This window comes from Schistocerca gregaria, chromosome 4, assembly GCF_023897955.1.
Source record: "Schistocerca gregaria isolate iqSchGreg1 chromosome 4, iqSchGreg1.2, whole genome shotgun sequence".
NCBI lineage: Eukaryota > Metazoa > Arthropoda > Insecta > Orthoptera > Acrididae > Schistocerca > Schistocerca gregaria.
The window spans coordinates 642,946,671-643,018,759 of NC_064923.1; the positions used below are offsets into that span (position 1 = coordinate 642,946,671).

At 42.4% G+C, this 72,089-nt stretch overlaps 1 protein-coding gene across 1 annotated transcript; it reads left to right on the forward strand.

Moving 5' to 3' along the window:
- The first annotated feature begins 21,817 nt into the window (after positions 1-21,817).
- On the forward strand, positions 21,818-44,692 carry LOC126267132 (synaptic vesicle membrane protein VAT-1 homolog). The gene is made up of 8 exons (XM_049972055.1): positions 21,818-22,011; positions 22,875-22,930; positions 23,945-24,019; positions 29,436-29,627; positions 29,701-29,911; positions 36,165-36,425; positions 41,567-41,811; positions 43,490-44,692. The coding sequence occupies exons 2-8, from the start codon at positions 22,892-22,894 to the stop codon at positions 44,036-44,038; spliced, it is 1,572 nt and encodes a 523-aa protein (XP_049828012.1). The 5' UTR covers positions 21,818-22,011; positions 22,875-22,891; the 3' UTR covers positions 44,039-44,692.
- Positions 44,693-72,089: the final 27,397 nt, after the last annotated feature.

The following is a 72,089-nucleotide window of genomic DNA, read 5'->3' on the forward strand; positions in this document are numbered from 1 at the left end:
AGAGGGCCTATGACACTACCTTGCGGAATGCCAGATATCACTTCTCTTCTGCTCGATGATTTACCGTGTGTCACTACTAACTGTGACCTCTCTGAGAGGAAATCACGAATCCAGCCACACAACTGAGACGATACTCCATATGCACGCAATTTGATTGAGTTCGAGTGCAGTATATGCTCCATAATCCTACTGCAAATTGAGTTCAGTGATATGGGTCTCTAATTCAATGGGTTACTCCTATTTCCTTTCTTGAATATTGGTGTGACCTGTGCTACTTACCAGTCTTTAGGAACAGACCTTTCATCAGGTGAGCGGCTGTATATGATTGCTAAGAAAGGCTGACATGTCAGCTGTCAAGGTCAGAGGCGGTGTCAATACGATGTGGTGACGTCTATTGGGGCTGACGTTTTTCCCGGAATGCTTCTTATTCTAAGTACGTTCTGTGATTCTGTTCAATGGCATTTACGCCAGAAAGCCGTAAGAGACTTGTGGTTGCGGCACAGGTGGTGCCCCTGTTGGGCAGAGAGGTTGCGCACCCGTCTGCAACATTGTAGCAGCTCTGCTTGGCTTGGCTTGGCGTCTTGATTTACGAGCTCCGCCGTGCTAACGAGGCTCTCTGTTTGCTAGCGGTGAGCGCCCCTCTAATTATTTCTGCATTTGCGTCACTCGCCCTTCCTTATGTCTCTATCAACAAGACACACTCACAAAGACACACACACACACACACACACACACACACACACACACACACACACGAACACAAACGCGCGCTAATGACAGCTGATCCCCGTCGTCTATGCACAAATGTGTGTGTGTGTGTGTGTGTGTGTGTGTGTGTGTGTGTGTGTGCGCGTGCGTGTGTGTGTATGTTTTTGGCCCACGTGTGTGAGAATTCCTAAACAGAGCGATGAAAAATGAGCCCAGGAAATGTCTTGTTTATTCATATGGCGATTATCATAACGCTGATGCCAGCGACCAACTATTAATTTCGTAAAAACCAAAAAAAAGTAGGTCGTTTCATTCTCGTCTAACTGCTACCTCTGCATTCCCAGTGTCGAATAAAGATGTCGCAATTCGTTGGTATGTATGTTATACAACACCAGTGTGCCTTTCGTCATCTAGTTTCTATGTTTCCCATGTGTCTCGTGAAACACCATGAAAAACAGATCAGTCGAAAAATTAGGTGTCTGATTTGATGAAATTCAAATTTTTGTGAATTTTTGTAGCACACGGCCCGGTTCAAGCCTTTCTAGGCGGCACCATTTGGACACAGCATAACTGTTCGGTGTATTAAATGTAATTTTGTCGTGTGCAATAACTAGGGCTCGGCAAACGATAGTGGCATTCGAACAGGCTCGAGATTTCCCGATACTCCGCAGCGTCCGACAAAGTATACAGCTTGTTTGAACGATCTCGCGACATTTGACTCACATTGTGCGAGTGCAGAGGATACGCAAAACACAGAATACCAGCCACAATAATAAGCTATGCCTCCGTTGATTTTATAATATAGTGAAACAGTGGAGGAAACAGTACTAGATTGCACCACTGTACAAACTCATATTTTGTTTGAATAAATTTACAATACGAGCTCTCATGTATTACCAATATGTATGGACGTAAACATTTATGCTGACTTCGAAGCACAAATAACAGCCAAATATGAAAATGTTGTTCTCCACAAAAAAATATTACTTAACTAAACCCATTACAATATTTTATTTGCTTAAGACAGACGGTAATGGTTGACCAAGCAGCTTGAAAATGTGCAGTTGAATCCCTGTTCACTTACTAGGGTAACAGCTAAAAACGTTACCACATATTAAACCGTTTGAAAAGAAAAAGGCAACATTCAGATCAAAGAAAGAAGAATTAAATGCTAAAAAAAATTCCTGTAATAAACTGACCGTAATTTTTATCCTGATAATGATTTGCAGCGCAAGATCCATCTTGGATGTGGCACAACCACTTGTTACCAGATCGCGGGACGAGCGAAACCTGAAGATTTTGATAGAATCACGATTTCAACCTTTCATTTGTCTATTATTTGGCTTGTCTCGAATGACCTACACCCTATAAGATATTTCAGTCCGTGTTTCACAGTTACTTTTGTTATTAAAATAAATACTGAATTAAACACACTAAAACTGTTCTTTGTTACAATATCGACAAAAGTCAATAGAGCGCAGGCTGATCAAAGACAGAACAGAACTTGAGATTTCCTCACCTGTGACGCCAAGCGTTCGGACCATTCAAGTCTTTTTGAAACACGGCCCTCGTACTGAAGAGACAAAGAAATTGACATACTTGCCTAACATCGTGTTGGGCCCCCGCTAGCACGCAGAAGTGCCGCAACACAACGTGGCATGGTCTCGATTAATGTCTGAAATACTGCTGGAGGGAACTGACACCAGGGCTGCCCATAAATTCGTAAGAATTTGAGAGTGTGGAGATCTCATCTGAAAAGCACGTAGCACGGCATCCCAGATATGCTGAATAATGTTCATGTCTGGGGAATTTGGTAGCCAGCTGAAGTTCTTAAACTCAGGAGGGTGTTCCTGGAGACAATAGCAATCCTGGACGTGTGGGGTGTTGCATTGCCCTTCTGAAATTGTCCAAGTCTGTTGAAATGCACAGTGGACATGAATGGGTGCAGGTGATCCGACAGGATGCTTATGTACGTGTCGACTGTCAGAACCGTATTTAAACGTGTCAGGCGTCCCATATCACTTCAGCTGAACACGCCCCACAATATTAGAGAGACTCCACCAGCCTAAACAGTCCACTGTCGACATGCAGGGTACATGCATTCATGAGGTTATCTCCTTCCCCGTACACGTCAATCCGCTCTATACAACTTGAACTCGTCCGACCAGGCAATATGTTGCTAGTCATCAATAGTCCAATGTCGGTGTTGACGGGCCCAGGCGAGGCGTAAAGCTTTTTATCTTGCAGTCATCAAGGGTACACGAGTGGGCCTTCGGCTCCGAAATCCAATACCCATGATGTTTGGTTTAATGTTTCGCACGCTGACACTTTTTGGCGGCCCAGCATTGAAATCTATAGCAGTTTGCGGAAGGGTTTCACTTCTTTCACGGTGAACGATTCTCTTCATTCGTCGTTGGTCCCGTCCTTGCAGACCCTTTTTCAGGTCGCAGTGATGTCGCAGATTTGATGTTTTACCGGATTTGTGATAACTACTCTTGTGGAATGGTCGCACGGGAAAATCGCCACTTCATCGCTACCTCGAAGATGCTGTGTCCCATCGCTCTTTCGCCGAGTATAGCACTACGTTAAAACTCACTTAAATCTCGATAACCTGCCATTTTAGCAGCAATAACCGCTGTAACAACTGACAACTGCGGTAGACACTTGTCTTGTATAGGCATTGCCCACCGCTGTACTGTATTCTGTTTGTTTACGTATCTCTGTATTTGAATACGCGTACTTATATCAGTTTCTTTGGCGCTTCAGTGTAATTGGTGCTTGTCTAATACAACGTAGTGTAGTGTTCATGTTTATGATAGTGAGGGAAGGAATAGGATGAAAACTGGTGTCGTTGCGTAACAGCTGTTTGTGTCTCAGTGTGTGTGTGTGTGTGTGTGTGTGTGTGTGTGTGTGTGTTTGAGGATTACGGTGCTCTAAGACGCTTTAACAGCCTCATTCTTAAAACTGTCTGAAACGACTCTGATTGAAATACTTAAAACTTAAATGACGCAACACGCGACTTCATTTAGTCCCATTGACTGTCTCCCATTTCACTCATATTGACCGGCACAAAGACTTGCTGCTGTTAAATAGCACCAGAGGGACGCCCCATCGGAGGGAATCAAGAAGTAGGATTTAGGGTTGGCGTCCGTTGATAACGAGCTCAGTAGAGACAGTCTACATACTTGGATCGGAGTAACGAAGGGAAAGAAATCGGCGCTGTCATTTTGGAAAAAAAAAAAAAAAAAAAAACATTCCGGCAGGTGTCTTAATCAGTTTAGGTACATCACACGAAACCTAATACAGAATGGATTTCAACTGATGTCCCCATGAACGTGAATCCAGCAACATGCCACTGAGGCAACTGACTTAGTTCATCCAACGGACGGGTCGGCATCAAGTGTCAAGTTGCTTTGACAGCAGTTTGCACTGCGCAGTAGAGGACGTGGACTCGAAGTCAGGGATGTTGGTGCCAACGTCTTTCGTTCCTTTGCCGACTAAACTCTGTCGATGAACATTTTGTCACCACCAGGGTTCAAAGTGGCTGCCTCCACGACGGAAACCAGAGCACACGAATGCGATAGCGACACCGGATATGGAGGGGGTTACATATCCATTGCGTTACCTGCTTAACAAGTAGACTAGTCTTTAATTATTTCATATAATAAATCATTTTCACTTCGGATTCGTACATGCCTTGAGTCCTTTTATTATATATATCTCAGTTAATAATGTGTTGGACCTACATAACAATGTAGCTCTATAAAGTCCTATTTTACTACTGACGAGATCGAGTGAAAAGCTCGATCACGGTTAAATGAATAAACGAAAATGAAGCGTTCTTTTAGAAATATGATTGTATTTACTTCGTATAATTTCTCGCTTCTCTGGAAACTTGCTCTGTACCCTGATTATCAAAAATCTTAACATCTCTTCTGAGGCTTCTTCGTCCTTCATTATACGTGGGAGTACTGAAAAGTAATACCTCAGAACTTTATACGTGAAAATTCTTAAAGCTTTCTAAATAAAATAAGCGTTATTAACATTCTACATCTTTATTCTTCATGTTTATTATTTGCCACTAGAGGGCTTCGAATTGTATCGTATGACAAGGCGGTGTGTTACGCATAATGACGGTGTGTGAGAAACAGTGTGTTGTAATCAGTTTCAAATTCATAGAGGACTCCGACTTATAACACGGTGGTGTGTAACGCAACTATGTCGATGTATGAGAAACAGCATGTTGTAATTGAGTTTTGAATTCTCCTTCAGCACGACACAGCCAGGCTGCCATTAAAGAACACCTTGGAGGACTCCACTTCGATACTGATGAAGCAGAGGTGAGGTTCTGACTCCATCAACAAAATCAAACATTCTACAGTGACGGTATCGACAAACAGGTCTTTCGTTAGGACTAATACGTTCGTCTCCAGGGTAACTAGGTTGAGAGCCGAGCGGAGTGGCCTAGAGGTTCTAGGTGCTACACTCTGGAATCGCGCGACCGCTACGGTCGCAGGTTCGAATCCTGCCTCGGGCATGGATGTGTGTGATGTCCTTAGGTTATTCAGGTTTAAATAGTTCTAAATTCTAAGGGACTGATGACCTCAGCAATTAACTCCCATAGTGCTCAAGGCCATTTGAACCAATCGACTACGTTGAGGAATAAATGTGTATACACTCTCCGTGCTACTATATCTTGTAAAAGCCTCTCCATCTCCGAGTAACTAGAGCAGCCTACATCCTTCTGTATCTGCTTAGTGTATTCATCACCAGGTCTCCCTCTATGATTTTTATCCTCCACGCTTTCCTCCAGTACTAAATTGGCAATCCCTTGATGCCTCAGAAAGTGTCCTACCAACGGATCCCTTCGTATAGTCAGTCTGTGCAACAGGATACTCTTCTCCCCAATTCTGTTCAGTACGAGATCCACCCATCTAATCTTTAGCAATCTTCCGTAGCATGTTACGTCGGTGCCATTTGTTTCGTATCAGCATGAAATTTTTTTTGTTAGAGCATGATTCGTTCTCTCAGGGATATTATCTTTTCTTACCACTTTTACTTACGTGCATAGGTAAATATGAAACGGATTCTTGAAGGACCGCTGTTATTCATGTACCAACTTTTGATTTTGAACGTGACAACAAAATATAGTTGCCGTTAACTGAATTGAATGTAATTTTGGTAATTTCCATTTATTTATTGCAAAGAAAGGCTCGAGAGAATTTCGATTGTTGCCGAGGAGCGGTCAAGATAAAACTTACTGAACTCATGGAATCTGTATAATTTAAAAAATTGAGCGTTAACGTAAATTAATTATCTGTTGCAATTTAGAAAGGTTCTTACAACTAAATCTCTCCCATTTACCGTTGCTGTTAACGCTTAAAAAAACATAATACTTCGGCACGTAATGGCCGACCAGAGGCTGCATCAGAAGATGAACTTCCCGCAGCGCAAATTACTGAAAAAATGCTTGTTTAAAATAATTAGCTACTGCGAGTATTTGAGGTGATAACTATTACAAGGAAATTCATTTTGTGATAACAATGATCAGTTTATTTTAGCAGAATGCACAATAACTTACATAAAATATGAGTAGCCGCTCAATGGCTGCGTTTCTTCACGATTCTTTTCTATTTTCTTAGACGCCTTTTAAATAAAAATGTTACTCTTAAATTATCGCTGCATATCAGCTGTTTCAAGAACATTAACTGTATCTTTTATAGGAATTATATTCATAAAATACGTTAACTACGGTTTACATAAGTATTATGTGACGTACCGTCACAATCACCACATTTCAAAAGTTTCTATTCTCTTCTTGTCTAAACTTTATCGTCCACGATTCACTTCCATACAAGGCCACACTCCATACAAATACTTTCAGAAAAGACTTCCTGACACTTAAAGCTAAGTTAACAAATTTTTCTTCTTCAGAAATGCTTTCCTTGCCATGAACAGTCTACATTTTACGTCCTCCCTACTTCTACCATCATCAGTTATTTTTCTGCCCAAACAGCTAAACTCATCTACTACTTTAAGTGTCTCAATTCGTAATGTAATTCCCCCACCATTACCTGATTTAATTCGACTACATTCCATTATCCTCGTTTTGCTTTTCTTGTTATTCATCTTATATCCTCCATTCAAGACACTGTCCATTCCGTTCAATTGCCCTTCTAAGCCCTTTGCTGTTTCTGAAATAATTACAATATCGTAGGCAAACCTCAAAGTTTTTATTTCTTCTCCTTGGATTTTAATTCCTATTCCAGATTTTTCTTTCCTTTCCTTTACTGCTTGCTTAATACACAGCTTGAATAACATCGCGGTTAGGCTACAATCTTGTCTCACTCCGTTCTCAACCACTACTTCCTTTTGTGCCCGTCTACTCTTATAACGGCCATATAGTTTCTGTGCAAATTCTAAATAGCGCTACGCTCCGTGTTTTTTACCCCTGCCACCTTCAGTATTTGAAACACTGTCAAAAGCATTCTCATGGCCTACAAATGCTATAAACGTAGTTTTGAATTTTCTTAACCTGTCTCCTAAGCTTGGTCGTAGGGTCAGTATTGCCTCGCATGTTCCTACATGTCTACGGAATCCAAACTTATCCTTCCCGAGGTCAGCTTCTACCAGGTTCTCCATTCGTCTCTAAGGAATTCGTGTTAGTATTTTGCAACCGTGGCTCATTAAACTGATAGTTCGGTATTTTTCAGACCTGTCAGCACCTCCTTACTTTGGGATTGGATTTATTATATTCTTCTTGTAGTCTAAGGATTTTTGGCCTGTCTCATTCATCTTGCACAGCAGATGATAGAGTTTTATCATGGCTGGCTCCCACAAAAGCTATCAGCACGGAAACTTGTCTACTCCTGGGGCCTTATTCTGACTTAAGTATTTCAGTGCTTTGTCAAATTCTTCACGCAGTGTCATGTATCACTTCTCATTTTTATCTACGTCCTCTTCCATTTCCATAATATTCTCCTCAAATACATCTCTCTTCTATAGACCCTCTAAAGTCTCCTTCTAGATTTCTGCTTTCCCTTTTTTGCTTAGGACTGGTTTTCCATGTGAGCTCGTGATATTCACACAGGTGCTTCTATTTTCTCCAAAGGTCTCTTTAATTTTCCGATTGGCGGTGTCTATCTCATCCCTGGTGATATATGCTTCTACGTCCTAACATTTGCCCTCTAGCCATTCTTGCTTAGCCATTCTGCACTTCCTGTCTACTCATTTTTGGAGCTTTTTTTAATCCTTTTCGCCTGATTCCTTTAGTTCATTTTTATATATTCTCCTTTCGTCAATTAAACTCTATACGTCTTGTGTTATCCAAGGATTTCTACTAGCCCTCCTCTTCTTACCTACTTGATTCTCTGCTGCCATCGCTATATCCCCTCCCTATTCATTCTTCTTCTACTGTATTTCTTTCGCTGTTCTTGTCAACCGTTCCATAACACTCCCTCTGAAACTCCCTACAACTTCAGGTTCATTTAAGTTTATCCAGGTCCCATCTCCTTACTTTCCTATCTTTATGCCGTTTTTTCAGTTGTAATCTACAGTTCATAGCGAATAAACTATGGTCAGAGTCCACATCTGCCCCTGAAAATGTTTTACAAAATAAAAATTGTACATAGGTAATATACATCTTTGAAAGCTTTTGTTCATCATAGCATGAAATACTACAAGTTCGAGTAGCTGTTGTAGCAAATATTATTGGAATAAATGATGACTAACTGAAACCCTCAGCTGCTGACAGGTGTTGTTGATATACCTCGATGTGGACAGCTGAAAATGTGTGCCCCGACCGGGACTCGAACCCGGCATTCGACTTCATGGACGACAATTTGAGCCCTCAACGTGCACATCTTGTGATTGACTTCCTTCAGCATAGCGACATCGCTCGAGTAGGGTGGCTAGCATGTTCTCCAGGCATGAACCCTATCGAACATTCTAACCTCCCCCTCACTTATTGACCTTAATGACAGTGAAAAATTAAACCTTGTGTACCTAATGGAAATTTGGGAAAAGCAATCGTCACCGAAGTTAATCTCTCGGTAAAGAGGGAGGAAAGGGTTACATCTAAATGAAAGGAAAAATGCAAATAAAATTGGTGGAAATTAATTTTGAGAAAAGGGTAAAATTAATAAGGAAAGTAAATGTGCGGTCGTCACGTTAACAATTAATTGGCTTTAATTAGATATTTGAGATTTAGGGGAAATTATGGTCGCCTGTCCAATGGACAACTACTATAATAACTGAAAAAGAAAGGTTATTGCACATATAAATAGCACTAAAGGCCTGGCAACTGGAGGCTGACACGTATTGTGTGAAAACTGAATGTTTGGCAGAAGTAATAAATTTCGCTACACTCTGACTAAATTTAGCAAATGAATTAATAAAATCGGAAAACTGAAAGTTAATTTTGTGACTTAAATTAATAGTGAATTTTGTTTCTGAAGCACTACGAAATTCAATAATATACGGTTAGTCTTGGGCTACCTCAACAATCATTTCAAAAGCTACTTGAATCTACGCAATTTAGAAACAAGAGATTTAGCTTTGAACTTGGATTAAATGATTCTGGACAATTAACAATAGTAACATTTAGTACGTACCAAGCTCAGCTGCAGTCACAGGTAAGCTAAAATATGCTAACAAAACTCGTACTCTTAATTTGTGCTTGTGTAATCTAAATATTGTAGCCAGCAATGAATACCTTAACTGAAGTTTAAAATTAAAGCAGTGAAATGGAATGATATTACTTTAATGCTGGCGTCGGAATTTCAACGACACTCGGGTTCATTCGGGTTCATTTCGGAAAAGGAAGGGACCTTGCTTGGTAATGCAATTGGGACAATGAGCAACAAACGTTCATGCTAATTTGCTGCAATCTTGTGATGCAACAGTTTTAAAAGCTGAGATCTACCATACAGTTCTAAAACTTTACGTGCTTCCAGTCTTCCTTGTTGGTTGATTGATGGTTTGAAACCGTCGATCGAGGAGGTGACAGTCAGTCATTGTCAGCCGTCGCTGTTGCAGAAGCTGGATGTTGGCGGGCCTCCTTCTCGACACGGTCACCAGGCGAAACGGGCTCGTGATGTGCGCCAGCTAATGCTTCCCGTCCGCGACACTGTTTCAGAAACTATCATAGCAAGTCGAGCGCAATTACATGCTGCCCAACCCCGAAAGCGCGGCAACTCGCGGGAGCTTCACTCCACACACCTTCTACAGTGCACTACTCCCACCAGACTCTCTCCGCTCTGACCGCGCTCCACGCGGCAGAGTTAACACTCCCAAAGATCCTAAACACTTTGGTACCCCACACGACTTATCGATGTATTCGTTCGATAGTATAGTTTTCCCTAGGCAAGACCCAGCGTAAAAATAGAAATAGTATTTAGAAAACAAACCATTTATACATCGACATAAATGCATAAACATATATATACAAATAGTAAAACAATTACAATATATAAAGACACAGAAACGTCATATCTTCAGGTAACAAAATAAGGAAAAAAATTATAGTACAATAGGTGGAAATAGGAGGATATGCATTTCCGGCGTTACAACATACGTGGGATAGACTGAAAAGGGCTGTTTCTGGACGACGTGACCCACCAACCACTGTGACGGATGGATGACGTGACGCACCAACCACTCGGAGCGATGTACGCTGAATCGCCTTGATGAACTTGTGGATAGTATGCCACGACGAATACAGCGGAAATGATGATTTATGTTGATCTCTACTCCAATTTTCTGTACAGGTTCCGAAACTCTCGGAACCGACATGATGCAAACCGTATAACATATTAGGAACGGGACGTGGACAGAAAAGGTAACAAGTGAGAAAGGCATAATATTTCTTTTATTATCAAATGCCGCTTACACGGTTTTCGTCAGTATCAGTACCGGAGACGTCGGCGAGATGCTATACAGCGCCAGATCTGCACCTGGTAGTCAAAACTGGAACAAATTTTTTCCAGCGTAAATCCGTTCTGCATTAATGTATTGGCATACCTAACACGTGTCACTGCCATATTGTATTGCAGCCCAAGTGGACCTCCGTGAATAGTTGCACTGTGGTTATAACCGCTTAGGAACAATATGAAGCGATATTAAATGAGGCGATAACATAACATCAGTATTAGGAAAGGCGAATGGAAGACGTACGTTTGTGGGACGTATTTCGGGATAGTGTGGTGCAACTGTAAAGGACGTCCCATACACGACGCAAGTGCGAAAAATTCTATGCTACTGTTCGAGCGTTTTCAGTCCTTATATAGTAGGAACAGCAATAAACGTCGAACGAGTTGACAGATGCGCCACTAGGTTCCTAACAGATCGATAGAGACCATGCGAAAGTGTAGCGGAAAGGCTCAGGGAACTCAAATGAGAATTCTTATGTGCCCTAATACCTTTCATCTCATTCTCATGACCCTAACGGGGCATATGCGATGGTGCAGCGAAGTGGTCGACAAAAATCAGTGGGTGACTACATGTGGAGCTCTACTTGCTCGTCGTTGATTAGCTCATGAACAACACCGATTATTCCTATCCTGAATCGGCGGCCGGGGTGGCCGTGCGGTTATAGGCGCTACAGTCTGGAACCGCGTGACCGCTACGGTCGCAGATTCGAATCCTGCCTCGGGCATGGATGTATGTGATGTCCTTAGGTTAGTTAGGTTTAAGTAATTGTAAGTTCTATGAGTATGATGACCTTAGACGTTAAGTCCCATAGTGCTCAGAGCCATTTGGACTTTCCTGAATCGTTATGCAAACATAAGGAATAGATAGTAATGTTAGAGCCCTAACAAAGTAGTAACTCCTCGTACAAAGAGGTGCAAAAGATAATGTTATGCATCCGGTGGAACAGCGACTTTGAGATGTACTGTGAGTTGCTTCCCAGAGGTGTAATCATCACTGCTGACATTCATTGTCAACAACTAATACTTCTTGCGGACGCAGTCCAAGACCAGGAGGTGACGTTACTCCAAGATGACTACCGCCCGCATTCTGCCAGACTGACAAAAAGCACTATAAGGAGCTGGATTGGGAAGTCACACCACACTCACCTCATTCACCCGTTCTTTCGCTCTTAGATCTTCAGCTTTTCCACTCTCTATCGAACAATGTTCAAGGCACTTCATTTCCGGCTGAAAATACTCCCCGAACATGGTTCGACGGGTTCTTCGTCTCAAAATTACGTTTCTACAGTCGCGGAATCGAAAAGTTACTGCATCGTTGGTACAAAGTTTGTAAATAATGAGGTCTTTGTTATGTTTATCCATTGCGTTTATGAAATGCCACGAACATATACACGTAACCAAGAGTTGGTGTGATGAATGGCAGCTTCCCATGAAAGCAGAAAAATATAACTTAATGTTGATGAGTAGAAAAAACTATCCTGTAACGTTCGAATACAGCATTGGTAGGGTGCTGCTTAACACAGTCACATCGATTAAATAGTAGGCGCAACCTTGCACGGCAACATGAAAAGGAATGTGCACGTCAGGTTGACAGTAAGAAGGCGAATTATCGACGGGAGACTGCAGCTCGTACATACAGAAGACGGCACATGCAACGCTAGTGCGATCAATTCTTGAGTACTGCTCTACTGTTTGGCATCCCTTGTAGGTCGAATTAAACGAAGACATCGATGCAATTCACAGGTGAATTGTTACATTTGTTACTAGTAGGTTCCCAATCAGCGTGCAACTATTACAGAGATACTTCGTGGACTCAAATAGGAATCCCTGGAGGGAAGACGACACTCTTTTTCTCGAGACACTATTGCGAAAATTTAGAGAATCGGAATCTGAGGCCGACTGCAGAACGATTCTGCTGCCCGCCTACGTTGATTTCGCGTAATAAGTACCACGAAAATAAGATGCGAAAGGAGGCTCATAGACAACCGTTTTTCCCTGGCTCAGTTTCCAAATGGAACAGGAAAGGAAATTACTAGTAGTAATACGTCCGTGGCTTGCAGAGTATTCATGTATGTATTTATGTATATAGAAAAGAAAAAAGACGAGGAGAGACGTCTGTGAGGAGCCTTAGCAATGGGAGTAGCGGCTTACTTGGGCGAGTCAAGCAGGGATGCAAGGATAGATGTAATGTCCCGTCAACATCGATGTAATCTGACAAGAAACGAAGATTAGAGTTTAATTTCAAGTTGAAAGCTATGTAATTGGAGGCACTGCACAAGCTCGGAGTGAGAGAAAAATTCGTTAGGAAACCGGCAGTGACCTTTCTAAAGGAATCGCCCCGACATTTTCCTTAACCGGTTCAAGAGAACAGCAGTGAACCTAAGCACACATGGTGCTAATCACACCTGCTAAGCATACCTGCCTTGGTCGGACAATTAGTGAAAGGGTATCGACCACTGCGTTACTGAAGGAACTGTCTTGCCCCTTACCTCATATTTTTCAGGAAAACCGCAGGAGACTTAACTCTGGATAGTTGGACGGAGATTTGACGCCCACTTCAGCCTGAATACTGGTCCCTCGCTCTTTTATTTATTTTTTAATCTTTTTATTGCCTGTTTGGGCTAAAGGCCATACAGCCATTGTCTGTCGTCTTGAATGTCACCACACTTCTTGACTCCGCTCTGTTGGTGCAAGAAGTGCTACAAGCAAAGTAACACTGGTATATTCAGCACGATTGTCAGGAATGTGGGATTTGTACGTTATGTAGAGGAGACCAACACAGGAGAAAAATATCCTATAACTTAAATTAATTAAAAAAGGTATCAAGAGCTATTACAAAAGTTGTTGAAACCGTCTTTTAACTGTTTATTTAATTTTTTGAGCTGCCACAGTGACTTACTCCTGAAACTACCTTCCGTCAAGATGGTTTTTATTCAGATAAATTACCCTGACTTACATAAGTCACAGTTCCAACGAGACGGCTCTGGAAGGAATTTAGCCTTACAGAAATGTTTCCTTAAGGCGGCCATATGCACAGATGCAAGCTTTAGAAGTATTTTGTGCAAGCATGCACAAATTCCTTTTACCTCCACACAGCTTCCATTTGTGCCTAGAATACGTGGAGCTCGCACGATGAATTTTGCTCATTTTGGTCAGTTTTGACTTGTGATGCAAAATACAAAAATAAAAGAAACGAAAGCGTAAACATGATGTGTGGAGTAAATACCGGTTAATAAAACGAGAAACATGTTCTCACATTAATTAACTCTTGAGTAGTGTAATAATTCTTGGATAAATACAGGAACATATCAGAATCTCTTATTAGTAAGAACATTTCGATTAAAAAGCAGGATGCAGTCATTAAACAAGCTGGCAGACAGACAGACAGACTGACAGAAGTATTGCGATTACTCGCATGCTGAAGGTAATACTGTATAAAGATTTCAAATACGCATCCACATAGGCTACACCTGTAATGTGAGAATGTTAAATTGCATTCTTCACCTCTTCTTGCCGTAGATTACTATAAACGTATTTCGTCCCTTTTGTAATTGATTTCGGGATAAGTTACCTTTTAACAATATGGTCTTCTATGACAGCGTCACTTGTTTTGTATTTTTTAAGTATAACATAGGCAAAACCTCTCTTTTCCGTACAGTGATAGGTTTTCCCTTCAATACCGCAAGACGAAACCGCTACAGTCGCCGGTTCGAATCCTGTTTCGGGCATGGATGTATGTGATGTACTTAGGTTAGTTAGGTTTAAATAACTGGCAGAAGTAAAGCTGTGAGTACCGGGCGTGAGTCGTGCTTTGGTAGCTCAGATGGTAGAGCACTTGCCCGCGAAAGCCAAAGGTCCCGAGTTCGAGTCTCGGTCGGGCACACAGTTTTAATCTGCCAGGAAGTTTCATATCAGCGCACACTCCGCTGCAGAGTGAAAATCTCATTCTAGGTTTAAATAGTTCTACGTTCTGGAGGACTGATGACCTCAGAAGTTAGTCCAATTTTGCTCAGAGCCATTTGAACCAAGTTCTTATTGATTTGATTCATGCCGGTAGACAGAATGTGGCTGCAAAGATTGCCTCAAAACTGACCGTTTCTTGCGTAAGCCTGCACACGGTCGGCAAACAAATCCGGGAATATTTACTTTGTTATGCTTCCACAAGCTTATGTGATTGAAAATCGATGAAGCCGAGAGCAGCAGCAGTCCAATGTTTTGTCCAAAATGAGCGTATCGACGGTCAAACATGCCTGCTTGATAGTCACGTTTTCTCGCTTTTACGTGATGGGCAGACGCGAGTACTTTTTTTTCTTTATTGTTATTTTTGAACCTGTTCACAGGTAGGCATGCAGCAGCATACTACACTGCTCTTTGGCCGCAGAGAAACACAAAAGATACAAATTGAGACAATTAGAGAAAAAATACGGTGGACATACAAACGGAGACGTACACTTGGTAAAATACATGGAGCCGTTCACGGGTGTAGAGTCCAAGATAAAATTTGTTCGCGACACTTGGATACATGCATAGACGAAAATTGTCAAACGTGAACGTAGGTGCACAAAACGAATAACACTGAACCACTTAAGCACAAAACGACGGCACACACAGAAAAACGAGGCATTGATCTCCAGCGCGCGAATGTTCACTAACCGTGTACGAGTGCTGGGACCTGCCAAGAGAGGAGGAGGGGAGGACGGGAGAGGGAGAGGGGAGAGCAGATGCCATGTGCAGGGGAGATCGGGGGACGGGAGGAAGGGTGAGGGGAAGCCCGGTGGAAGAGGGGTGGAGGAAGGGGACGGGGGAAAAGGAAAGAGAAGGGAGGGAGGGTGCCTAAAGGAAAGGACACAGGAAGGAGGGAGGATCAAAGTTGATAGGAGAGGTAGATGGAGGGAAGGAGCACGGCATCAGGGAGGGGGAGCTGGCTGAAGCCACCTTGGGAGAGGGTAAGTTGGGTGGAAAGATGGAGACCGGGTGAGACATGGGAATACAGGTGCGGAAGAGGGTGGGGTTGGGAGACGATGTGTGAGACAAGAGGGTGAGGAGCATCGAGTTTGCGGGAGGTATACTGGATCCGTATCCTTTCTAGGATAAGGAGGAGGTGGGGGAAGGGGATGAGATCGTACAGGATCCGCATGGGGGAGGGTAGACGGATGCAATAGGCGAGGCGGAGAGCATGGCGTTCAACGATTTGGAGGGATTTATAAAAGGTAGGCGGAGATCCAGGCTGGATGGGCGTAACAGTGGATAGGGCGGATGAGGGATTTACAGGTGTGGAGTATGGTGGAGGGGCTCAGACCCCACGTACGGCCAGTTAGGAGCTTGAGGAGACAGAGTCGGAAGCGTGCCTTGGCTTTGATTGTCCAGAGATGGGGAGTCCAGGAGAGGCGACGGTCGAGGGTGATGCCAAGGTGCTTAAGGGTGGGAGTGAGTGGGAGAGGACGGCCATAGATGTTGAGATAGAAATCAAGGAGGCGGAAGGAAGGAGTGGTTTTGCCTACAATGATCGCCTGGGTTTTGGAGGAATTGACCTTGAGCAACCACTGGTTGCACCAAGCGGTGAAACCATTGAGATGGGATTGGAGAAGATGTGGGGAACGCTGCAGGGTGGGGGCAAGGGCAAGGAAGGCGGTGTCATCGACAAACTGCAGAAGGTGGATGGGGGGGCGACATTGGAGGCCTGTCTGCCATATACGAAAGGTACAGAAGGGGGGAGAGTACAGAGCCTTGGCGCACACCGGCGGAGGGGAAAAAGGTGTAGGAATCTGTGTTATGGATGGTGACGTGGGAAGGACGGTGGGAGAGAAAGGAGCCGAGTAGACGGACGTAGTTAATGGGGAGGGCGAAGATTTGGAGCTTGAAGAGGAGACCGGAATGCCATACGCGGTCATAAGCACGTTCGAGGGCCAGGGAGAAGAAGATTGTGGAGTGACAGGAATTAAGCTGGTCGGAAAGGAGATGAGTGAAGTGAAGGAGAAGGTCGGCGGAAGAGAAGGTCGGCCGAAAGCCACACTGGGTAACGGGAAGGAGGTAGTGCAGGCGGAGATGCTGGTGGATGTGTCGGGTGAGGATAGATTCCAGGACCTTGCTGAAGACTGAGGTAAGGCTGATGGGACGGTAGGAGGAGACGGCAGACGGTGGTTTGCCAGGTTGAAGGAACATCAGGATACGGGAGGTTTTTCACAGGTCGGGGTAGTAACCGGTGGACAGGACTACATTGTAGAGCCTGGCCAGCGTGGAGAGCAATGAGACAGGAACTTCAAGAAGGTGACGGTAGGTGACACTATTGTGCAGAGTGTAGCAATGAGATACTGTGTAGTGATAGGGGCATTGAGTTCCGTGTGTGCAATGTTGTCCAAGTACTGGAAACCAGGTGCGAGGGGAGAGACAGAGGTGTCAGTTCGATCGCGGACATCTGAAAAGATGGAGTAATCGAACTGGGGATCATCAGGGATGGAAAACACATCGGAGAGGTAGGAGGCAAAGTGATTGGGCTTAATAAGGGTGTCAGAGAAGGGGTGATCATCATGGAGACGAGGATAGTAGGGAGAGTGTTTAGTTCCAGTAAGGTGATGGAAGGCTGACCAGAACTTGGACAAGTTGATAGGTAGGGTAGCATTTAAATGGGTGCATGTCTGTCGCCAGTCCTAGCGTTTCTTAGCCGCGAGCAAATTACGAATGTGTCATTGGAGTTGCCGTTGGCGTCGTAGTGTGTCCGGGTCACGCGTGTGGGGAAAGGCACGGTAGAGACGACGGGATTCATGGAGGAGGAGGACGGCCTGTCGGGGTAAGGTAGGATGGTGGGGGTGGATGGCGACAGTAGGGATGTGGACTGCTGGAGAAAGGAGGCGGCATGGGTTACATCGTCAGGGTGGTGGTAGGTGAAGGGGGTGGCTATCGACCTGGGTGGAGAGGGTATCCCGGTAGGCATTCCAGTTGGCACATGAATATTCATGGATGTACTTAGGGGGAGGGTCATTACGAGGGTCAGAGTGGGGGCTACGACCGTCTGAAACGGTGAGGAGGACAGGGAGATGGTCGCTACTAATAGGCTCCAGAACATCCACCGTTATGTGGCCAAGGAGGTTGGGGGAGGAAAGGATAACATTGGGAGTGGAGTTGGATTCGAGACGGGTGTGCAGGGGGATGGGGATGAGGTCGCCTTGAAGGGAGGAGAGGAACCGATGCCAGTGCCGTAACTGGGCGGCGAAACGACTATGGATGTCGAGGTCGGCCGTGATCACGTAGGGGGAGAAGGTACGGTCAATGTGAGAGAGGAATTCGAAGGAAATAGGGGCATTAGGGCGGACATAGATGGTGGCGCAGGTGGCGGTGAGGCCAGGGAAGAAGAGACTAAGGATCAGGTGTTCGGTGGGGTCAGGAAGGAGAGGTTGGAGCTGAATGGGGATCTGGTGGTGGTGACCACTGGTCACTCAGCCACGCGCAATTGGGAGGGGATTATCTGAGCGGTGAAGGAGGTATGGCGACGTGTGGACGGTGTGGTGGGGTTAGAGGAAGGTTTCATTGAGGAGAAAGGCATCCACGCCGTGGGTGGCAAGGGTGTGCAGGAAGAGGTTTTTGTTGGTGGGAAGAGAGCGGATATTGTTGAAAAGGATACGGTGCAGTCGCGCCATGACAGGGATTTAGATGAGGGTGTCAAGACAGGAGAAGGTGAAATGGGCCTAGTTGTTGGAGTAGGTGGCGTACATTTTTAGGTGGAAAACGGAACTGGCGGCGAGGGATATCTGTTGGAGGGTGTGGGGATGCTGAGAAGGATGAACATTCTGAAGGATGATGGTGAGGAATCTGATGATGTCCTCAGCAGTAGGGGGTGGGCGAAGCGAATTGCCGGGAGGGGTGGGGGCGTCCAGAGGGCGGACAGGAACGTTGAGTTCAGGAGTGGTAGGAGGGGGCGGGCATAACATTTCTGGGAGTAATTAGGATGAGGTAGGTTACAGGTAGTACAGGAGGGGGGGGGGGGACTGAAGATTGCGGCACTGTCGTAAGAAGTGGGCTTGTCTACAGTGCGGGCAGGTGGGGGCCTCGCAGCATTCTGATGTCATGTGTGCATTGCACTGCAAGCACCTCTGGCAGCAGAGGGATTGGGGAGGGGACGGGAAGGATCAACTGGGTAGCGTTTGTGAAGAAGAAGGTCACCCTCCTTCAGGAGATGGTCTATGGAGGAAGGATGTTTGGAAGAGATGCAGGGGTTGGGGTTGGTGGGAGGGAGGTGGGGAAGGAGCAGGGGTGAGGGAGGCATTAGGGCAAAAGCGGGTGACAAGGATGTGGTAGAGGAGATCTGTGTGGAGGGTAGAGCTGGGGGAGGAGATGAGCACCGAATCATGGCAAGGAGTGAGGAGGGAGATGGGGGCACCAGGAAAATTCTGGCGAAGCAAGAGGGTAAGGTTCTGCGCCTCAAGAAGGTACTGTTCAGGACGGGAGAGGAGGTAGTGGTAGGAGAAGGGGGTGGAGGAGGAGGAGGAGGGATCAGGGACAGGTCGGGAGACAACCATGGCAGCATGGGCTGGGGAAGGGGGTGAGGCAGAGCCTTTTTGGGAGTAGAGCATGTGCCACTGGGGCGCTTGACGGCGGTAGGAGGTATGGGGCCTGGGAGCGACCGGAATGTGGCAGGGAGTGGCAGGTCCCGGTGCTGGAGTCGGCTCCGGAGATGGTGAGGGCGATGGTGAAGGTGAAGGTGAAGATGATGATGAAGAAGGCAAAGGGGAGAATTGAGTGTGGGCTGTAGCCCTTCGGGCGACCACCCTAGCAGGGGCCACAGAAATGGAAGGAGTGGAGGGAAGGGATCAGAGGAGGCGCGGGAGGGAGGAGCCGGGGATGGGGCAACAAATAGTGAGGGAGATGGGAGAGTGAGGAGTGGAGGGATGGACTGGGGGAGGGAGGAGTGGTGCGGCACACCTCGTGATAGTTGTGGCGGCGGCGGAGGGGGATGTGTATATGATGGCAGTGGTAGTGGCAGTAGTGGCGGTGGTGCGGGTCGACATTATGAGAAGGGGAAAAGCACAGGACAGGACAAAGAAGCAAACGAGAGACAGACAAGGCGACGAGAAACACAAAGTAAAAGGGACGGATAAACTATGAAGGAGACTGGGGCCGGTGGGGACACTGATGCTGCTGCTGCTACTGGACGCTACTGGCTGCTGCTGGCTGCTGGCTGCTGGACGCTGCTGGCTGCTGGACACTGGCTGGGACCGCTGCTGGACACTGGCTGCTGGCAGGAACCGCTGCTTGCTGCTGGCTGGGACTGCTGCTCGACGCTGGTAGGAAGCGCCGCTGGCTGCTGGCAGGAACCACTGCTGGCTGCTGGACGCTGACTGGGACCGCTGCTGGACGCTGGCGCAGGCTGCTGGCTGAACCGCTGCAGGATGGCTGGCACCTGCAATATACCTAACACCGAAAGGCCAATCAAAGGGCGGTATCCTCCCGGATTACCGCCGGAGATGGAGACGAGCACCACCGTTTGGACAGTATTTAAGCGTTCTGTACACGCTCCAACCGAACTACAGGCAGGTCGAAAGATCGGACGCACGTAGGCGTTGACCGACCGACCGACCGATGTCGGGCGGGCAGAACATGCGACAGCCGACCTCACCACCATTCCACCCAAGACTCTGGCCCGTGTGTAGCGCTGTAGTGCCAACTGTACAACAAAAAATCGTCACTGCGCGTGGGATTAAATGATGTTCTAATATACATGATAGGGTTCGAGCGGCCTCAACTTTAAGGGCAGAGTTTCTGGAGAAATGTCGTACGAGGAGCACAGCAATGTGGATGGAAGAAATGAAACACTGTTTTCATTATTAAAATATCCATGGTAGTTTCGTCTTGCTCCTAGGGAGAATAAAAGTCCGTTGAACTTCTGTATTCCTGTTTTTAGGTTTCATTTTCGGTATTTATCGGATATTAAATCTAAAAAAAAGTCAACATTCAGTAGATGTTAATTTTTCAAATTCATTATTATTAGTGTTAAGAAAGTCCAGCCTATATCCAAGGCCATTGCTGTGAAGAGCAAAGTGTGGAATATTTTGTACTGGTGTAACAGTTACTAAACGAAACTTCCTGGCAGATTAAAACTGTGTGCCGGACCGAGACTAGAACTCGTGACCTTTGCCTTTCGCGGGCAAGTGATTTACCAGAAGTAAAGCTGTGAGGACGGGGCGTAAGTAGTACTTGGGTAGCTCAGTTGGTCGCCGGCACGGTAGCTCAGCGTGTTCGGTCAGAGGGATAGCTGCCCTCTGTAATAAAAAAAAAAAAAAAACTGAGTTTATCGATCAACAACGACCTTCAACGGATACCCTACGACGTCCGCTCCGAGCAGAAGCAACGAACAAAAGCGAACAAAATCAGATTAAAAAAAAAAGTTGGTAGAGCACTTGCCCGCGAAAGGCAAAGGTCCCGAGTTCGAGTCTCGGTCCGGCACACAGATTTAATCTGCCAGGAAGTTTCATATCAACGCACACTCCGCTGTATAGTGCAAATTTCATTCTAGTTACTAGACGCTTCATTTTTATGTGTCTGTTATAGTAGTTATCAGATGATATCTATCACCGTCACGTATAGTCTTTATTCTTCGAACCTGAAATGAGTTCCTTAAACTTACAAGTCATCTTTTATGTTATATACATAAACAAATTAATAACTTTTATACTAACGGCTTTTGTTTTATTCAGTTTGCTTTACTATGATATATTTCCTCAGTCAACGGTAAATCGCGTAGCAAGTCTCAGGAATCATTTTCGCTAATAACTGTGGAAATACAGCTGCTCTGAACTCGTAATCTTAACTTCCGCCAGGGGCTAGAAGTCGTAATGTTGCGAACTACCTCTCCTCGCGGATTACAGTGTCTATCATGACTGTATTATTTTTCGTTAAGAATGATGTTTGGCACCTACAAAATGCATGATTCATGCATTCATAGATAACTGCGAAAACCGTCAGATCCCAGATTCTTTAGTAATAGGATGTGGGTCGGGCACTTCTTTGTCCAGAACTCTCTCTTGGTTTTTCTTAGCCTTGTTATCTAAAACAGCCGAGCCAAACTCCCGTTTTTGTTTCTGAGTAAACCCAAGCGATATCTTGTAGAACATAAACACAATGAACGTAAACAAATCACAGCAACGGTGGCATTGTAGTCCCTGAATGTAGTCAGTCGAGACGTGTGTAAGTTGTCACGAAATTGGTCGGTCGGCTGACAAATAGGTGTGTGTGTGTAGAGGCCTCTGTATTGATTGCGGTCATATGTGGTTCCACAAGCCCGTCACTTCCATAGTGAAGTGTTAAGTCACGAACACAACCGTCTTGCAGCTCGTGTTATAAAAGCAAAACGCTCGGCTCTTCTTGTTTCTTTTGAAGTACCGTAAGTATTGCATATTATAAGTGATATGATTTGTGTGTTACACATAAACTGTTATTCTTTCATTTGTTGTTGGTGAAGTGTCATCAGATAATAGCTCGTGAGAATAGGCTTATGAAATAACTAAAACTTAATCTAGAGCTCAGGAACCAGGTATGTTTGAGTTTGCCATTACACTGACATTATCTGTCAGTCTTAATTGTGCAATGACAGAACTGTTAGATTAAAAATCACCATAACCAGTGCATGGGATGAAATATTTATCGAGTCACATGAGTTGTTTCCCAAGTGACGCGTGAATGATCCTAGATGTTCTAGTTGCTTCTCTCGCTGCCCCCCCCCCCCCCCATCCTCCTGGCACCGGCATAGTTAATGTAGCATTCAGCTTATGGACTTCTGTTCGAGTGCCTATCATAATTATTTGCTATTCCCTTTAATTTGCGTTAATACCACACTGTGACCTAATATGCTAGTATTTTCGTCTGTGGTAGAACGAAAACTTGTAAACTGCTTAAGAGAATGACAAAGATAAGTAGATCCAACTGGACCACTTAAACCTCTGCTGAGTCTAATTATTTACTGGGATGGTGTAGTTGTTGAGTCAAATGCGAGGCAAGGAATTAAAACCGTTCCAACTTTATAAGTCTGTACACAGAATTGCATTATTCATTAAATGCGTTCTAAGCGAATACAGCTGAACTACAAAGGCCGTTGAAACAATAATTGGATGCTATGGTGAAGTGTTAACTGTCAGGACGCGAATGATTACAGAATATATTAATAGAACTTTTTCCAGATCTGAGTATATTAGCAAAAAAGTTTTGCTTTTTGCATTTTTGTCAACTGGTAATCTTTATTTTTTCCAGTAAGTGCCCTGTCAGCTATGGATGCGTCCCCTCTTAAATGCAACGCACCGACTGTGGTAAGATACATGCACGTTCCATGTATATTCTGTTTAATATGAGGTAGGTGTCTTAGTGTTGGGCGAACAGCTTCCTGCAAGACACGTGATTTTTACTTAGGCATTAACAGAATTGAAAGCTTTCTGCCGTTCTGAATGTTGTGTAGCTACGAGTTAATGCAAATCTGTATATATACGCTCTGGCATACAAACTTTGCAGAATATCAGTTACATGAGAAAACAGTTGGAATAAGTATAATTTTAAGCATATGGAAAACTACATAAACGTTTGGTAACTTTTTCTCCTATTACACTGTTTCAAGTAAATTCGGCAGAATATTTATTTCCTTAGAACCTTCTTATCGAGATGTGATAGATATATCCGCAGAGAAAGGTAAGCTACAATAAAGTTGCAGAAGCGTTATTTTAGCTAACGCTTGGAGCTGAATTGGTATTGATAGACACTTTAATAATGGAGCAAAAAGAGATCCACATTGTGGTTATGTGTTTGTTTTCCCGAGAAAGTAACTGTCTCAAAACGTTATTCTCCACTTTATGTGACTAATCATAGAGATGTCAGTTTCAATTACCTACACGACTTTAGGGCTAGAATCGGTTACCCTAAATTCGTGTAGCTAACTGAAACTGGCATTGAAATTGTACCTGATCGGGACTTTACCACGGATCCTTTCTCTTTGCGGATAATGTTTCTCCCGACTAACTTGTAAGCGTCAACTACATGATTCATGACCCGTGAACACGGTTCCAGTTCTGCCATTACCTGTGCTACTCAGAACACATCGCTAGAAAAAAATCATTTAGATTCCGGCCCTGAATAGCTCAAGCCTCAGAGTTAATGTGACTCTGCCATCAAGGTTTTTAAAATAGATATTGCTGATTCTCATTGTAAAAAATTCAGTAAATATAGATGCAGAAATTTAAACTAATTAACTGCATTAACACTGTCGAAACTTTGATTTAAATGCATGATCATGAAAATAATGAAATATAGTAAAAAAAGTCTTTTAATTCCAGATGCGTGCAAGGGGGCCGCCAGAACTGGTTCCTTCCATAGTACTGCAGGGCCATGGCAGCTTCAGTAAGATAAAGGTAAACTATCCTAAGACCTTCCAATCGGATACATTTTTGGACTCGCATTCGGGAGGACGACGGTTCAATCCCGTCTCCGGCCATCCTGATTTAGGTTTTCTGTGATTTCCCTAAATCGCTTCAGGCAAATGCCGAGATGGTTCCTTTGAAAGGGCACGGCCGATTTCTTTCCCCATCCTTCCCTCACCCGAGCTTGCGCTCCGTCTCTAATGACCTCGTTGTCGACGGGACGTTAAACACTAACCTCCTCCTCCTCAGATACATTTTAAACTGCTCGACTAGGACATGCCAATTATTTTCCAAATAGTTACTATTTATGACCTCGTATAAAAGTTTACACTGTTAGCATAGGACACTTGTCTCATTAACATATAAGATTCTGTTCAGTAGGCTCTATTCTTCCCCATCCTAACAAAACAGCAAGTGAGGGAGCAGTCATCCGCTTAGTTTTTGTCGTTCTCAGAAAGGAGTTTTGAAACACAAAGGGGGTAGGATTTATGGCATACTTGTCAGTCATCATCACTTGCATTTAACTCGGAACCATATCAAAGTAACTGAATTTTCACACACCTCCAGCATCAACTTTTTTTTAAGGCAGCTGCTAAAATCATCAACGGGGTTTCTACTTTCGACGCACTGTTGGCGCACACCATTTCCACTTGCCACATTCGAGAAATTTTACCTGTACGCGGACTAAATGTCAACCTACTTAACATGTTTAAAAGTGAAACTTGGGATTATGTAACAGTTTCCCTTTCTGTGGAATTTCAAATTGCAATGCTGCTTCTGACCGATTAGTGTAGGCGAGCGACACGCATGTTGCTTTTCGCAGTCGTAACTCTAAGCATGGGGCACTTTCACTTGCTTCCCGTAACGCATGAAAACCTTGGTTAATTTGCGGATAACCTTCCTTGTTGTTTTATTAGCTGCCATCTCACTGTGTAATTTATTTTTTTTTTTTTTATTTTCGTGGTCTTACGAGAACAAACTGCTAAGGACATCGGTCCCTAAGCTTGCACACTACTTAATCTAACTTTAACTTTCGCTAAGGAAAAACACACACACACACACACACACACACACACACACACACACACACACACACACACACACACACACACACACACACGCCGCCGAGGGAGGACTCTAACCTGAGACAGGTGGAACCAAGTGGGCAGTGACAAAACTCCTGGGACCGCGCGTCTACCCTGCAAGGCATCACAATATTCTCTTGTCTTTTACGCAGACAACACAGCTGCCAAAATGATCCTGGCTTATGTGACAGAACTGAATATCGGATCACTCAAAAGCATTTGATAGGTTTCTAGCTCATCGTGAACCATTTGGACTTCTCGTATTTTACTGCCTTTATTCCATGATTCCCAACATTCCTCCCCAAACAACGAGCTTTCAAGGAACGCTGTTGTGGCGACGTGGTAGCATAGTATGTTGTCACACCGCTGAGCGAAACAGTTTTCGCAGTAGTGAAGTCGTTCGAAGTCCATCAGTAAAATCAACATCGCTTCCTTAACGATATTTCAGGGTGTTTACCGTTATTACGAATTCTTGGCCTACTACGTTAGTAAAGCAAGCGAGTCAGCGAAAGCGGACGTCTCTATTTCCTTAAGGGATATACTGCTCTCCGCGTTGACAGACCTGTGGCCTTAGAAGACTTCGACATAAGTCTCTAAGAAGCAACGTACCTTCGGTAATAAGTCACTATTCAAACGAAGGTCATGGTTGTGTGTGCTGTTCACAATGCACTTGGTGTCTGTTCATAGAATAACAGTAAGTGGAAAATAACTCTGTAGCACGTTATCGCACAGTTTTGTTGTATGTCGCTGCTCATACCAAATTTGCTTCGAAGCATATCCTGACCATGATTACTGATCTATCACGACACTACGGCACTTTAACATTTCTGCTCGGAATGCTTTCGTTTCTTTAGCTACTTCTTGAACAGGGTCAGAACTAGTGAAGGCTGTCTTGTCCTATGAATGGATGTTTTCTTCCTGCAATTGTTTATGGATGCTGAAATTTTTCTGTAAAGTAGAAACGCATCTACAAGTTAGCCATCGTACAACTTGCACCGCCATGAAAATAGTAATAAACTGTTCCTTAACAATGTCACCACTAGTAATAAAGAATAGAATTTCATTTGTTGTCCCAAATCATACATTTATTCAAAGCTGGTGATTAAGCAGTTAAGAGTGAAGAAATACACTAATTATACTTCCTAAATATCAGCAATAATCTCTTCCTCTTAGATCTTTAATAACGGTGTCATAGACTGCAACGGATTCGGACATGTCTTGGCAGTAGAACACTCTGAGACGCTGTAGTGGCAGATGATGTACACCAGCTTCCCAAACAAAAGTTATTCCCTGTGGATTAATCACACAGAGAAACACTGTTAAGTCTTATTGTAAAAAATTAAGAAATTTAAAGTAACCATACGAAACGAAATGAACGTGTGACTGCTAAATGAACATCCGTATCAAACCAACTTACAAAACGTAAGCAGTTGTTGTTGTGGCCTTCAGTCGGAACACTGGTTTTGATGCAGCTCTGCGCTATTCTTATGCTGTGCAAGATTCTTCATGTGCTAATAGGTGTTGCATCCTATATCCTTCTGAATCTGATTACTCACCTTTTAGTCGCTCTCTACCGTTTTCACTCTCCACAATTCCCTCCAATGCTTAATTGATCAGTTGTCTTACAACGTCTATCAACCGGTTCCTTCTCACTTGCAAAACACGAGTTTATGAGCCCTTGTCATAGGTTTTGCTATTGTTAAAAACATCTTACAAGGCGAGGGACTTCTTCCATCACATGATGTTGCATTAGATTAGCTGAGCCAAGAGGCTCTTGTCATATAAAACTGAGAAAACGAGAGTTAACCCAAGTCATGGCTTTAGATAGTATCCAGATTACATTAAGCGTACTCAGAATGAATGCACACAGGTACTGGCTCTTGCCTGCAATTGTAACAGGAGTCCCAGGATAAGTTATCTGATTAAGTTACATCATGTCAGACACAAAAACAGTTTGCCTTTGTCTCTGACATGATGTACACGTAATTGGTGTAAATATTTTATCCTTTGACTCCTGTTAAAAGACCCGCTCCATTTCAGTGGATATAACGTACCATCATGTGATGTAACAAGGCCCACTCTTCCTGAAGAATATATTTCTACAAATATCTACCCTTGTTTAAGGGCTAATAAATCTTTGTTTTGAAAACTGGCTGGTTGATTGTTTTCAACCTCTTCGCATTAACGAAAGTGTTCGGTCCTATTCACTCCAACTGTACCTGTTTCCAGGCTTCCTTTCATATGGAATAGACGTACTTAATTTCGTCGAATGCTTAGAGTTCATTAAGGAGTGGATTTTGAGTTGTTGTTGTTGTTGTTGTTGTTGTTGTTGTTGTTGTTGTTGTTGTTGTCTTCAGTCCTGAGACTGGTTTGATGCAGCTCTCCATGCTACTCTATCCTGTGCAGGCTGCTTCATCTCCCAGTACCTACTGCAACCTACATCCTTCTGAATCTGCTTAGTGTACTCATCTCTCGGTCTCCCTCTACGATTTTTACCCTCCACGCTGCCCTCCAGTGCTAAATTTCTGATCCCTTGATGCCTCAAAACATGTCCTACCAACCTATCCCTTCTTCTAGTCAAGTTGTGCCACAAACTTCTCTTCTCCCCAATCCTATTCAACACCTCATTAGTTACGTGATCTATCCACCTTATCTTCAGTATTCTTCTGTAGCACCACATTTCGAAAGCTTCTATTCTCTTCTTGTCCAAACTAGTTATCGTCCATGTTTCACTTCCATACATGGCCACACTCCAAACAAACACTTTCAGAAACGACTTCCTGATACATAAATCTATATTCGATGTTAACAAATTTCTCTTCTTCGGAAACGCCTTCCTTGCCATTGCCAGTCTACATTTTATATCCTCTCTACTTCGACCATCATCAGTTATTTTACTTCCTAAATAGCGAAACTCCTTTACTACTTTAAGTGTCTCATTTCCTAATCTAATTCCCTCACCATCACCCGATTTAATCTGACTACATTCCATTATTCTCGTTTTGCTTTTGTTGATGTTCATCTTATATCCTCCTTTCAAGACACTGTCCATTCCGTTCAACTGCTCTTCCAAGTCCTTTGCCGTCTCTGACAGAATTACAATGTCATCGGCGAACCTCAAAGTTTTTACTTCGTCTCCATGAATTTTAATACCAACTCCAAATTTTTCTTTGGTTTCCTTTACTGCTTGCTCTGTATACAGATTGAATAACATCGGGGAGAGGCTACAACCCTGTCTCACTCCTTTCCCAACCACTGCTTCCCTTTCATGCTCCTCGACTTTTATGACGGCCATCTGGTTTCTGTACAAATTGTAAATACCCTTTCGCTCCCTGTATTTTACCCCTGCCACCTTTAGAATTTGAAAGAGTATTCCAGTCAACATTGTCAAAAGCTTTCTCTAAGTCTACAAATGCTAGAAACGTAGGTTTGCCTTTTCTTAATCTTTCTTCTAAGATAAGTCGTAAGGTCAGTATTACCTCACGTGTTCCAACATTTCGACGGAATCCAAACTGATCCTCCCCGAGGTCTGCATCTACCAGTTTTTCCATTCGTCTGTAAAGAATTCGCGTTAGTATTTTGAGTAAGGTAGTGAATATATTAATAGTCAACCAGTATTTATAGATCAGACGCATTGTTCGTTCAAATTGTCTCCAAAGAATTAGAGGTACAGCAATTGAGGGAACTATACGGTGCTTCGCACTAGTGAATAACTTCATACTAAGAGCTAAGATTAACTTAAGCGCAGCACGAATGACGAAGCTGGTTCTTGTGAGAGGATTACGATTTTGTTCCCAATACCGTTAACAATAACCTCAGTCCGCCTGCATCTCACGATCTCTTCCGGCCACATGTGATTAAACTGTGAAGCCCACTCTGCTTACAGCTTTCGTCTCTCATTTCCGTTATATAAATAACTTTATAGGCAGGTGAGGAATATTTTCACTGCTGAACGCCGATGAAACCAGCTTTTACTGCGTGGCTGCCGATATTTCATGGCACTATATGCAGCCACACGAAATACGCTTAACGAAAGAACAGAAAATATACAATACTATTAACGAGGACATAGGATTTTCACGTCTTGTAAGTACACAACACTTATCATGAAACACTCTTTTATTCACTGTATGAAAGAGTAAGGCGTTTCACGTAGCAAATTTTAACGTAGAGCACCACTTATTTGCGTCACTGTACTGAATAGCGTTGGGTAGACAACTATTTAACAGAAAAAAATCACAATATTAGTTTAGTTTGTTGACGAACTGGTATTTTGCTCTCAGATTCAGAATTTTTTTGTATATTCTGTATTGTTCTTTAAGGTTATGGGTGTACCGCTTCAAGAACATACTGAAGACAGTCACGTCGAAGTGGAAGTTTATTACTGTGGCCTTAACTTCACTGACAACTATCTGCGACTTGGTATAATAAAAAGCGAGAAATTCCCGGTAATAATGGGCAGCGAATGCGTAGGAGTCATACTCGACGTTGGAAGTGGCGTCAGCGACCTCAGGGTATGAAAATAAGGCTTACGTTCGAACATCATTAGTCCTTCAAGGAGAGAGTAACGAAATTTCTTAATTGCAGGTGGGGCAGAGGGTCCTCTGTTTACGAATGCATGGTGGCCTTTTCCGCCACCACGTCCACGTTCCGAGAAGGAATTGCTTCCTACTGCCAGAAGAAATGACCATGATAGAGGCAGTATGCATCGGCTTAGACTTCTTGGTGGCACACCTTTGTCTCTTCGAAGTAGGGCGCATGAGGGACAAAGACCGCATTTTTGTGCAGTCTGTAGCAGGTAAAGTCTTAAGCAACGTAATAACTTGTCTGATTTTACATTGAATCCGCTGTAAAGTTACAACCCCCACCCCCTTTTCTTTGCTCAAATGTATAGAATGTGCGTGAAGTGAACAGTCCAGCGTACATTGAAAACAGATGAGTCACTGACGTAAGAGGTATATAAAAAAAGGATGCACCAAATTACGAATACTGCTGACGTAACTTTGGTGTAGGCTTCTAGAGGAGACTTCCAAGCACATTGACGTTCCTGAAGGAAGACTGCACGGATTCGGGAAAAACCACTCGGGTGAAACGCAGCTTGCCTTTTTAGATAACTTTTTCTCTCCTGGGCCCGAAGTATGCGTAATGACATCTTCCGTACACTTTCATGAAATTAGCTGTATGTCTTTGGGAATATTCTACTCTGTCTGTCGCTGACGTAAGAACAGTCTCACCTTTGTTTTTCGCTCCCTTTTCGTTTCTTCGTTTGCCCTTCTCTCGTTCCCCGCCTCAAGGGTCGAAGACTCCAGATACATGACCAGTAGAGGGGAAAGGACAGGAGGAGTACTCCCGTGAAGACGTCATGCATCCCCCTCAGCCAAACACCACACGCGTCTCCCTCCAACCGGAAAGGCTCTATGAAGTCCACCAAAGGCAAACGGTCTTCCGCTTCGCCAGTCGAAGATTCTCCTCGACAGTGTCACCACGTGGTACCTTAGCCCGGCCGGCCTCTGTGTCGCTGATGCGCATCACGAACCGTTTTTCAGCGTTGGGCTCCACAGACCGACCGCACAAGCAAGAGAATGCTTCTTTGTACCCCATGGAGCAGGATCCTCCAGCTTCTGTGCCTTGTAGTAGCGACTCTGCACCAGCTGTCACTCGGCAGCCGGCGAGTTGGCACCGCTATATCTCTTCCTCTTCATGACTCTACTCCAATGGAAAGTTCGCTGCCTTTGATTCCACAAAGATGATTTATGGCTGTTCTTAGCATCGCAGAATCCTCTTGTACTCTGCCTTCAGAAAACTAAATTGCGCCCTCACGACCGCTTTGAGCTTCCACATTACTTACCGATTTGATTTGACCTTCCGGATGTCGGAATTCCATCTGAAGGGGGCGTTATGCTGCTCATACGTGATGATATTCATAGTCGACCCATCTCCCTGACTAGCTATCTTCAAGCTGTTGCAGTTCACCTTTCCCATCGCCGCCTAACTTTTTCCCTCTATACCATTTATGCACCTCCGTCATTCGATGTCTCCAGGGCAGACTTCCTTCAGCTTATTGGGCAGCTACGTCCTCCGTTTCTCCTACTCAGTGACTTTAATGTTCATCATCCTCTTTGGGGTTCTACCAGCACCTGTCAGTGAGGTGCCGTCTTAACTGATCTCAACCAACTTAACCTCTTCTGCCTTAACACTGGAGCACCCACTTCCCTTTCTGACTCCTCGCACACCTGTTCCCATTTGGACCTATCCTTTTGCACCGCCCAGCTTGCCCATCGTCTTGAGTGGTCCATTCTTTGTCTCCTACTCGAAAGACAATTTCCCACGTGCTCTCCGTTTGCTGTCTCCTACCCAATCCGCCCGAATAGCAGCTTACTAAGGCTGACTGGCAGCTTTACTCCTCCCTAGCAACCTTCGAAGAACAAGATTTCCCCCAGTGTGGCGACCAGGTGGACTGTCTCACCAACGTTGTCCATATTGCTACAGAACGTTCCATTCCTCGCACTTCCTCTTCACCATGTCATGTCCCAGTCGCTTGGTGGACTGAAGAATGCCGTGATGCAATTCGCGCAAGCAGATGTGCTCTCCGCGTTTTTAACCGTCATCCTACGATGACAAACTACATTTATTATAAAGAGTAGCGTGCAAAGTAACATCACGTTCTTCGGGATAGGAAAACAGCTAGCTGGATTTCATTCAGTAGTTCTTTTAACAGTCGTGTGGGCCAACCTCCGACAGCTCTCAGGGACCAAGACCTATTCCCCCATTTCTGGCCTTACAATAGCAGACGATGTTTTACTGAATCCTATTGCTATCTCCAACAGCCTGGGGTACCATTTTGCTGAAGTTTCGACCTCTTCCGACTTTCACCCTGCCTTCCTCCATCGGAAACGAGCTGACGAGGCTCGGACGGTATCTTTCTCTTCTCCGAAACGTGAGGCTACAGTTCATGCTTTACTATGAGGGAGCTCTCAGTTCATCCCGATCCTCCGCCCCAGTGCCGGACGCCATTAACATTCAAATGTTGCAGTACCTTTCTCTTACGAGCAAGCACTTTCTGCTTAACATGTACAGCCGCAGCTGGGTGGAAGCCAAATTTGTGCCTCAGGGTTCCATCCTGAGTGTTGTCCTCTCTGTTACAGCCATTAACCATATCATGGCCTGTCTCCCACCGGGAATCTCCGGCTTCCTTTATATTGTCAATTTTACCATCAATTGCAGTTCCGCACGGACCTGTCTCACTGAACCGCTTCTTCAGCGGTGTCCTGATCGTCTTTACTCCTGGAGCATCGTCAATGGCTTTCGCTTTTCCACTGACAAAACCGTTTGTATGAATTTCTGGCGAGGCAAGTTGCTTCTCCCACCATCTGTGCATCTTGGGCCTGTTGACCTTCCGTTCGTTGAAAATGCAAAACTCCTGGGGTTCATGCTCGACAGGAAACTCTTGGTCCTCCCATGTGTCTTACCTGACAGCCTTCTGTACTCGTTTCTTCAGTGTCCTGCCTGTCCTCAGTGGTACTTCCTGGGGTGATGATCGAACCACCCTCCTCAGATTGTACCGGCCCCTTGTCCGTCCGAAACTCGACTATGGATGTTTCGTTTATGTCTCTGCAAGCCAATCCCTCTTACTCCGTCTCAACATTATCCACCACCAAGGCATCCGTTTGGCAATAGGTGCCTTTTATGCCAGCCTAGTTGAGTGTCTGTATGCTGAAGCTGCTGAACTACCCCTGTCCTACTGCAGTGGCTTTCTTCTCAGCATGTATAAATGCCGTTAGTCTGCCATGCGTGGCCACCCATCCTATGCCTCCTACTTCGATTATTCCTTTTATCGTAATGGGGCTCGTCTTTCTTCTGTTACCTCTTGGAGTCCACTTTAGCCACTTGCTATGGCAGCTTAACTTCACACTACCTGCACCTTTCCCGGTGGGTCTGAGCACCACCTTGGCTTCGTGAAGCGGCCCATGTGAACTTGGCCTTAATTCGCTTCCTAAGGACACTACTCCAGCCTCGCTCTATCGCCTTCAGTTTCACGACCTTCGCATGGAACTTCGCGATAGTACCTTTGTATACACTGATGGCTCTCGGACTCACCGTGGGGTCGAGCGTGCCTTCGTTATTGGCTTCCGGCACACTCCTCAGTATTTACAGCCGAGCTCTTCGAATTACATCAGGCCACGGAATACATCCGGCTACACACTTTCCAATTTTGTCCTCTCCACAGACTCACTCAGTTCCCTTCATCTGTTGTACACCACCCATCGCTTACTGCAGCGAATCCAGGAAAACTGTCAATTGCTCACTCTTGATGGAGCCAGTGTGATGTTTCTGTGGGTTCCTGCCCATGTCGGTCTGCCAGAAAACGAGGCTGCTAACCCTGCTGCCAAAGCTGCAGTCCTCGTACCTCGGCCCCCGAGTACCTATATTCCCTCCGACGATCTGTGTGTTGCCGTCTGTCAGGAGGTGGTGTCTCTTTAGCATCACTCGTGGTCCTCCGTACACGAGAACAAGTTCCGTCTTATTAAGCCTCTAACAGTGGCTTGGACGACCTCCTCTTGGCCCTGCATATTGGGCACTGCTTTTTTAGTCGTTGTCTTCTGTTAAGTGGCACTGCCGCACACCTTTGTACATATTGCACTAAAGTTTTAACTTTCCGCCACTTCCTGATGAAATGCCCATTTTTTAGCCTTTTACGTTCCACTTTGGGTTTTCCGTCTGAGTTACCGGCCGTTTTAGCAAATCACGCGCGAGCTGTCTCCAGCGTCGTACTTTTTGTCTACCATAGCAATTTGGCGAAGGACATTAACTTTTAGGTTTTGACCTCCGTTTCTGTATGGTGTCTTTTTTAACCCTTTTTCCACGAGTCTGTGTTTTAGTTGACTTCTTCTACGTCAATTAGGACTGACACATAGTCGTTTCTTAACTCCTCTCTGTATTCTTGTTCTATAGTTTTGACTTGGGCGCAATGACCCCAGTTGTTTTTGGACCCTAAACCAAAACAAAACCAAACATCAGCTGCAAATAGTTTTTCTTGTTGTTTTTACATGGGTTTACGACAAGCTTGTTTCGTTATTTGTGCATTTTGAAAGTGTTTGTCTTGACATTACGTTTATAAATAACTTTATTATACGGCTACGTAACAGAACTAAGAGATTTTTCTTATACTTTATTAAAGATGGAGTGACGTCCATATAACATCTTAGAACTCCACTTCTATTTGATACGTTGTTAAAATAGGTCATATATTTCATTATACACAAATTTCATGTTATCTTTTTGGCAGTTGTCAACTGATAGGTCGTTCCACTGTCGCATTATGTTTACTAGTGAATTATGTCTTAGGTGGACAGATATTTTTGCCAGAGATGTTTATCATACTGTAGATGTGCGATCTTAATGTTGTCTATTTTTTATTATCGTGTTCGTATTCCTTTCCTTTTACTACTATGTTAATAATGTTTACCAGATAATTTTTGACGTCAGTTTGTTCGTTTAGGATGTCAATCGGATACCTACTTGCGTCTGTATAAATTCCTAGTTCCTCCAAAAATAGATATCCGAATGATATCCTAAACGAATAAATAGTCCGCAAACATAAAAACTATCTGGAAAACTTAACATAATAGAAAAAGGGGTGAACACAACACGACGAATAAAAAACAAGGACAGCAGAAAGATCGCTCATCTATATGATGAAAAATACCTCCGGCAAAAAATCTCTACCTAATACACGATTTACTTGTAATCATAAGGTATAAGTGGAACGATCTATAATTTCACAGCTGTAAGAATGATAGCATGAAATGTCTTTAGAAGGTAAGTAAATGACCCACATTAACAACGCAATAAATAAATTACGTTCCAAGATGTTTTATCGACGACACTCCGCTTACACCTAAGTAAAAGAGAAAAAGTTCATAGCACTGTTACATAGGCGTAGAACAGAACACTTTGTGTTTGTAAAGTTAACAGGAACACCAGAAAATTGCTGAAATTCAGAAAAAACTTGTCTTGAACATGTAAAGACAAGAAGAAACAAAATATTGGTAGCTAATTTTGTAAAAGTATAAAGAACAACTTGCTTTATTCATGTATGGCGATGGGCAAACATTACATGCAGTTGAACGGTTACATTCCATCTTGGCTTTCTAAAACATATTTCAGTGCACCATTTAGACTATTGAGTTACGGTCATACAATTTTCTCAGAAACGTGAACTCAGCATATGAATAGGTAAGCAATAGGAGCCCGTTCGTAATCACGGACGAAGGTTGTTCAGTATAAAAACTAGTAACTTCGAATGTACCCCATGGAAGCGAAAATGTCAATGTACACAAACAATGTATGGAGTGAGTTCAGGAACACAGTTAAAACAGGTCTTTACCCAAAGTTTCCATTGGCCAGGAAAGTCTTTTATCGTGATGTACCTCAGTAAAATATTAGTGGTTTTAAAGTCACGTTAGTTTGAATAAAACATTCAACAGCTTTCTCAGCTATCAGGCGTAGAAAACCTACAGAGGTTTTTATTACTGCTATCGATATGGAAGACATACATCAAAACATTACTTACTCGAACTGACGTGGCTTGAAAACAGAATATTATTCGAAATTTCCGCTGTTGCGAACTGATGGCAGAAGTAACCAGTACTTTCATCACAGTTCAATCGAGTGCGCTGTATTTCCAATTATAAACAGCACATTAAGGCCTACTTTTTTTCCTTTCAACACAGAGTCCGAGCTATGCAGGCGGTGCAACAACAGGAAACTGAGATTTACATGTATGTAAGATTAATCAGTCTGTCGTGAGACATCAGTGTTACACGTACAAGAATCCTGCAAAATAAAGTCTATACGACAGCTTGAAGCATAACTATAAAAATTTAAGTCCAAAGTGCTTAAGATTAAGAGTAAGATTCGTTCAAATGAACAGACCTTGTACTACTTTCAAAATGCAGACACTCCACCATAAGTGTTTTCCTTAAAACTGTCACACTGATTGCACGTCAATATCTTAGTATTTGGACTTCAAGTAGGGGCGTTTTTTCCAGGTGGTGTTGGCACGTCCATGGTCCAGCTTGCGAGAACTCTAGGGGATGACGTCAAAATACTTGGAACTGCTGCAGAAACAAAGCATGATGATGTTTTATACCTTGGCGCGAATCGTGTTTACAGCCACGAAGAAGATTACGTAGAAGACATTCTGCAGCAGTACCCTGGAGGTGCTGATATTGTCATAAATAGTAACGGTGGGAGAGATATTACAAAATGCTTAAAATTGCTGAAACCATTTGGAAGGTTAATTAATATTGGTAAGTAAATAACCTACACATTCCTACTGGAAATAGGTAGCAGAAGATCTGTAACTAGAAAGACAGTGGATTTTTTATCAATGTAGTGTGCTTGTTCAGGATACTGCAAAACTGATACTGACTCACACTAATCCGACGTTTTGTGTCTTAGATTACTTAGCCATTTTATTAAGCGATGACGTTTCCAGACAAGCCTTACCACTCCGAATACAAACACCCTAAATATTCTTGTGCTAAATTCAGTGAAACACTTAAAACATCATTTAGCCCAAGCATTATTGAGAACACATGAAACGTTCATCCATTTATCCTTTTTCTGCATTGACGTGTGTCGTCCATGTTTTCAGACCAATAGCTTCGTAGGTGCAGCCGGACCTTTCGAGTCTTAGTAGTAAGCAAAATTTAATTAAACCTTACTCGTCTGATACATGAACTGAAGTCATAACATTACAATTAACACGAAAGCTACATAATTTGTGGGTAAGTTCACTCCTCTTGTAACAGTAATACACCAAAAAGTAATCAAACAGGAAACTGTGCTCGGTGGTTGGAAGGAAGCACAGGACACACCAGTCTAAGAGAATGGCACCAGAGTGATCCAAGAAAGTCATCCAGTATTCGTGATAAACGTTTGTTACAGAGTTGTACAACATGTTTAGAGGTAAAATATTCTGAGGTACCTTGGGCATTGTCCTCAACATATATTTGCGGTATCTGACGTCAAACTCTAACTTACCTCACATAACGTACTGAAAGCCACAGGTTAGAGCACTCGACTAGATAGTTTCTACCTTCCGAAATGTGTGTGGTTCACTACCACACGACGGTTTTTCGACAATGCTATACTATGAGGGGATCAAGCGAGATTAGTGACCGGACCGAACCTTCCTTGGTAGGAAGGACGCAGCGTGTTATCTTGGATGGAGAGTCACCGAAAACTTAATGCGCCCCCACTTGCAGGCAATATTAGCAATAACTTCTGAATTCCCACAGATGATTGTCCTGCAGTGTACTGTATGAAATTATCGGCACAAATGCTTACTGAGATCATGATTATGTTGGAGTGGTTCAATGATTGGTAACATGTTTTAAAAGTCAGTAATTAAAATTGTGCACTTTAAAAAAAAAGAAAACGTAGTATACTGTTGACTACAATATGAGCGAGTCAAAATGTGAATCTGTTGACTCAAGTACTTGGATGTGACATTTCGTAGGGATGATACTGATCACATGGGTTAAGTCAGAGGCAAAGCACACGGCAGGCCTGGGTCCGTTCCTTTAATACTAGGGAAATAATCTCCAAAAGAGATTAAGGAGATTACATGCAAAACGCTCTTGCTACCCATTCTAGAATATTGCTGAAGTTTGTCAGACTCGTACTAGATGGGACAGGGATCTTAAAAGTCCATATTAAAGGGCAGTACCAAAGGACAATGACTTAACTCTTGAAAGTGTCCTTTAATGTTGAAAGAACTGAACTGGTACACGGATGAAGACTGATTGATAGTATCCCGTGAGAGCCTAGATCTCATAAGCTGTGAATTTAGGAATGTACTATAACCCCGTGGCGTAATGATTACAAAGACAAGATTGACTAAAGATAGCATGTGCAGAGGCTTTCGGACAATTTTTCCCGCGCTCCGTACGTGATAGGAACTGGAGAAAAATGCACTAATATCTAGTACATTGGGAAGGACCACTTGGTCATACTTCTAAATCGTTCGCAGAGTATGGATGTAGATGTAGCGTGCTCGTTTTCAAAGAATCTGTTAAGTCTTCAAATTACACCTAAATTATATTAAAAATCTGAGAGTCTATCATAGTTATTGAAACCAGGAGTAAGTTTTTCATGAAAAACTGACCCATTCATTCCGAGTGAGATAAGTTTAATCATTCGCGCAAAACCACGATTACTGCACTGTGTAACCGGCCTAGTTGTCACAAGCAACCTTGGATATTACTTTGACGTCATTGCACTGTACGGTTTATTCTGCTGTGATACGATTTACAGTGAATAAGACTGAGCTCTTTGATATTCAAACACATTTATGCAGTCAAATAACAGAGATAATAGTCGGCCGAATAAGTATTTATAAAATGAGAAGAAAAACCGGTTGACATCTGCAGCACGATAGTTTCCCTAAGTACAGTAAAAAATCAAATACGCCGTACTTTTGGCTTACGTAACATGTGATAACTTTCTCGCAACTATGTTTTATGTAGCAATCTGGGATTGTAAAGTATATTCAGATGTAATCTGTTTCGGAACACAAAGAATAAATCTCTACAACTTAGGAATTTTGTTTCCCTATTTATGCAGATCAAAAAATCATAATTGCTATTTATTAGATCAAACATGTTCCGGTACATTATACAGTCATCTGTGGGGTCGTAAGCTGTAGCTGGTTAAGCGTTACAGGTTCTTAATTACCTTCCCTGATAGCTTGTCACGTTTTGTATCTTTGGCCTTCTTATTATCCTCTCTTGCACATAGTACGCAAACACTGCACTCAAAATTTTAATCACTGAAATCCGACAAACAGTGTTCAACTCTGTACCGTGTACATAGTAAACACCTCTTACTATAGCAATGGTGAACCATCCATTTCCATGTGAAAAGCTGCCGTTGATATCCAAGCTGAAATTAAGAGAACATCCAAGAAATACACATGGTCCATCAACGAGGTGGTGGGCTGCAACACCCTTCGCTGGAATGCGATTCTTCTTGTCTCCTGACGTTGTCGTAAGTTCAATGTTTTCTATGGTTTTGTAGACTGTTGTGGTTATTTATGCAAATACAAAGTACAATCAGCTACAAATTTTACATATTCACATACACCTTTACCTTTAACCCAAATACTCATTTTGATTAATTTTTCTTTTGCTACGTGTACACAAGACAATTGAAGAGGTTGAGTCATAAGCTGATTTACCAAAATCTTTACTAGCAATTTCAAACATATGATAAGTACGATAGGTAATTACATCTCTATCATTAAAAGTTCCAAGTCCAGGTACACTAGAACCGGAGGCTCAAGGATGCAACAGTTTTGTTATGTAAACACTCTTATCTCTTGTCGTTGGTGGCGCGCCAGCGGGGACGCGCACACCTAGTAAGACTACTGTGCGCTTCCGGGATAACGTTCCGCTGGCCACTGCGAAAATTCTCTTCTCTAAGGTCAAAGTCTTCGCACAGTGTATAAGCGAGCGCGCTCGCGAGCTGCTCAGTCTGTGTCTTGCTGCTGCACAGGCAACTGCATTGAACGCCGCCAACATGCCCTTCGAGGTGCATTCAAGTTCTAAGGACTCCAATTTTTTCTCCGGACTGGAAAGAGACAGAAACATGCGCATTGTTTTAAAATGAGGCCGCGTTCATTGTCAATACGTCCCAGAGATGGCAGCACCGTACGGCAGATGGAATTTTACCGCCAGCGGCGAGAATGAAAACTGTTTTAAATACTTATAATTGCGACGTTTTCATTACTTGAACAGCGTGCAATCATTCGTTTTCTGAATTTGCGTGGTGTGAAACCAATTGAAATTCATCTACAGTTGAAGGAGACATGTGGTGATGGAGTTATGGATGTGTCGAAACTGCGTTCATGGTTGCGACAGTTTAATGACGGCAGAACATTGTGGGACAACAAACCGAAACAACCTCGGGCTCGCACAAGCCGGTCTGACGACATGATAGAGAAAGTGGAGAGAACTGTTTTGGGGGCTCGCCGAATGACTGTTGAACAGATCACCTCCAGAGTTGGTATTTCTGTGGGTTCTGTGCACACAATCCTGCATGATGACCTGAAAATGCGAAAAGTGTCATCTAGGTGGGTGCCACGAATGCTGACGGACGACCACATGGCTGCCTGTGTGGCATATTGCCAAGCAATCTTGACGCGCAACGACAGCATGAATGGGACTTTCTTTTCGTCGGTTGTGACAATGGATGAAACGTGGATGCCATTTTTCAATCCAGAAACAAAGCGCCAGTCAGCTCAATGGAATCGCACAGATTCACTGCCACCAAAAATTTTTCGGGTAACCGCCAGTGCTGAAAAAATGGTGTCATGTTCTGGGACAGCGAGGGTGTTATCCTTACCCATTGCGTTCCAAAGGGCACTACGGTAACAGGTGCATCCTATGAAAATGTTTTGAAGAAAAAATTCCTTTCTGCACTGCAACAAAAACGTCCGGGAAGGGCTGCGCGTGTGCTGTTTCACCAAGACAACGCACCCGCACATCGAGCTAACGTTACGCAAGTTTCTTCGTGATAACAACTTTGAAGTGATTCCTCATGCTCCCTACTCACCTGACCTGGCTCCTAGTGACTTTTGGCTTTTTCCAACAATGAAAGACACTCTCCGTGCCCGCACATTCACCAGCCGTGCTGCTATTGCCTCCAGTGGTCAAAACAGACTCCTAAAGAAGCCTTAGCCGCTGCCATGGAATCATGGCGTCAGCGTTGTAAAAAATGTCGTCTGCAGGGCGATTACGCCGAGAAGTAACGCCAGTTTCGATTTCGGATGAGTAGTTAAATAGAAAAAAAATCGGAGGCCTTAAAACTTGAATGCACCTCGTAAAGGATGTATTGTCGTACTCGCACAACGGTCTACAAAACCATAGAAAACATTGAACTTAAAACAACGTCAGGAGACAAGAAGAATCTCATTCCAGTGAAGAGTGTTGCAGCCCACGCCGTCGTTGATGGACCATGTGTATTTCTTGGATGTTCTCTTAATTTCAGCTTGGATATCAACGACACTTTCTTACATGGAAAAGGATGGTTCACGGTTGCTGTAGTAAGAAGTGGTAGCGGAGTTTCTAGTGTACCTGGACTTGAAAGTTTTAATAATAGAGATGTAATTGCCTATCGTACTTACCATATGTTTGAAATTGCTAGTAAAGATTTTGGTAAATCAGCTTATGACTCAACCTCTCCACTTGTCTTGTATACTCGTAGCAAAAGAAAAATTATCAAGGCAGTTTTTCAACTTGTAAGCCAAGAAGGTGCAACATACCAAAGAAACTGAAACCGGTACGATTTGCTATCTTGCGCTGCTAAATCAATCTGTTCCAATACACACTTCTTTATTCCCATTGACATATACCGTAATACAACACTTTCACTTCTTTTTTTCTAGGTTCAAACAGCACAGCTATATACCCAAGATCAACGTACTGGGGAATGGTCACACCGACATGGGATACCAAGCATATGACACCTGGAGAGGTCTTGGACAGTAACTGCAAAATAACTGGCCTTAACATCGAAGACTTGATGCAGGCCTATCCACAGAAAGTAGAGTCCATCGTGGAAAAAGTATTCGAGTTGTTTTGCTGTCAGAAGATACGAACACGTGTACATGTGGTCGTTCCCTTCGAAAAGGTAATATCGGTATCACTATTCTGCTGAAGCCAATGTGTGGTTTAAAAAACGTTAACAAAATCAGCCCTGCTTTCGTAGCGTCGGTACAACGGCGGCAATGTCCATTTAGAAGTCACGGCATCATAAGATATTCCATTTAAAATCATTTAATGCCTTATCAGCTAGATGTACCTTGTGTGTGTGTGTGTGTGTGTGTGTGTGTGTGTGTGTGTGTGTGTGTGTGTGTGTGTGTGTGTGTGTGCGCAGTTTAGATCAGTTTTCTAAATTGCCAACTGTTAAAAAATTGAAGAAAAGATTACAGTTTCTGCCCTTAGTGGATCTAGTTTGACTGGCGCCTACGTGGAATGACTGTTGTGTAGTAGTACAAAAGGAGCAAACGTGCGCTCATGTCCGAGAGGTTGCTTAGACTTACTAGCAGGTTCAGATGGTTCAATGGCTCTGAGCACTATGGGACTTAACATGTCATCAGCCGTCTGGAACTTAGAACTACTTAAACCTAACATCTAAGGACGTCACACACATCCATGCCCGAGGCAGGACTCGAACCTGCGACCGTAGCGGTGGAGCGGTTCCAAACTGAAGCGCCTAGAATCGCTCGGCCACACCGACCGTCTAGTAGCAGGTCGCGCAGATTGTTTGTTTAATAGGGTTTGAATCAGGTGTAGGGCTGTCGGTATATTTGGGGCACAATATGTTGAAAGTAAGTTCGTGGAAATGAGACAGAACTGTTGAAATAGTCTATGGCACGTTTTGATTTAACTCGTGTGTGCTATAAGCTTTTATTGGACCTTGCTGAGCAGCATCCTACAACCAGTTAGTTAAATTTCTCTCTAAGCAGCCTGCACGTAACAAGAATATCAGAATTTTATCCAGTGAGAAGATAATAGGTGAGGAACTAATAACTTTCTTGGTAAAATCTTATTTCGGTAGGTTTAGGAAAGGTCTGTGGTTAACGTAGCTTAAGAGGTAGTCTTAAAGGGACGAAATACTGAGTTTGAAGGTCTTCCAAGACATACAGCGTTAGAGTTATCAGTTTTCTTAGTTATCACCGTGCGAATAAGAGATTGACAGCCCAGCACATAATACAAACTACACAAAACAAACGTGTCAGATCGTTGATACCTGCCGCGAAGTGCACACAACCTCCCTGTTAAGCATCCACACGACTCTTCTACACAACACTCGTTGGTCACTGGCGCAAGCCAAACAAGGTTCGTTACGGAAGCCAGAAAATAAACAGTAACATACCAGCACATGACCTAGAAAACTGATCGAAATCCCACACACTGATTAATAAATGTACCTAAAATTAATACATGTGATTTTATGCCAAGTCCTAAAATGCACCATCAAAATGGAAAAACACGTTTGTGATACATCTTAATTGCCATTTGCGAAATGTTGGTACATACACAGAATTTCTGAATGTTTTTGATATAGTAAAACACATTCCATAATTCTGTATACATTTTAGCTCGGTTACGCTTTTTATGACGTTTTCACATCGGCACATTAATCCTTAAGTAACAAATCCTGACGATAGTGTGGCTATAAATGTACATATGCGTGATACAAAAGCTACATAAGTTTTTATAACGCTGTCGTTCATTTATTTGATTTCCTTGGTGGCACAAGAAACAGTCAGTGCTGCTACAATGAAGTTTTCTGATGTTTGCAGGTCGCTGAAGGAATAAAGAAAATGTGCACAAGGGCGAACACGGGCAAAGTGATATTGTTCGTGAAACACGAGGTCCACAGAACTGCTGTCCCTCGCTGTCCAGTAACTGTTGCCAAAGCTGTTAGTATTAGTATCCTTTCTCATGAGGAGGATCACGCAGAAGTGTGTGCTGCACAGGGAGAGCCAGGCACTGAAGCTGAGGATTCAGCTAGTGAAAGAAGCGAATCTTCCCTTTCGGAAGAGGATCTGGGTATCGAAAAAGATGTGGAGGTGGTAGAGGAAGAGATCGAAGACATGGAAGAGGATACGGAATCGGAGGAAGAAGTGTTTCCAGAACTTGAATATGAGGAGAAGGATGAGGAGGATGAGGAGAAGGATAAGGAGGATGAGGAGAAGGAGGAGGAGGATGAGAAGGAGGAGGATGAGGAGGATGAGGATGATGAGGAGGAGGAGGAGGAGGGTGTTGAGGAGGGTGTTGAGGAGGAGGAGGGGGGTGTTGAGGAGGAGGAGGAGGAGGAGGAGGAGGAAGAAGTAAATACAGAGCTTTAAAATTATCTTTTTACTGTGTCATGAACTGAAAAGTATTTACAAAAAATCAGTTGTGCCGGTTGTGCAGTACTAAGCTAATACACTAAGCTTCCTTCAGTTATTTACTAACATCATTGAGACATATAACACACCAAACAATGAGTCCTGGTCCTTCTGTTTGTTATGAAACAGAAATATTTTCAGAGGAAATGGGGTTCCTCTTGTTACATGAACTACCAAAATATCTTATTACTATTCCTACCCAAACATGTTAAGATACTTACCGTTAGTGGGGACTTGATTAAGGTTAACAGGTGCAATATTCATAAATTATTTATAGTAGCAGACTACTTGTGATGTGCTGCAACATGTCAAAAGGAATTCCATTCTTCAGTTTCCTTATTTGAGCACATAAGATATGAGATTTTGTGGTTTGCATAACCTATTGTGAAAATGATGGAAGCATTTTAAAAATATTCTGTTGTGCCAAATAAAACATTTTACATTTAAGTAACTTTCGTTTCTCGAACGTGATAAGACTTTGTGAGAGCTACTTACTTTTCTTCGCACTGGTATAGCAAGTAATGTACATGTACCCTGCGTCAAACTAATTGTATGGTATCTACCTCGTAGGGCCTCACTTCCCTTAGGTTCTGGCAGGGGAAGAGCTTGTGATAGTGGAATCATGCGTTTTAGTATATCTGGTCCCCACTCGAGTTCTCCACTGCATATATTTGGAGGAAGAAGTTAGTTATTTTCAGCTTTCGTGTAAGAGTGAATGGAAAAATTACTCGGTATCTGTTCCATATTTTTCAGATATAGCTCATAAAATGACATTGTATCTAGTATGTTTACGTTCAGGGAAGAACAGTGAGAATTAAACTGCTATTCCTTCAGAAATAATTCAGAACATGAAAGTACTCAAAGGTTAGATACCTGAAGTATCAACACACATTCAGTAACACTTCAGGAGTTGGATCCAAGATGGTTTATTAGTACACTTACACAATCATGATTTCGGCTTGAAAGTGCAATTATTAAATGTATTGTTAAAAATAAGATGACATACTGTCGTATGGTGTATTCAGTGATGAAACAAAGGAGTAGGCTCTGTCAGAAATATTGAGTCTTAGACAACGCGTCTAATAGTGTACTTTAATACGACAGGATGCCATCTCAGGCAATTTATAACACTTAAAACACTTCATAATGGCACATTATAGCGGAAATCGTGATTGTGTAAGCGTAAATGTTACACTGTAAACAAACAAGTCTAATGGCGGTACTGACTTTAATGAAATATGTTTTGACTGTGGCCCCTCATTATTACAAATTTATTACGTTTTTGTTCCATTTTTTAAATAAATGATTTATCGATTTTAAGAGCTCTTTGCTTTTAAAATTCCTGTACATTATGCCTATGTATACCGCATCACATCTTTGACATTCAAGTTTATATATTACTGATCATTGGAATTTATCCCTCTTGTTAGTTAGTTGGCTTAGGTGTGATTGGAGGGTTTGCACAGTCTTACATGCTATTTGGAAGCCCTGTCTCCTTAGCATGCTTGTAAATGTTTGCGTTACTTTATGTGCGTCAGTCATGGTGTTCCGTATGGTTGCTTTGTGTGATACTGTCATTGTGTGTGTTTGTTGATTGCGTTTGTAACTTTGCAGCTTGTGTAGTTATCTTGTATTCTGGAAGTGTTCTTTTTTTATTTTGTTCTTAATTGAGCCTGTGTACTACATGCGTGTCTTACCCATTGTTCCTAGCTATTTGTTTGATATTACTCATTTCTTTTTCATAGTTTACCTTGTTGAGTGGGATCCTGTTTAATCTAAGTAGCATGTGTCTTAGTACTGCAAGCTTCTGATTGTGGGGATGATTAGATGAGAACATACTATTGTGTCGGTGGCTGTTGGTTTCCTAAAGATTTAGATGTATGTCTGCCATATTCTGTCTTTTATTGTTATGTCAAGAAAATTTATTTGACCTTATTTTTATATTCGAAATGTGAATTTTAAGTTCTGTTGAGCTTCGTTGATTTCTGAGTGTTCATCTATTTTTTCAGTTGGTTTATCTACCATATGTCATCTTCATACCTGTACCAATACATGATTTTAAAACTTGAGTTAGTGGTTATCTTTTCAACTATCTGATTTTCTAATTGACTGATGACAATGATGATCAATGTTCCTGATATTGTGGATCCCATGGGCAGTCCATCACTTTGTAGATAATATTCATTCTTGAACTGAAAGTTGTTTTGTTCTGTTGTCAGTCTAAGCATAAGATGTATCTTTTTCCTTCGGTAGTGAGTTTGCTGTGGGATTTGAGATTTTGTTCTAGGATTTCTATCGTTTCTGTGATAGGGATAGAGGTATACATATTTTCTATGTCGAATTAAATCAGTGTGCTGTGTGTGGTACATGTATGTTCCGGATGTGTTGTATTAGGTTTCCTATGTTTATCACTGTTCTTATGTTTTCTATTTTATAGTGTTTTGTAATTTTGGAGGTGTTTGGCTATGTGGTATTTTGAGGCTTTCTTGAAGTTCATAACAGCTATTATTGGCATACCACCGGTATGTATCTTTGGTTGGTTGCGGAGTGTTGATGATAGTGAGGTTTTTGTATTATGTTGTATTTCTATTTGTCTGTGAGTACGTGTATAATGTTTTTCAGTGTTCGTTTCAGGTTTGCCTGGACCTGACTTCAGTTTTTGTGTGGTGTCGATATTAATGTATTTCTTGGTTTTTGTAACGTATTACTATTTGTCCATCAGTACTGTTAAAATTCCCTTGTCTGCTCATATTAGTATACATAGTTTATTAACTTTCGTTTTAATCTTTTCATGGTGGCCGCCTCTGTTTGGTTGTTCTTACAGTGTGTCTGCTGTGTTTGTTTTATTATGCCTTTCGTTTTTGTACTAGTTCTCTTGTCAGTCCTATGTTTATTTCACAATCATTTTGTTGTTCACGTGTAAGGACGTGTTGGGTTTCTATCAGATTTTCTATGGTGTGGTTGTTTACTTCGCTGTTGGTACAGTGTTTCAACACTTTTTCCAAGAGCATTTTTTCTCTTTTATATAGGATCTGGCCCTGCTTGATTAACTAAACGTGGGTAGGATGTGTGTTGTTCTTGTGGTTTCACGATTAAAAAATGAACGTATTTTTGTGTCTCTTTTTATTGTTTCATTGTTTTCTGTTAATGCTTGTTTTGTAGATGCTTCGCTGCTGTCAGTGTGTTCAGTTTTTTCTATTAGCGCCATGAAAACTGTGGGGTTTCTTATGTTTTGGGCCAGTCCTAAATAGGTATCATCGAGTATGAAGTTGAAGTACTATTTTTTCTAATATACCATCTTCATTTCATTTTGTAACCAACATCGTTATGCAATTGATTTCGACTTCCGTACCACTGTAGAACTGTTTTTAGCCTTTACATTAATATAACATGGAATCAAGTTGTTCTTTTTGCATGTTTTGTTGAATTTTATTTGCTGTATCGTCCCATGGAGCCTCAGATGTATTTTCTTGAACCTGTTGTACACGTTGACAGGGAATGCTTGACAAAGCTCTGTTAATATCTTTAAAAAAAAGCAGCTTACCATATATAATCACAAATACTTCAAAAATTACACTCTAGAGGTAGCGATAACATACGATCTGGGCAATAACATCAGACACTCGGCAACACAAACCAAAACATTTCCTCAAAACAAATGTTAAGTTCCTAGTGCTTGTTCCTTCTGAAATGTGGAAAAAAACTCAAGTGGCAATTATGAAGAGGAGGAGACGAAGAAAAAGAGGAATAGCACCGAAAATGGAACACAAACGTAATAATAAATATTTCATAATGCGGGGCCACAGTCACAACGTGTTTCATTGAAGTCAGTACCGCCATTAGACTTGTTTACTTACAGTGTAACATTTACGCTTACAATCATGATTTCCGCTACAATGTGCCATTATGAAGTGTTTTTGTCATCAGTCTACTGACTGGTTTGATGCGGCCCGTCATGAATTCCTTTCCTGTGCTAATCTCTTCATCTCAGGGTAGCACTTGCAACCTACGTCCTCAATTATTTGCCTGACGTATTCCAATCTCTGTCTTCCTCTACAGTTTTTGCCCTCTACAGCTCCCTCTAGTACCATGGAAGTCATTCCCTCATATCTTAGCAGATGTCCTATCATCTTGTCCCTTCCCCTTATCAGTGTTTACCACATATTCCTTTCCTCTCCGATTCTTTGTAGAACCTCCTCATTCCTTACCTTACCAGTCCACCTAATTTTCAACATTCGTCTATAGTACCACATCTCAAATGCTTCAATTCTCTTCTGTTCCGGTTTTCCCACAGCCCATGTTTCACTACCATACAGTGCTGTACTCCAGACGTACATCCTCAGAGATTTCTTCCTCAAATTAAGGCCGGTATTTGATATTAGTAGACTTCTCTTGGCCAGAAATGCCTTTTTTGTCATAGCGAGTCTGCTTTTGATGTCTTCGTTGCACCGTCCGTCATTGTTTATTTTACTGCCTAGGTAGCAGAATTCCTTAACTTCATTGACTTCGTGACCATCAATCCTGATGTTAAGTTTACCGCTGTTCTCATTTCTACTACTTCTCAATACCTTCGTCTTTCTCCGATTTACTCTCAAACCATACTGCTTACTCATTAGACTGTTCATTCCGTTCAGCAGATCATTTAATTCTTTTTCACTTTCATTCAGGATAGCAATGTCATCAGAGAATCGTATCATTGATATCCTTTCACCTTGTATTTTAATTCCACTCCAGAACCTTTCTTTTATTTTAATCATTGCTTCCTCGATATACAGATTGAAGAGTAGGGGCGAAAGGCTACAGCCTTGTCTTACTCCCTTCTAATACGGGCACTTCGTTCTTGATCGTCCACTCTGATTATTCCCTCTTGGTTGTTGTACATATTGTATATGACCCGTCTTCCCTATAGCTTACCCCTACTTTTTTCAGAATCTCGAACAGCTTGCACCATTTTATATTGTCGAACGCTTTTTCCAGGTCGATAAATCCTATGAACTTGTCTTGATTTTTCTTTAACCTTGCTTCCATTATTAGCCGTAACGTCAGAATTGCCTCTCTCGTGCCTTACTTTTCCTAAAGCCAGACTGATCGTCACCTAGCGCGTTATCAATTTTCTTTTCAATTCTTCTGTATACTATTCTTGTAAGCAGCATCGATGCATGAGCTGTTAAGCTGATTGTGTGATAATTCTCGCTCTTGTCAGCTCTTGCCGTCTTCGGAATTGTGTGGATGATGCTTTTCCGAAAGTCAAATGGTATGTCGCCAGACTCATATATTCTACACACCAACGTGAATAGTCGTTATGTTGCCACTTCCCCTAATGATTTTAGAAATTCTGATGGAATGTTATCTATCCCTTCTGCCTTATTTGACCGTAAGTCGTCCAAAGCTCTTTTAAATTCCGATTCTAATACTGGATCCCCTATCTCTTCTAAATCTACTCCTGTTTTTTCTTCTATCACATCAGAGAAACCTTCACCCTCATAGAGGCTATCAATGTACTCTTTCCACCTACCTGCTCTCATCTCTGCATTTAACAGTGGAATTCCCGTTGCACTCTTAATGTTACCACCGTTGCTTTTAATGTCACCAAAGGTTGTTTTGATTCTCCTGTATGCTGTCTGTCCTTCCGACAATCATATCTTTTTCGATGTCTTCACATTTTTCCTCCAGCTTTCCTGCACTTCCTATTTATTTCATTCCTCATCGACTTGTATTTCTGTATTCCTGATTTTCCCGTAACATGTTTGTACTTCGTCCTTTCATTAATCAACTGAAGTATTTCTTCTGTTACCCATGGTTTCTTCGCAGCTACCTTCTTTGTACCTATGTTTTCCTTCCCAACGTCTGTGATGGCCCTTTTTAGAGATGTCCATTCCTCTTCAACTGTGCTGCCTACTGCGCTATTCCTTATTTCTGTATCTATAGCGTTAGAGAACTTCAAACGTATCTCGTCATTCCTTAGAACTTCCATATCCAACTTATTTGCGTATTGATTCTTCCTGACTAATGTCTAGAACTTCAGCCTACTCTTCATCACTACTATATTGTGATCTGAGTCTATATCTGCTCCTGGGTATGCCTTACAATCCAGTATCTGATTTCGGAATCTCTGCCTGACCATGATGTAATCTAATTGAAATCTTCCAGTATCTCCCGGCCTTTTCCAAGTATACCTTCTCCTCTTCTCATTCTTGAACAGGGTATTCCCTATTACTAGCTGAAACTTGTTACAGAACTCAATTAGTCTTTCTCCTCTTTCATACCTTGTCCCAAACCCATATTCTCCTGTAACCTTTTCTTCTACTCCATCCGTTACAACTGCATTAGATTTTCGTCCCCATTTACATACTGCATTACCCTTTCAATATCCTCATAGACTTTCTCTATCTGGTCTTCTTCAGCTTGCGACGTCGGCATGTATACCTGAACTATCGTTATCCGTGTTGGTCTGCTGTCTATTCTGATTAGAACAATCCGGTCACTGAACTGTTCACAGTAACACACCCTCTGCCCTACCTTCCTATTCATAACGAATCCTACACCTGTTATACCATTTTCTGCTGCTGTTGGTATTACCCGATACTCATCTGACCAGAAATCCTTGTCTTCCTTCCACTTCACTTCACTGACCCCTACTACATCTAGATTGACCATTTGCCTTTCCCGTGTTCAGATTTTCTAGTTTCCCTACCACGTTTAAGCTTCTGACATTCCTCGCCCCGACTCGAAGAACATTATCCTTTCGTTGATTATTCAATCTTTTTCCCATGGTAACCTCCCCCTTGGCAGTCCCATCCCGGAGATCCGAATGGGGGACTATTCCGGAATCTTTTGCCAATTGAGAGATCATCATGACACTTCTTCAACTACAGGCCACATGTCCTGTGGATGCACGTTACGTGTCTTTAATGCAGTGCTTTCCATTGCCTTCTGCATCCTCATGTCGTTGATCATTGCTGATTCTTCCGCCTTTTAGGGGCAATTTCCCACCCCTAGGACAAGAGATCAAGTCTTCGTTCGCCAATGCTGATTATTTATCAAAATTTAGGCAGTGGCGGGGATCGAACCCGGGAACGAAGAGGTTTTGATTATGAATCAAAGACGCTACCCCTAGACCCCGAACTGTTTTTAGTGTTATAAATTGCCTGAGATGGCATCCTGTCGTATTAAAATACACTATTAAACACGTTTTCTAATAGCCGATATTTCTGACAGAGCCTACTCATTAGTTTCGTCACTGAGTACACCATACGACAGTATGCCATCTTGTTTATAACACTTAATGCATTTGATAATTACACTTTCTAGCCGAAATCATGATTGTGTAAGTGTAAATGTAGAACTGTAAATAAACAACATTGTAATGGCGGTACTGACTTTAAAGAAATACACGTAATACGTAGAAAATCATCCATGCAACCTGCAAGTAGAATTTGAAATATTACTAAATCATAGCGAAAACCAACCAGCAGAACTGTTTATAAATTATGTGTACATTGCTCCAAAATATAAACTCAATAGTAAAAAATATGTAGTCACTCTCAAAAGCATCCGAACGACCTGACTGCATTTCACCTTATTCGCATTCAACCCACATAATGCAGCTGTCTATCAAGTCCTCTAATTGCTCCTTGGTACAGTCGGTTGACTACTGAAAATGGTTCCAACAAGTCACCACTAGAAAACACTGCTATGTATCACCATTACTGAAGATGTAAACTAATACCACGATGCTACAAATATTAGGGAGCACCCTATCACTGATAAGACTGTCTTTGACTTGTAAGCTCACAGTTACTACAATAAAAGATATACTAGAACTGTTACCACTCCCATTATTACGTCAGATACGTAATGCACATAGTATGTTCGTCGTATTCATGATTTCCTCTTAAAAGTTACACACTGTACATATTATTTAACACAAAATGACATTAAAAATTTGAGTTGTTCACGAGAAGCTATTTGAGAATATGTATGAACTTCAAATGACACGACGAACAGTCTCGCTCTGCTGATGGATTCAAACCGAGGTCATGCAGACTAAACAAAGATTTCGTGACTGATGGAAACCAACAGTCATTCCTGACTAGGCATACAGGGAGTGATATACCTCGATTTTAGACAGTATCAAAATGGTTCAAATGGCTCTGAGCACTATGGGACTTAACATCTATGGTCATCAGTCCCCTAGAACTTAGAACTACTTAAACCTAACTAGCCTAAGGGCAGCACACAACACCCAGTCGTCACGGGGCAGAGAAAGTCCCTGACCCCGCCGGGAATCGAACCCGGGAACCCGGGCGTGGGAAGCGAGAACGCTACCGCACGACCACGAGCTGCGGACTAGACAGTATCAGTTAGCAAATATCAACTTTATATTACATAACGTAAACATTTTTAATGGTCGCGAATTCCTACCCTGCATCTACTGCCCCTGTTAAAGAACTTGATTGAAAGGCCGTGAGGTAAAGCTTTGTGTTGGATTTGAGCCCATATTCTAATCGGATTGATATTGAAGCACAATCAACTGTGACATATCTGATTTTCTCGGCAGTAGCTAGATGTTTTAACTGAAATGACGAGACGAAACATGGAGTTTTTCCTCCCAAGGACTTCAACCCGGCACTTATCACTGTTAATTTCTAGACAAAAGGAACGTTAAATATGGGTTTTTTAAACCAGCAGTGACATTTTAGTATGTTTGAACTAGACATACTGTGACGAAGAATTCAGTGCTGACTGGGAATCGAACCCAACACATACCGTTCTTGACTACACACAGAGACGTCAGCTGCCGAACTTTTCTCCACCAGCAGCTCGGAATAACATTACCTACAGTGATCTCGCAAATCGTTCTGTCTCTCACTGGGAGTCAAAAACGTCAGATATCGTTAGTGTTGACAATGAAAACACATTAAAAATCTAAATTATTATCTACCAGCAATTAGGCTTCACACCCTAGAGCTTGGTAGAGAAGGAATATCATGTTTAATGTGAATTTCGGACCACAATGCCATTATACCTTCTACACTTGGCATAGCCAGAAGAGAACAGAATCTTTCTCTCCCTATCAAGTCATCGGCAGAACTTGCAATCGAACCCAGAACATAAGTGTAGGAACCTATCATAAATCCAACAGACCACCAAATCTTCTTCTCTGTGACTCATTTTTCTATTGTAACTCCATTGCGCCACACTGGATGAGAATTGTGATTCAAAGGTTCCCTGTAGTGGTTTGCTGCATGTTCTGTACATTCATTTACTTGTTTGGCCAAATCACCATGAACTAGCTTCCTCGTCTACCCAGTGCACACATTCGACTCTATTCTGTAGTCACCGAAATAAAATCATGTAACTGCCACCTACACAGAACCGCCAACAAAGTAGAATATGCAGAAATTTAAATACGTAGTGTTCCTTTCCACTTGAGCTGCTCTATTGCACTATCAGTGTGTTGAAAACGTCGTGCAATGCAAAAGAAAATCTGTAACTGTGTGTCTCTCAGAAGTCTAGATCCGGCCATATGCATTACCTTACGCACTGTGGAATGCAGAGTTCTGGTGGAATCGTTGTTGACTTCTGGAGCTGTAGTAGCTACGTGTCAACTACTAGTGTAGTGGTAAGCGTCGATCATCACAGATAAGATGTCGCAAGTTCGAGTACATACACTGCTACATTTTTTAAAACGCAATTCTGAGGCCTGCTGAACACAGTTCCTTTCACTTCTCAACCCAAAATAGTCGCATGCAAAAAAGGGTAACTTACGTGACATTTTGTTCTTTTCAAGTTTAATAGACGGCCAGGCAGCAGATGCATCGCGAAATTTTGTATTAGGTTTGGGGAGAGCGTATCGTGCCAAAATAGCCGGGAAAGTATTTTCTACATTAGCTGTCGTGTGGTAGTGGCATTTTATTCTTCTTCAAACCCTGTTTGACAGCTTTAACTCAGAACAAGTTTTCAAGATACATGTAATCAATGAACTGCGTGTGCATTGTCAGACTGTTCTAGATAACATCAGAGATTACGCATATGTCGATGATGATTACTTCTCTCTCATGTTTACCATTGTTTTAACAACACTATAAGAAACCTTATGAAAATTGTGCACTGTATTATAAGAAATGAAATAAAACTACCCACGATAACCTTACGACGAATGTGTGTTTTAATAAAACTATCTGTACACAAGCGTGCCTCTATCGGCATGAATTAGTAAAATACTACTCACTTAGATTTGTATTGGGTCTCTGTTTAATTGGTATTCATACTGTGTCATACTCAAAAGGTATGTAAATATGCCATTGCATACAGAAAGTTATGTATTCCTAGAAACCCTAAATTTGCTTGTCAGCAGCGGAAAGAGGCTTTACCTGTTGTGCAGCATTGTAAGAGTTCACCATTGCACTATAAGCCGAAAGTATTTTCTTGCGATTTGCATACCGATATTTGATCTGATTGTTTCAAGCCCTTTAACAGAAGGGACAGAAGCGTTAGTCAGCAAAACTAGAACCACGAACCAGAAGAGATGCTTTTGCACAGGTCAGTACGTTACCATAGAGCTAGCGAAGAGGTTTGTGTCTTGGCTTCCTCTTACGAGGCCAGTAGTTGCTAGAAGTCTTAAACCGCTGTTTAAAATACGCGATTAGTTGCGATTTCCACGTGCAACGAGTTACCTGGGCTGAAAACCGTAAATTTACAATCTTTTGTTACTCCTCAAGCGATAATAACTCTTATTATTCAGAGGAAATAACAGGAAAAATCAAGTGAACTTTGAGTCTTAATTCTGTCCACACCAAGAAGTAATTCGTCTATCGCAGAGTTGCCAAACATACCTTGCTGTGTTGCCAAATCTCAGTTACAGTACCAGCAGGAAGAAAACGAACCGAAGTAATCTTACAACGGGCTGGGAAGTGACCATAGCTGGTATCTCAAAGATGCGCCTGCTACAGCCTGGAATACGTAAAATGATACAGTCCACATCATTAAAAAATGTCATATTCATGATATATGGAACAAGTATTAATGTAATATAACATAATAGAATATAATTGTATCATATTGCTGATTACCCATGAAGAGTCATGAATTACCGTAATTTTCACCAATTTCAGTAACCATCTAAACTTAAAAAACGACACTGTTTGCAGTAAACGGGGACTTCTATCAAGACCATTTCGTCCCTGTTAACTAGTCACGAAAGATGTCCGATACACCTCCATTCTGAGGTAACAAAGTGTGCATGCATTTAAAGATTAAGCGCATGATATGGAGTTCTGTGACGGAGATATGAACGGAACACGTAATCGGAGTGTTAACTAAGTAAAGTCAAATATTATCCATCCCTTTTTCTTACCAGCTGCTAGGTGTTTGAATCTAAAATAAGGATACAACTTTTGTGCCTGTCGACAATCGAATAGCTCACCTACCGTCCTCCTTTATCATCCACGAATACAGCTTAAGTATCAATTGCTTACTCACCAACAGTAAGATGTGTGCGTGTTTGAACAGAAATGACGACACCTATTGCGATTGTTGACAACAGATGAACAGACATTGAAATGCACATTAATTTTCACTAGCAAACCAGTGTGCATATGATAGGGCTTGAAATGAAATTATCAATATTTTTGTACTGGATAAGGATTCGGACCCACATACTTTGTAGGAGACCTAGAGAAGACTGCATCTAGGAAAAAGGAACGAAATGATAGAACTATACTGTTCCGAGAGATCCAGATACATATTCGAATCACAGTCCAGCACCAAATTTTTCAACGTCTCTAGTTCAAACAAGTCCAAGTAAAATAAGAGCCCTGTTCCTTTAAATGGCTATCGGTTCATCGACTAAAATAAAATTTTCTAGTGTAAGTAAGTTTACTGGCGACTGTGTTTCTGTTCACCATGACTTCCGCGTATGTCGTTTCCCAACATAAACCGGCTCTGCCCAGTTGGTAATGAACGTGATGTTTAATGAGCGGTCTGTATTCTAAAGTCTTTCTCTTGAGGTTACCAGAGTACAGTAAATCTGTTTGTGCCTCTTAAAAGTAAATGCCTGAACCCACGCATTGCGCCTGTGATTGTTCGTTCCACCAGCCATTGTGGCCACTTTTCCCAGCCCCAGAAGTGTGCTGTAAGGGATGATGTGCTTAGCTTACAAAGTTAGTCATGGTAGAAAAAATGTCTTTTAAATGGTTAAGTAGGAGCAAGCTTCTGACCCAGAGATTGTGCTATTGCCATGTCAGCTGGATATAAAGACACTTCTAGGCATCATAGCCTCAATGTGAAGCCATTTTGAAATGTTCATTAATTCGGCAAGTTTCTTATTTCGAGAAAATCCACTGTGAAGTTACTGGATAATTCGATTATTACCGTCATTATTACTATCATTTTCTTCATACCGCAGCTGGAACACACGTGCTTGAAGATCATTTAATGCCTTTTGGTGCGGATGTGGGCAGAAGTGGAGTAACTTCGCTCCCAGCTTAAAGCAGTGTTGGCTTCGGTCTCACAGCTTGAGGCTGTTGCTAATGGGCATCATTGTGGGGGTCCGGATGGGGGTTTGTCGGGGACAGCCAGCTCCTCCCACTCATCCCCCGATCGGACTACGGCTGTGGCTGCCCGAGATACTGCCCGCATTGAGGCTGATCCCTCACCTGTGGTAGAGTGGGAGGTCGTCTCGAGGTGTGGCAGTGGGCGAAAGACATTCCGGAGGGCTGAATGGAAGGCCTCTCCAGTTTGTCTTACGAACCAGGTTCAGGCTCTGTCTCCGGATGATACTATCTTTGGCCGGACGTGGCTGCTTGTCCTGTTCCAGAGGCTGCCCCCTCAGTCTGCAAGATCCTGGTGGTCACAGAGGGTGGGCTTACCGATAGTTGGGAGCTCCACCATCAGGCGCGTAATGAAGCCCCTTAGGGATATGGCTGCAAGGGAGGGAAAGAAAACCAATGTGCACTCTGTGTGCATATGGGAGGGGGAGGGGGGGGAGTCATTCCAGAAATGGAGAGGGTCCTTCCGGATGCCATGAAGGGTACAGGGTGCACTCATCTGCAGGTGGTCGCTCATGTCGGTATCAGTGATGTGTGTCGCTATGGACCGGAGGAAATCCTCTCTGGCTTCCGGCGGCTATCTGATTAGGCGAAGACTGCCAGTCTCGCTAGCAAGATGAAAGTAGAGCTCACCATCTGCATTATCGTCGACTGGACTGACTGCGGACCTTTGGTACAAAGCCGAGTGGGCGGTCTGAATCAGAGGCTGAGATGATTCTGCGACCGTGTGGGCTGCAGATTCCTCGACTTGCGCCGTAGGGTGGTGGGATTTCGGGTTCCATTGGATAGGTCAGGAGTCCACTACACACAGCAGGCGGCTACACGGGTAGCAGGGGTTGTGTGGCGTGGACTGGGTGGTTTTTTAGGTTTGATGGCCTTGGGCAAATACAGAAAGGTTAGCAGCCGCAAAGGGTACGGAGCAAAGTCAGGACATGAGAGAACCAAGCAGCAATCGGTATTGTAATTATAAACTGTCGAAGCTGCATTGGTAAAGTACCGGAACTTCAAGCGCTGATAGAAAGCACCCAATCTGAAATCGTTATAGGTATGGAAAACGGGCTGAAAACAGAGATAAATTAAGCCGAAATTTTTACAAAGGCACAGACGGTGTTTAGAAAGGATAGATTGGATGCAACCGGTGGTGGCGTGTTTGTCGCTGTCAGTAGTAGTTTATCCTGTAGTGAAATAGAAGTGGATGGTTCCTGTGAATTATTATGGGTGGAGGTTATACTCAACAACCGAGCTAGGTCAATAATTGGCTCCTTTTACCGACCTCCCCACTCAGCTACATTAATGGCAGAACAACTGAGAGAAAATCTGGAATACATTTCACATAAATTTTCTCAGCATGTTATAGTCTTAGGTGGAGATTTCATTTTACCAGATATAGACTGGGACACTCAGATGTTTAGGATGGGTGGTAGGAACTATAGGAACTAGGGACTATAGGAATCGACATGGATTCCGGAAACTGCTATCGTGTGAGACCCAACTCGCTTTATTTGTTCATGAGACCCAGAAAATATTAGATACAGGCTCCCAGGTAGATGTCTTTTCCTTGACTTCCGGAAGGCGTTCGATACAGTTCCGCACTGTCGCCTGATAAACAAAGTAAGAGCATACGGGATATCAGACCAGCTGTATGGCTGGATTGAAGAGTTTTTAGAAAATAAAACACAGCATGTTGTTCTCAATGGTGAGACGTCTACAGACGTTAAAGTAACCTCTGGCGTGCCACATGTGAGTATTATGGGACCATTGCTTTTCACAATAAAGATAAAATACCTAGTAGATAGTGTCTGAAGTTCCATGCGGCTCTTCATGGATGATGCTGTAGTATACAGAGGAGTTGCAGCATTAGAAAATTGCAACGAAATGCAGGAAGATCTGCAGAGGATAGGCACTTGGTGCAGGGAGTGGAAACTGACCCTTAACATAGACAAATGTAATGTATTGCCAATACATAGAAAGAAGGATCCTATATTGTAAGATTATATGATAGCGGAACAGACACTGGTAGCAATTACTTCTGTAAAATATCTGGGAGTATGCGTACGGAAAGATTTGAAGTGGAATGATCATATAAAATTAGTTGTTGGTAAGGTTGATATTCATTGGGAGAGTCCTTAGAAAATGTAGTCCATCAACAAAGGAGATGGCTTACTAACCGCTCATTCGACTTGTACTTGAGTATTGCTCATCAGTGTGGAATCCATACCAGGCACGGTTGACAGAGGAGATGGAGAAGAATCAAAGAACGGCTCGTTTCATTACAGGGTTATTTGATAAGCGTGATAGCGTTACGGAGATATTTAGCAAACTCAAGTGGCAGACTCTGCAAGAAAGGTGCTCTGCATCGCGGTGTAGCTTGCTGGCCAGGTTCGAGAGGATGCGATTCTGGATGAAGTACTGAATATATTGCTTCTCCCTACTTTTACCTCCAGAGGGGGATCACGAATATAAAATTAGAGAGCTTCGAACGAGCACGGAGGCTTTCCGGCACTCGTTCTTCCTGCGAACCATACGCGACTGGAACAGGAAAGGGAGGTAATGACATTGGCACGTAAGTGCCCTCCGCCACACACCGTTGGGTGCCTTGCGGAGCATAAATGTATATGTAGATGTAGATGTAGATTATAGTGGTAGTTGCCCAAGAACAGGTTCTTTCCCTGTCTACAGAATCCTTTTCATGTTAATATCAAACATCAGCAATTACTCGTAGGTTACATTAAAACTAAAGGAACTGATGAAGATGTTACTTGATAACAAAAACGAACTGCCTTTCTTCATTTACTTGCACCTAGAAATGGCTGTCGAATACTGTCGAACAAAAAGCCAAGGGATCTTACTGCCTTCCGATATACGTCGTTTGTCATTTCTTCCATATGATTTGGTCGACATGACCTGTTTCAAGTTGTGTATGACAGAGAATGTTTTAGAAAATCATCTGTTTTCCTTTGCAATAATCCGAAATATTTTCGTTCTAAGCTATCCAAGTTCAAAATTTTCGCAATGTTAGTTCAAATTTAATATTCTCATCTATAATGTAGGAAAGTATTTTACAGTTGCAAACCCGCATCCGTCCCATTGAGTTTACACTCACTCGCTCACCATAAATTATAGCTCAAAGTGACACCAGTTTAAGTAACCTAATGTAGAAAGACTGTTTTCCAGTGCTCTTTCTCAGTGGAAGATATGCAATTCACTTATTGGGCTCCTTAAGTACACTGTAGCAGTAATCAGTGTGTATGCAGTCCATACGGATTGTAGAATTTAGTGGTGCTCTCTCTTCCACCTTTGTATACAATATGCCTGACCTAAACGGGCCCTTTGTCATTACAGGCCCTGGGTAGTGCAACCTCGTACTGACAACAGTAATGTGCTTATACTGACAACCTCACTGTTCGTTTTTCCTTATTTTGTAATCATTTAAATAAAACAAGACCTTCCAGTGGGATACATTTCGTACCCCTTTTCTTTCTGTGAAACTTGTCAGTAAGCTTTTTGCCTTCCACCCAGCGAAATGTGGCAGAGTACGGCCTGTAAACAATTCACAAACCACGATTTAGTGCCGTTAAGATGATTTGCTTAAACACTGTCATCACTGAAGGAATTTAGTTTCTTCTTAAATCATCCTATGCAGCAACGTTCACAGATATCTCAAATAGGAAAAGCTCTTTATCCAGGTACGAAGGTTGTAAAACAAACTTCCGACATTTCGTGTAAGGTTCATCTTTTCTTCGGATAGCACTGCATAAGAAGTTTGTCTAAGATTTACCACAAGTAGTGTTCCTGCAGCTGTGGGAATCATGTGTTGAAAACTAGTTTAGCACCAATGGGTACAGTACTACTAAATATTCAGAAGGATTATCAACCTAAGTCTGAGCTCAAACTCAAACAGAAGCGCATTTATAATACTGAAGCTGGACTGTGTATCCTTGTTTTCCTTGAGTGGGCATTGGAAGGCGTTGACACATACGTATACAATACCATAAATACTTCGAACGCTGTAGTTAACGTTTCTCTCACAAACAAATTTTGTTTTTTTAATTCTTCTTGGTCTTCAGCGTGCAATATGTGCCGTAGATACAGTCTTAGACAAAAAAAATGACAAAATGACCGCCGAGTCGCCTACATAAGGTGGACAATACAGTTGTGTTCTCTCAGGCTTCTATGTCCAGCAGAACGCTCGATCTGGCCGCATTTTAGACTGTGGCACTTCCCAGAGGAAGTCTTGACTGCAGTCTGAGTACATCGCTGTTGACTGCGACTGTAGTCTTGAGGTAAAACGCGAGACTAGCTAATACGTCGTCTGGCAACTGAAAGCACATGACGACAAAAATTTTATCACCCCTTTCTTCTCGGTGCTGAAGCTATGAGTGTAATTCAAGCAAATCTATAATATATTTCGCTCTCTGTCACATGGGTAATAACAGTTTGGTTCAACAATATTTTAGCAAGAGATTTCTTGGCCGACCATCTGCCTCTGAACACCGCATGTGTCTGAATTCGCTGGAAGCCTCTTGCTGCCAACCGGAAGGGCCTGAGGCACGGCACTGCCTCACCTTCTGCCAACAACATCTGCTCCACTCCTCACTCTCGACGGTGTAAAATGCTTTAATGTTGTTGAGTGGTGACCCATAAAATCTGTCAACGATTTGTGTTCCACACTCGATAGCAACGGAGGCACAAAACCGTTTTTATTTGATGAGTGTTTTATTACACTAGTTTGCAATACATCAATGTGATGCAGAATTAATCTCATTGTTTCTGATACAGTGTTCTATAATTAATTCATCACATGCTGTTCTTTTTCCTTTCATGGGAGATTCTTCAAATAATTTACTTTTGTCATGGATTCATGTGTGTTAGCCAAGGCACAGAGGGTAAATGCAATGTGATGTGTTTGGTTTCTTTCTTTGATTCCCTGTGGTAAATGGATGCGAAACATTGTGTCAATACCTTTCAGAACCTGGTCTATAGCTACTCAGGCAAATTGCTTGTTTTGAGTTCCACAAATTAATTGAGAAGTGAACACTGTTCAGAAGTGATATTTAAAATATTCAATTCGACTTAAGGCGACAAAAATGCCAATATTTGAAGATACCCAGAGAAAAAATAAGTTGGTAGAACTGCTGTTAGCAAATGTCTACAGAGAGTTCCTAGTAACTACTGTGGAAATTTAGCGTAGAGGCCCTGTAGTAATCAAGAGGTTCATTTCCTTCATACTTATCACCCTGGCATGTGAATCTTAAGTGAAGAACAATATTGAAATTCGTATCGTTGACGGTAGTTTCGAATTTCTTCAGAGACGCTTGTATTGTGAAGCAGTTGGCAGTCAGAAAGCCGAGATCTATAACCTTTAACACAACTTACTGAGTCGAGCTACCAAGAGCACTTGATGTATGAAGTTTTTCTTCCGATTTCGTCACAGATTTTTTTCTGGAAATTCGCAGCTCCATGAAATAAATCAGAAAAAAATCGCACGCACTGGCCCCTACTACAGTTAGAACTGACGACTCATTGAGCTGTTGCAACACGAGTCACGGGCGGTACCATGGGGCTACGAACACACTGCGGCCAGCGTACCGCTCTAATCACGGTATTGGTCGCTCAGCCTCATAACGCGCCTTGGAAGATAATAAAAGTTGTCACGTATGTAAAGAATAGCATTTCTTTAGCCAAAAAATTGAATTTTCTGTCTGTGTCTTGAGAGGATTACATAGCACGAGTCCTGAGGATTATATAACACGAGTCATTGAAATGGAAAGGGAATATCAAGTGAATTTAGTGAGTCAATTCAGTACTATACACGCGAGTGCGTGTACTGTCACAGTGTTGCCAAATGTTTATGACGATGTTGCCAATTCGCAGCACTGCTAGGAACAGCTCTTTAGCGGTATGCAAGGAGAATCCTGTGCTCCTGTCATAGGAGAATACGGGAGGAGGCTCAGGGTTTGGTTAATATGCAGCGTTTTCTCCTGTCAGTTGTGTCAAACATTCAGGTGTATAACCTTCCATCACGATTACAGTTTCCCAGAAAACATATACGAACAAAACACTTTTTACTTTGTGACGAAAGATTATTTCAGCACAACAGAAAGTCTTTGGAAATCAACTTTGCCCATCTGTCACGAAAAGTAAGATAACAAACACTTTGCACCTCGATATCGATTGCATATATGTGCAGTCTTGTGATCAGACAAGTAGCATTTCATGAATTGCACGAGAATGTAGAAAAATGTTGGTGCGAATGAAAGCTATAAGAAACACAGTTAAATAATAATTCTGTGTTACGGAATAATCAATGCATTTGAAAATTCAGAAGAGAAGAAACTAAAAATTATGCCCATTAAGACAGAAACTAAAATGCAGATGTGGGCACTGTGCAGATCTGCGCTTTTTCATCTTCAGATCTACACAAATAATGTATACTAACCATCGTATTCATTGCTTTCGTAATGTTTCCCTCTTGTTTAGTCTTCTAATGACGAACTGGATCCACACCCAATAGTCTGATTGTTCTTTTGTATCCTTCTATCTACTATCTTTGTGTGTTTTTGCTCGGTGTTCAAAAAGCAAAATATTATTCCTGCTCCCTCGAGGTATTAGAACCAGGTCGCAAGAAGGCTAACGAATTGTAACCAAAATACACTGAGACACCAATTTGCCTGTCGTCATGGTGTTAAGTCCACAGAAATAGTTGGGTATTATTCCTGCATCACTGGCATCCCGTTGTCGTCCTCTCTTACTGAGATTTTCATATTACTATTACCCTGAACACAAGTCCCTGAGATAAATGTGTATATTCTCCGTGACGAAACATCCCACATTCCATTCGTCCTCATCCATTCGTTTCGTTCATCGTCACCAATGAGTGATAGGAAAGCTGTTGTGGGGTGACGAATGACAATAACCAATGGTAGTAATAACAAGTCAGTAATTAATGATGTTTAGTGCATTACAGACAATTTTAACGATTAACAAAATAACCAAGAAAGGCTGAGTGTTTAATTAGCGCACTGCATAGATGTTCTTACCACTTTGTTACTGAATTCTGTTCTGGTTGTTTGCAGAGTGAAAAGGAAGAACCCTATAGACATACATATCGCTAGTACAACGAGATATTACCTGTCTACTATCCTTGCTTTACATCACGAGACGAACATGGCGTCACCGAGCTGATATTTTAAATACATACATTACTGTTCTCTCTCTCTCTCTCTCTCTCTCTCTCTCTCTCTCTCTCTCTCTCTCTCTCTCTCTCTCTCTCTCTCTCCATTTTCCTTTTTAGTTTTTGAGGAAAGCATCTAGAAACGCGAGTAATAAGCAAGTGGTCATATAATCTATTTACAGTTATTTTAATCGGGATACGTAATGCAAAAATACACCTTTTAAGTGTATTATTGCGTAATTGAAATTATTAACAGTCTATTTGTGAGCTTGCTAGCATTCAGTGGGGTGAAACCTATCACAGAAGCAAGCAAAACACAAATACTTCTTACACCATGCGCAACACACAAACGTGTCGTCTTATATATTGCTCGGAAAACATAAATGTTACTTGTTGCTAAATACAGCTCTATCAGATATCAATTTGGATGCGTACCAAGTGTATAAAAGTATATCTTGAAATACACAGAAAGGCACATAGAGGTATTCGACTGAAACATAGCCATGACCAAGATTGTAACTGGGGTTGACAGCATCGTCGTTTACCGACTTTACGATGACGGTGCTCGGCCGGTTACCTACGCTTACTGGTATCAAAGCTACAGCATGAAAACACAAAAAGGTTAATAACCCGAAGGTCATTAACTTTGGAATCCACAGTAAAGTAAAGCAGTCATCAGTCGGAAGAATGGTTTGAACACCACAATGCTTTAATAGGCACGGTCTTATTGGAGATGGTTTGCCATTGCTTTCCTCCGACCTTTGACTTAACTAGCCAGTTAATAGGCGAACATACAGTTTAACGTGGGTTTCGGACCACAGTGCAGCTCCGCATTTTTCATATCAACGAACACTGCCCGATGGAAAATAAGTGTAAAATGGCACATAATAATTCTATGACTGACCAGGGATCGAACCCGAGCCCTTTATATTCGTTGTCTTGCTCTTTACCAATTTGCTACCACGTATCTAATGTAATTCCTAACGTTCTAATAAAACGTATTATTTGTAGACGCTCTTTCGGTGTACAGCATTGAAAATATGATTGTCCGTCCTCAGCTCTGGCCTCGACTTTTTCAAAATCTAGGGAGTGTCTAGCAGAAAGCTAGAACGTCCATGCAATGTTTGATCAGAAACGGTAGCGCACACGTCAGACCCTCTCCTTGTGAGGCTTATTTACAAATCGGAAGTTTGTGGAAACTGTTTTCCCCAGCTCCCCACTACGAGCATTCTAAGTGACATGCTGCAATGTATGCAGTACCTCGAATACACTGAATGCCACAGTTTACTTTAGTCTTCCGTACTAAAATTAGTTCGTTCCTTCGAAGTAATAGTTGCGACTGAAACATATTACTGTTTAACCTGAATTTTGTTAAATAGATATAAATTGTCATCTAACACAGCTCCTTAAACTCCTTAAAATTGTGCTGCCATTGTTGGAATTCTTGTTTTTAAGACATATGTGGTAAAATCAAAGCTGCGTATTTCAGACTAGTGATTTTGGCAGATATACCCATAAACTGAACCCACCTGTGTGTTATAACTGGATCATCTGCAACAGCATTGATTTAGTGATATTGCTCTAAATGTTCCAGTGAAATAGTGAATATAATCTGTGTGTCACAATATTGAATGCTTGAAATCGGGAATGTATTTGACTTCGGTGCTCTTGCTAGTGCCCTGCGCCCTGTGTGGCGCTTCGTTTTCTGTTGCCTTGTGAGTTGGATCTTACTTCTGTCAAGGCGACATGTCACAAATCAGTGAGTTTGATAAAGATCGTATCCTTGCACTTTATGAAGACGGGTACTGTGCGATTTCCCGTGTTCTGAGATACAAAAAAACACACTATTCATCTTTGGATGAAGAGGATGGAAGATGAAGGCCACATAAACCGTCGTCGTCGCTCTGGACGGCCACGAACTACCACAGAGAATGAAGAGACGAGTATACTCCGCTGCAGTGTTGAGGACCCTTTCTGGAGCAGCAGAGAAATTAAAAACATCGTGCAGCTAACAGAGCAGGTCGACCATACGTCGTCGCCTCAACGAGGAAGGAAGGTATGGACGGAAATCGGCTATTAAGGAAACGCTGAAAGAGCTACATAGGGCTGCCACGTTAAATTTCGCATTGCCCTACAGAAGGAAGCCGCTTTCATACTGGGACCGACTTATATTTACCGACTGCTCCAAATACCTCCGTTCATGTGTATCGAGCAAGTGGAAACGAGATACGACCGTAAATATTTCCAGCAGAGGCAAAGTTGTGGCCGGACGTCTGTCACAGTTTGGGGCTGAATATCAGCAAATGGATGCGGCGTGCTGTAGGAACTTGAGCACCCGCTTTTGTAGTGCTTATTACCGCGAAATGGTAGAAGAAATCAATCTTCCTTCTGTTAGTCAGCGATTTTCTAGAGGTAGAATCGTCTTCCAACATGACCGTTCCCCAATCCATACAGCCAATTGTTGAGTTTCAGATGAAAGGAGACACTGAGCTGTTGGAATAGCGTCCAAAAGCTGCTGACCTGAGTCCCATAGAGCACATGTGGGCAGAGAGGCAAACAATTATTAGGAGCAAAAGACCTGCACCAACATCCAAGACAGCGTTGTCAAAAACAGTTCACGCTGCATGGGAAGAGATGTCACAGAGTGACAATATCACCAGAAAGCTTGTTGCCTCTGTTGCGCGGCGATTAAATGAAGTTGTAGAAGAGGACGGGAACTCGACGCGGTAATGAGTCTACTGTGTTAACAGGAAGAAGACTTTGTTTAAAGCATATATTGGTTAATTTCAGCTTAACTTCTCTTCAGAGATTAAGATACTGTGAAAAAGGGAAAACTTCTCCTCTTTTTAATTTTGCTATTAAAATTTTAATGTAAAATACATCGCAGATATTTGCATAACAAAACAAAGGTGTTTATTTTTAATGAAGTGTACGCTTTTCTCATTAGGTGCATAATGCCACTGAAGATTGAGGCCTCAAAGAGGGACCATTTATGTTGTTTAATTTTTCTCCTTTCCCTTTTTATGCCAGCTAGAAGGCACTACACTCGATTCAGTTCTCTTTACTTTGTTGCAGTGACACGCAAGTGCCAAGGCAGGCACAAACGATAGATCCTTAATTTTGATGGGAAAAGAAGCCACAGTTGTGGCTACATGGTGGAAAAGTGGTTATTTATGAAATGCCATATTTGCATACCATATGCGTACCAATTAAACACAGACCCAATCGAAATCTGAGTAGTATTTTACTAATTTGTGCCGACAGAGGAACGCTTGTGTACAGGTACTGAGTTTTATTAAAACAGACTTTCAAATAGTTCAAATGGCTCTGAGCACTATGGGACTTAACTGTTGAGGTCATCAGTTCCCTGGAACTTAGAACTACTTAAACCTAACTAACCTAAGGACATAACACACATCCATGCCCGTGGCAGGATTCAAACCTGTGACCGTAGCGGTCGCGCGGTTCCAGACTGTAGCGCCTAGAAGCTCTCTGCCACTCCGGCCGGCTAAAACAGACTTTCGTCGTAAAGTTATCGTGGGAAGTTTTATTTCATTTCTTATTATACAGTGCACAATTTTCGTAAGAGTTCTTTTAGTATTGTTAAAACAATGGTAAACATGAGAGAGAAATTAATCATCATTGACATATGAAAACATAATATATATGTTTCGAGATGCATCTGCTGCCTGGCATTCTATTAAACTTGAAAAGAACTAAACGTCACAGAAGTTAGCCCTTTTTCAACATTTGACTATTTTGGGTTGAGACGTGAAGGTGAGAGAAAGATTCTATTCTCTTTTGACTACGCCAAGTGAAGAAGATATAATGGCGTTGTGGTCTGAAATTCACATGAAACACGATATTCCTTCTCTACCACGTAGACGTTAGTTTGAACCACAATGAGGTCAGGAGCGGTGACATGTAGAGACTCTATCACCAGTATCCTTTCTTATACTAGTTATTCATTTCTAGTGACGAAACAAACGCTACATAGGGTCACACGACACTTATTCCATCTTGTATTTGGGCTTGTGTATGTCGATAAAATTGGTTCTGAACTGGAAATGCAACCCAGAGAACCCTTAACGCGGAATTTGATCCCTTCTAGACAATACGGCTCGACTACAATTTGTTGTTGTTCAGAACTGCAGATTCCTCAACATCTCCACATATTGAGGGTGGATGGGTTCGAATCCTTGCCCAGCAATTATGTATTATCAAGATCTAGCGAATGGTTCAAATGGATCTGAGAACGATGGGACTTAACTTCTGAGGTCATCAGTCCCCTAGAACGTAGAACTACTTAAACCGAACTGACCTAAGGACATCACACATATCCACGCCCGAGATAGGATTCGAACCTGCGACGGTAGCGGTCGCGTGGTTCCAGACTGTATTGCTTAGAATCGCTCGGCCACTCTTTTTTTTTTGTTATCAGTCTACTGACTGGTTTGATGCGGCCCGCCAAGAATTCCTTTCCTGTGCTAAACTCTTCATCTCAGAGTAGAACTTGCAACCTACCTCCTCAATTATTTGCTTGACGTATTGCAATCTCTGTCTTCATCTACAGTTTTTGCCCTCTAAAGCTCCCTCTAGTACCATGGAAGTCGTTCTCTCATGTCTTAGCAGATGTCATATCATCCTGTCCCTTCTCCTTATTAGTGTTTTCCATATATTCCTTTCCTCTCCGATTCTGTGCAGAATCTCCTCATTCCTTACCTTATCAGTCCACCTAATTTTCAACATTCGTCTATAGCACCACATCTCAAATGCTTCGATTCTCTTCTGTTCCGGTTTTCCCACAGTCCATGTTTCACTAACATACAGTACAGTACTTCAGACGTACATCCTCAGAAATTTCTTCCTCAAATTAAGGCCAGTATTTGATATTAGTAGACTTCTCTTGGCTAGAAATGCCTTTTTTGCCATAGCGAGTCTGCTTTTGATGTCCTCCTTACTCCGTCCGTCATTGGTTAGTTTACTGCCTAGGTAGCAGAATTCCTTAACTTCATTGACTTCCTGACCATCAATCCTGATGTTAAGTTCCTCGCTGTTCTCGTTTCTACTACTTCTCATTACCTTCGTTTTTCTCCGATTTACTCTCAAACCATATTGTGTACTCATTAGACTGTTCATTCCGTTCAGCAGATCATTTAACTCTTCTTCACTTTCACTCAGGATAGCAATGACATCAGCGAATCGTATCATTGATATCCTTTCACCTTGTATTTTAATTCCACTCCTGAACTTTTCTTTTATTTCCATCATTGCTTCCTCGATGTACAGATTGAAGAGTAGGGGCGAAAGGCTACAGCCTTGTCCTACACCCTTCTTAATACGAGCACTTCGTTCTTGATCGTCCGCTCTTATTATTCCCTCTTGGTTGTTGTACATATTGTATATGGCCCGTCTCTCCCTATAGCTTACCCCTACTTTTTTCAGAATCTCGAACAGCTTGCACCATTTTATATTGTCGAACGCTTTTCCCAGGTCGACAAATCCTATGAACGTGTCTTGATTTTTCTGTAGCCTTGCTTCCATTATTAGCCGTAACGTCAGAATTGTCTCTCTCTTGCCTTTACTTTTCCTAGAGCCAAACTGATCGTCACCTAGCGCATTATCAATTTTCTTTTCCATCCTTATGTATATTATTCTTGTAAGCAACTTCGATGCATGAGCTGTTAAGCTGATTGTGCGATAATTCTCGCACTTGTCAGCTCTTGCCGTCTTCGGAATTGTGTGGATGATGCTTTTTCGAAAGTCAGATGGTATGTCGCCTGACTTATATATTCTACACACCAACGTGAATAGTCGTTTTGTGCCACTTCCCCTAATGATTTTAGTAATTCTGATGGAATGTTATCTATCCCTTCTGCCTTATTTGACCATAAGTCGTCCAAAGCTCTTCTAAATTCCGATTCTAATACTGGATCCCCTATCTCTTCTAAATCGACTCCTGTTTCTTCTTCTATCACATCAAACAAATCTTCACCCTCATAGAGGCTTTCAGTGTTTTCTTTCCACCTATCTTCTCTCTCCTCTGCATTTAACAGTGGAATTCCCGTTGCACTCTTAATGTTACCACCGTTGCTTTTAATGTCACCAAAGGTTGTTTTGACTTTCCTGTTTGCTGAGTCTGTCCTTCCGACAATCAGCTGAAGTATTTCTTGTGTTACCCATGGTTTCTTCGCAGCTACCTTCTTTGGACATATGTTTTCCTTCCCAACTTCTCTGATAGCCCTTTTTAGAGATGTCCATTCCTCTTCAACTGTGCTGCCTACTGCGCTATTCCTTATTGCGGTATCTATGGCGTTAGAGAAAATCAAACGTATCTCATTCCTTAGAACTTTCGTATCCCACTTCTTAGCGTATTGATTCTTCCTGACTAATGTCTTGAACTTCAGCCTACTCTTCATCACTACTATATTGTGATCTGAGTCTATATCTGCTCCTGGGTACACCTTACAATCCAGTATCTGATTTCGGAATCTCTGTCTGACCATGATGTAATCTAATTGAAATCTTCCCGTATCTCCCGGCCTTTTTCAAGTATACCTCCTCCTCTTGTGATTCTTGAACAGGGTATTCGCTATTACTACCTGAAACTTGTTACAGAACTCAATTAGTCTTTCTCCTCTTTCATTCCTTGTCCCAAGCCCATATTCTCCTGTGACGTTTTCTTCTACTCCTTCCCCTACAACTGCGTTCCATTCGCTCATGACTATTAGATTTTCGTCCCCCTTTACATACTGCATTACGCTTTCAATATCCTCATACACTTTCACTATCTGTTCATCTTCAGCTTGCGATGTCGGCATGCATACCTGAACTATCGTTGTCGGTGTTGGTTTGCTGTCTATTCTGATTAGAACAACTGTTCACAGCAACACACCCTCTGCCCCACCTTCCTATTCATAACGAATCCTACACCTGTTATACCATTTTCTGCTGCTGTTGATATTACCCGATACTCATCTGACCAGAAATCCTTGTCTTCCTTCCACTTCACTTCACTGACCCCTACAATATCTAGATAGAGCCTTTGCATTTCCCTTTTCAGATTTTCTGGCTTCCCTACCATGTTCAAGCTTCTGACATTCCACGCCCCGACTCGTAGAACATTATCCTTTCGTTGATTATTCAATCTTTTTCTCATGGTAACCTCCCCCTTGGCAGTCCCCTCCCGGAGATCCGAATGGGGGACTATTCCGGCATCTTTTGCCAATGGAGAGATCATCATGACACTTCTTCAACTACAGGCCACATGTGATGTGGATACACGTTACGTGTCTTTAATGCAGTGGTTTCCATTGCCTTCTGCATCCTCATGTCGTTGATCGTTGCTGATTCTTCCGCCTTTAGGGGCAATTTCCCACCCCTAGGACAAGAGAGCGCCCTGAACCTCTATCCGCTCCTCCGCCCTGAACCTCTATCCGCTCCTCCTCTGCCGTTGGCAGAATGAGGCTGACTTCTTATGCCGGAAGTCTTCGGCCGCCAGTGCTGATTATTTATCAAAATTTAGGGAGTGGCGGGTATCGAACCCGGGACTGAAGACGTTTTGATTATGAATCAAAGACGCTACCCCTAGACCACGGGTGGAAAATAATTTTTATTTTTTATATATTTTCATTCGTGGTCAACACTTACGATATCTGATGTTTTTGACTCCCAGTGAGACGCAGAACTGTTTGCGTGATCACTGGAAGTTCAAGGATGTTATTCCGAGCTACTGGTGGAGAAAAATTCTGTAGTTGACGTCTCTTTGTGTGTAGTCAAAATCGATATGTGTGGGGTTCGATTCCCAGTCAGAACTCAACTCATTGTCATATTATTTCTAGTTCAAACATGCTGAAATGTCGCTAATTGTGTAACCAACCTAAATTTAACGTTCGTTTTCTCTAGAATATAACATTGATACGTGCCGGGTTGGAGTCCTAGGAAGGAAAAAATTAATGTTTCGTCTCGTCATATAAGTGAAAACATCTAGCTACTGCTGAGAAAGCCGATATGTCACTGTTGATTGTACTTCTATATCAATCAGATTACGTTCTTGGTTCGAATCCCTGTCCAACACAAAGCCTTATCTCATGGCATTTCAAGTAAGTTACTTATGAAGGAGCAATATTTAACATCTCTGTTAGTTCGTTAACAGGGACAATACATACTAGGTAGGAATTCGCGTCCGTTAAAAATGTTTACGTTATGTAATTTAAAGGTGATATTTGCTAACTGATACTGTCTAAAATCCAGGTATGTCACTGTCTGTATGCCTATTCAGCAA

What these genes read in the sequence shown, in the direction of transcription:
- LOC126267132 (XM_049972055.1), top strand. Translation starts at nt 22,892, where the DNA reads ATGGATGCGTCCCCTCTTAAATGCAACGCACCGACTGTG. An exon ending in GTGGCGTCAGCGACCTCAGG is followed by an intron (nt 29,628 to 29,700) that starts GTATGAAAATAA and finishes TCTTAATTGCAG; the next exon opens with GTGGGGCAGAGGGTCCTCTG. An exon ending in TTTTGTGCAGTCTGTAGCAG is followed by an intron (nt 29,912 to 36,164) that starts GTAAAGTCTTAA and finishes CGTTTTTTCCAG; the next exon opens with GTGGTGTTGGCACGTCCATG.